The sequence below is a fragment of the Amblyraja radiata genome, chromosome 10 (assembly GCF_010909765.2).
Source record: "Amblyraja radiata isolate CabotCenter1 chromosome 10, sAmbRad1.1.pri, whole genome shotgun sequence".
In the NCBI taxonomy this organism is placed as follows: Eukaryota; Metazoa; Chordata; class Chondrichthyes; order Rajiformes; family Rajidae; genus Amblyraja; species Amblyraja radiata.
This window is the reverse complement of record NC_045965.1, coordinates 58,758,840-58,830,928: the sequence shown is the minus strand read 5'-3', so window position 1 is coordinate 58,830,928 and position 72,089 is coordinate 58,758,840.

Genomic DNA, 72,089 nt, shown 5'->3' with positions numbered 1-72,089 from the left:
CTCCCCGTGACCGGTGTGCTCGGTGCGGACTCGGTGGGCCGAAGAGTCTGTTTCTGCGCTGTATCTCTAAACTAAACCAAACTAAACGAAGATGGCTTGGTGGCACAGCGGTAGAGTTGCAGCCTTTAACACTACCAGAGACCCGGGTTCGATCCCGACCACAGGTGCTTGTCTGCACGGAGTTTGTACATTCTCCCCGTGACCAGCGTGGGTTTTCACCGGGAGCTCCGGTTTCCTCCCACAACTCGTGCAGGTTTGTAGGTTAGTCAGCTTGGGTAAAATTGTAAACTGTCCCTAATGTTTGTGTGTGTGTGTGTGTGTGTGTGTGTGTGTGTGTGTGTGTGTGTGTGTGTGTTGTGGTGTGATGGGTGTTCGTGTTTGTGTGTGTGTGTGTGTGGTGTTGTGTGTGTGTGTGTGTGGTGTGTGTGGTGTTTGTTTGTGTGTGGCTGTGTGTGATGGTGTGTGGGTGTGGTGTGTGTGTGTGTAGTGTGTGTTGTGTGTGTGTGTGTGTGGTGTGTGGTGTGTGTGGTGGTGTGTGTGTGTGTGTGTGTGTGTGTGTGTGTGTGTGTGTGTGTGTTCGTGTGTGTGTGTGTGGGTGTGTGTGTGTGTGTGTGTGTGTGTGTGGGATAGTGTTAGTGTGCGGGGATCGCTGGTCGGAGTGGACTCGGTGTACCGAACGGCCTGTTTCTGTGTGTATCTCTAAACTGATCTTTGCCTGCACATGATCATATCCCTCTACTCCCTGCATGTCCATGTGTAATTTGAAATTAATTTTTTATTACATTTTGTTTCCAGACTAAGAAACAACTGTGTTGATGTTTAAGGACATGGCTGGTTCACTAATTGTCTTCAGGGAGCTGGAGTGAGGGAGAGGGGGAGTGAGGGAGAGGCAGAGTGAGGGAGGGGGAGTGAGGGAGAGAGAGGGGGAGAGAGGGGGAGAGAGAGGGGGGAGAGATAGGGAACGAGAGGAGGAGAGAGAGGGGGGAGTGAGGGAGAGAGGCAGAGTGAGGGACGGGGAGTGAGGAAGAGGGGGGGAGAGAGAGGGAGGTGCGGGAGAGGGGGTGAGGGAGGGGGAGAGAGAGGGGAAAGTGAGGGAGAGGTGGAGAATGACGGGGGGAGTGAGGGAGAGGGGCAGAGTGAGGGCGAGGTGGAGAGTGAGGGGGAGAGTGAGGGGGAGGTGGTGAGGGAGAAGGGGAGAGGGTGAGTGGAGTGAGGGATGGGAAGAAAGAGGGATGGGGAGTGAGGCAGAGTGAGGGGGAGGGTGTGAAGGACAGGGGGGAGAATGAAGGGGAGGGAGTGAGGGAGAGTGAGGAGGGGAGGATAGTGAAGGGGTTGAGGGAATGAGGGGGAGGGAACTGAGAGGAAGTGGGAGTGAGGGAGAGGGGAGTGAGTGAGAGAGGGAGAGCGGGGATGGGGGAGTGACGGAGAGGGGGAGTGAGAGTGAGAGAGGGAGTGTGGGGAGGGGGAGTGAAGGGGAGGGGGAGTGAAGGGGAGGGGGAGTGAAGGGGAGGGAGAGGGGGAGAATGAGAGAAGCGGAGTGAGGTAGAGTGAGGGGGGAGGAGTGTGGGGGTGAGAGGGAGTGAGGGAGAGAGGGAGACTGCGGGAAGGGGAGTAAGGGAGAGTGAAGGGGAGGAGGTCTGAGGGGGCAATAGGGAGAGGTCCTAGCCTGGCTTGTATATGAGGCTCGACCATAGTCCCTGTCTCCTGACTGCCCTCTGGAATGGCTGAGTCAGCTGTTCAGTTCAAAGCCCACGGTAAGATGCCCGCTACAAGCCGACGTCCCTGTGCTGTCTCCATACTCACGAACAAATAAAAAAACTGTGTAACATTTAAAATCCGGAACGTGATAGGTGCTGACATTGGAAGGAGATTCTTAAAGAGATGTAAAAGGAATGATAATTTAATGCAGGCGTGAATGCCTTCGCTAACTTAATGAAGGATGTCAAAGGAAAGCTTTGTTCTGTCAACTTTGCCCGCTATGATTCCCAGGAACTAGTGATGTTGAAGAGCTGCCTGCTGGAATAAAAGCTTGCGGGAGTACACATGGTGTCGATGCCTCCTGCAGTCAGTCAGCTAGAAATCGGCAATCAAGCTTTGAAAATGGCCAGAACTTGCACAGTGGAGAAAAAAAAAGATGATATGTTCCAAGCAGTCTTGTCTCAGTTTTTACACTCTCAGGGCGACTGTGACAGGTTAGAGCATTTCATCGTAAGAGAGAGGAACAGAATTAGGCCATTCGGCCCATCCTGTCTACTCCGCCATTCAACCCTGGCTGACCTATCTCTCCCTCCGAACCCCATTCTCCTGCCTTCTCCCCATAACCCCTGACACCTGTACTAATCAAGAATCTATCCATCTCTGCCTTAAAAATATCAATTGACACCCTCCACAGCCTTCCGTGGCAATGAATTCCACAGATTCACCACCCTCTGATTAAAGAAATTCCCTCCTCATCTTCTTCCGAAAGGAACGTCCTTTAACTCTGAGGCTGTGATCTCTAGTCCTAGACACTCCCTGGATAACATCTTCTCCACATCCACTCTATCCAGGCCTTTCACTTTTCTGTAAATTTAAATGAGGTCTCCCCACCCCCACCCCCCCCCCCCCCCCCTCATCGTTCTAAACGAGTAGAGGCCCAGTGCTGTCAAACGCTCATCAAATGTTAACCCACTCATTCCTGGGATCATTTACGTAAACCTCCTCTGGACCCTCTCCAGAGCCAGCACATCCTTCCTCAGTACAATACTCCAAATGCGCTTGTGGTGGGTAGAAGACAGTGGCAACTTGTGCAGAATAAGATGGTGGGGGCCTGGGCCCATATGTGTGAACCTTCCCATCCACGTTCCAAAGACGCGTGGACTGGGAGGTGAACTGGGAATTGTCCGTAATGTGAGTCCTGGAATCTTGTGGAAAGTAAATGGCAATATTGGGAGTCATGCAAGTCGATTGTTGATAGTTGGTCTGGATTTTGTGGGATGAAGGGACTGTTTTTACGCTGAAAGGTTCTCTCACTTTACATTAGAACACCCAACGGATGGAGGTTGACTGAATGGAAAACAATGAGATGGTGGAGTTTGCGTAGTCAGCAGCAGGGGCAGCACGGTGGCGCAGCGGTAGAGCCAGAGACGCAGGTTCGATCCCGACCACGGGTGCTGTCTGTATGGAGTTTGCACGTGCTCCCCGTGACCTGCGTGGGTTTTCTCTGAGATCTCCGGTTTCCTCCCGCACTCCAAAGGCGTACAGGTTTGTAGGTTCATTGGCTTGCTTTGAACGTAAACTGTCTTTTGAGTATAAGAGCAGGGAGGTTCTACTGCAGCTGTACAGGGTCTTGGTGAGACCACACCTGGAGTATTGCGTACAATTTTGGTCTCCTAATCTGAGGAAAGACATTCTTGCCATAGAGGGAGTACAGAGAAGGTTCACCAGACCGATTCCTGGGATGGCAGGACTTTCATATGAAGAAAGACTGGATAGACTCGTCTTGCACTGGCTAGAATTTAGAAGATTGATGGGGGATCTTATAGAAACTTACAAAATTCTTAAGGGGTTGGACAGGCTAGATGCAGGAAGATTGTTCCCGATGTTGGGGAAGTCCAGAACTAGGGGTCACAGTTTAAGGATAAGGGGGAAGTCTTTTAGGACTGAGATGAGAAAAACATTTTTCACACAGAGAGTGGTGAATCTGTGGAATTCTCTGCCACAGAAGGTAGTTGAGGCCAGCTCATTGGCTATATTTAAGAGGGAATTAGATGTGGCCCTTGTGGCTAAAGGGATCAGGGGGTATGGAGAGAAGGCAGGTACAGGATACCGAGTTGGATGATCATATTGAATGGCAGTGCAGGCTCAAAGGGCCGAATGGCCTACTCCTGCACCTATTTCTATGTTTCTATGTCCCATGTAAGTCGGATAGTGATAGTGTTAGTGTGCGGGGATCGCTGGTCGGTGCGGACTCGGTGGGCCGAAGGGCCAGTTTCCACGCTGTATCTCGTCAGTTCAGAGGGGAGGGAGTTGAGGGCTTCTCCCATCAATCACTTACTCAAGTGACGGCGGCTGATGAATTGCAAATAATTTATTGGTAAACATCCTTTACTCATTGCATTTTTCTGGAGTAGCCCTGTTTATACAGCCTGGAGGTGCCATTTCCTCTCTTCTTGAACCAGATTCTCATCGAAAAGCCGCCTGATCTGCTGAGTACTCTCAACACCTGCTGTATGCTGCATCTTATAATAGTTCCAGTGTTTTTTTTTTCTCTCAATAACCCTCATTCATCTCCCTCTGTTACTGCTTCTCCCGGCTGATGAGCCACAATGAACCAAACATTAGTCACCCTCTCTGGTAGTATAGTGTCACCAGGACTATCTCGATCTCGATCTCCACCTTATCGAAGACGTTCAAGGTTTCAAGGTCATCTTATTGTCACATGTACCAGTTAAGGTACAGTGTAATTTGAGTTACCATACAGCCATACTAAGTGAAAAGCAAAAAGACGCATAAAATAAAAGTTAACATAAACATCCACCACACAATGGATTCCCCATTCCTCACTGTGATGGAAGGCAATAAAGCTCAAGCTTCTTCCTCTTGTTCTCCCGCGGTCGGGGCAGTCAAACCATCCGCAGTCGGGGTGATCAAAGCCCCCGCAGCTGACGATCGAAGACCCCGTCGGGGTGATCGAAACTCCTGCGTCGGGGCGGTTGAAACTCTCTCTGCGGCATGGAGCTCCCGAATCGGCCTCCTCTTACCAGAGACCGCGGGCTTCACGATGTAAAGGTCCACAGGCCCCGCGGTTGGCGCTTCGATCCCCGGCAAAGGGATCGCAAGCTCCACGATGTCAAAGTCCCGCAGACTCCTGCGGCTCCGAGCGCCCATTGGTCTCCAGGAAAGGCCGCCAACTCCACGATGTCAGGCCGCAGTGGGGACGGAGATACAATACGGAAAAAGGTCGCATTTCCGTCGAGATAAGAGATTGAAAAAACGTTTCCCCCAAACCCCCACCCCCCCCCCCATATAAAACAAACCAAGGAACACTAAAACATACTTTTAACACATACTTAAAATAACAAAAACAGAATAAAGGACAGACAGACTGTTGGCGAGGCAGCCACTGCTGGTGGTGCCACCCGCCACCACTGCTCCTCCATTCCTCACCCTCTCCGTGCCTTGAAACCCACTCCCTGTTTCTGTAGAAGCATTGAGGAATATCGAGGAACAAAAATGGGGAACTGCTGAGAGGGAGAATAAAGGGGGACCCAGCGTGGGGGGGACCGGCAAGGACTAAGAGGGAACCACCAATGGTGAATCGAGGACCAGAGGTCATAGGTTTAAGGTGAAGGGGAAAAGACTTAATAAGAATCTGAGGGGTAACCTTTTCACACAAAGGGTGGTGGGTGTACGGAACAAGCTGACAGAGGAGGAGGACTATCCCAAGATTTAAGAAACAGTTAGACGGGTACATGGATAGGACAGGTTTGGAGGGATATGGACCAAACGTGGGCAGGTGCGGCTAGTGTAGCTGGGACATGTGGGCCGGTGTGGGAAAGCTGGGCCCAAGGGCTTGTTTCCACACTGTATCAGTCTATGACACTCTATAGGGCCTGTCCCGCGGGCATGCGACCTGCATGCGGCAAGCGCGACCTAAAGGGCCGGTCCCACGAGCATGCGACTCCATGCGGCAAGCGCAACCTAACGTGGTCGCTTGAGCCGTACGGCCTCGCGTGGCCGGTCCCACTTCGATCGCCGGAGCCGTACGGAGTTGTGTGGAGCTGGTCCCGACATCGCGCCGGCCTCCAAAAATCTGACCGTGTTTAAAAATTCCGCGCGGCTCCCGCTTCTGGTTTGGTCGCGCTTGCCGCATGCCCTACGGCTCAAGCGACCACGTTAGGTCGTGCTTGCCGCATGCAGGTGCATGCTGGTGGGACCGGCCCTTTAGGTCGCGCTTGCCGCGTGCAGGTCGCATGCCCGTGGGACAGGTCCTTAAGACTCTAAATGGAATGTGTTAAAAGGGAATACTTTGTAACTTTGTCGGTGCCCTTTATGTAGCGACTCTTTGTATACCTTGGGTATGAAAAACAAAGAATATCACTATGATGTCACATGTGACAATAAAGTATAATTTAATTATTCATTCATTGCTTATCATTTAGTAAAGTCTAAAGACTTTAGACTTTAGAGATACAGCATGGAAACAGCCCCTTCGGCCCACTGAGACCACAGCAACCAGCGATCATCCCGTATACTAGCACTATCGTACACACTAGGGACAATTTACAATTTTTACCAAAGCCAGTTAACCTACAAACCTGTACGTCTTTGGAGTGTGGGAGGAAACCGTAGCACCCGGGGAAAATTCACGTGGTCACGGGGAGAACATACAAACTCCGTACAGACAGCACCCATAGTCAGGACCGAATCCGGGTCTCTGGCGCTGTAAGGTAGCAACTCTACCGCTGCGCCACCGTGCCGCCCCTTTACTATTTTTTAAAATGTAGGCAACAATTTCATCACTGCTGCAAAGCCAGGGCAAAGGACTGATACTAAATCCAGATTCCTGTTTTATTAAAACCTAGACCACATTGCTTGATGGCTAGGCAGTTCCCGTTGAATTTGACGAGCCAATTTCCGACATTTTGTTTGTTGCCATCAGATTCCAGCTCCACATTTAGTATCCAGGGATCAGTTAATCGGCAAACTGGGTGCTGTTCCTCAATTGTTCAGCCTTTTAAGAATAGGAATGCTTGCACTCAAATATTTGACAACATGTTTTCGCGATGGGTTGCCAAATAAGAACTCTGGATAAGATCCCATTAGCAAAGATAACAGACTTGGAAATGCAGGGAACGGCGGGATACGGATCATGTACAGGCAGATGAGTTCAGTTTAACTTGGCATCATGTTCAGCACAAACATTGTGGGCCGAAGGGCCTGTTCCTGTGCTGTTCTGTTTGATGTCCTATGTTCTATGTTCTTGTGAAATAACCCCAACACAAGTACACCATTACTAGTGCTGTATCTCTACATTATACTAAACTAAACAATGCTGAAGAGTCCCGACCCAAAAGGTCACCTATCCATTTTCTCCAGAAATGCTGCCTGACCCGCTGAGTTATTTCAGCATTTTTGTGTCTATCTGCGGTATAAACCAGTGCCTGTCGTTCCTTTTATTGTTTGGGTGACACAGTGGTAGCCTCGCAGCGGTCGAGTTGTTGCATCGCAGCGCCAGAGCCCCGGGTTCAACCCTGACCTTGGGTGCTGTCTGTGCGGAGTTTGCACCCTCTCCCTGTGACCGAGTGGGTTTCCTCAGGGAGCTCCGGTTTCCTCCCACATCCCAAAGACTTGTGGGTTTGTAGGCCAAATGGCCTCTGTAAATTGCCCCTAATGTGTGCAGGGAGTGAATTAGGATAACATAGAACTAGTGTGAATGTGTGATCGATGGTCAGCGTGGACTCGGTGGGCCGAAGGGCCTAAACTAGGGATACAGCATGGAAACATTAGTTTAGTTTATAGATGGTGAATACCCCTGTCCCAATGAATGGAGTGCATGTATCTCAATTGAAAAAGGGTCTCGATCCGAAACGTCAACCATTCCTTCTCTCCAGAGATGATGCCTGTCCCACTGAGTTACTCCAGCTTTTTGTGTCTATCTTCAGTATAAAGCAGCATCTGCAGTTCCTTCCTGAGCAGAATGACTTGTTGGAATTAATCAATGCTTCATACTTCTTTGTTTTAGAGATACAGCAGCAGAAACAGGACCTTCGGCCCAGGGCCTGCGGTGACCAGCGATCCCAGCACATTAACACTACCCTACACACACTAGGGACAATTTACACTTATACCAAGCCAATTTACCTAAAAACCTGTACATCTTTGGAGTGCGGGAGGAAACCGAAGATCTCGGAGAAAACCCACGTGGTCACAGGGAGAACCTATAAACTCTGTAGAGACAGCACCTGTAATTGAGATCGAACCCGGGTCTCCGGCGCTGCAAGGGCTGTAAGGCAGTAACTCTACCGCCGCGCCACCGTGCCGTTCTTTAGCGGTATAGAAAGTTGTTTTTATATTTCAGACCAGGCCAAGTAACTGTTTCAGTTGCCACAGATAGTTTCATTACTAGTTAGAACTGTGCACTGTGCTACCAATTCTAACTGACTTCACTTTTAGTAGAGTTCCTTGATGCCACTCTCAGTCAAATGCTGCCTTGATGTTGCAGTGCATCACCCTGCTCCTTGCCTCTGAAATCTGCCTCTTTGGACGCAGGTTTGATGGAGTCCCGTCGCCAAGTGGAACAGCAGCCAATTTATCAGCAAGTGCCCCCAGATAACTTTGGTGAAGGCTCATTACAGCATATTGTCAACAGCTTGAGATTGGGCTAACGGGATTGTAACTGGGCAGAATATTTGTATTCAGCTGCCTATAGATAAGGGATCCATTGTATTAGATAGTAATAATAATATATCTTTTATTGTCATTGCACGTCAGTGCAACGAGATTTAGTATGCAGCTCCACTGATGTACAAGAAAGGTAAATAAATACAATACATAAATAAACAAGATGAATTGATTGACGTGACCATCTGAGGGAGACTGTCCAAAGGGGGTGGGTGGGGGGGCCCTCATTAGGGCCGGTTCAGAGCCGCTATAGCTCTTGGGATAAAACTGTTCCTGAGTCTGGAGGTTCGGGCGTAGAAGGCCTTGTAACGTCTGCCGGAGGGAAGTAGTTGAAACAGACCGTGGCAGGGGTGTGATGAGTCCTTATGGATGCTGAGGGCCTTCCTGAGGCACCGCGTGTGGTAGATGCCCTCCAAGGCTGGTAGCTCTGTCCCGATGATCCGCTGCGCTCTGTTGACGACGCGCTGAAGAGCTCTCCTCTCCGCCTCCGTGCAGCTGAGATACCACACAGAGATGCCATACGTTAGTATGCTCTCTGTGGTGCAGCGGTAGAACGTTGTCAGCAGCTGTTGGGGCAGACCAGTCTAGATGTCAGTGTAGCATCTATACTGCAATCATTTAGCTAAATAGAGTCTGAAACTAGATTCAGAGCGCAGGTCTTCAGCACTTATACCCAGCTGTTGTCAAGGCTCAAAGCCTTTAGTTTAGTTTAGTTTACAGATACAGCGTGGAAACAGGCCCTTCGGACCACCGAGACTGCACTGACCAGCGACCCCACACACTAATGCCCCTGTCCCACTTAGGAAACTTGAACGGAAACCTCTGGAGACTCTGTGCCCCACCCAAGGTTTCCTGGAGGTTTTTGTCAGTCTCACTACCTGCAACCTCTGGCAACCACCTGCAACCTCCGGGAACCGCACGGAAACCTTGGGTGGGGCGCAAAGTCTCCAGAGGTTTCCGTTCAGGTTTCCTAAGTGGGACAGGGGCATAAGTGGGACAGGGGCATAACACTACCCTACACACACTAAGGACAATTTACACTTATACCATGCCAATTATCCTACACACCTGTACGTCTTTGGAGTGTGGGAAGAAACCGAAGACCTCTGTGAAAGACCACGCGGTCACGACGAGAACGTACAAACTCCCTACAGACAGCTCCCCGTAGTCAGGATCGAACCCGAGATGTAAGACAGCAATTCTACTGCTGTTCCACCATGCCACCCCTTCCCATGCCGAAAGAAAAATCGAATCAAAAAATAACTTTACACACAGCAAAGAAAAACTCCTACAGACTGTCCTTGTACTGGGCTTGATGAGTAGAATGTTTTAAAATGTTAATGTATTTAAATAGCTCGAGTATGTTCAGGGCTGAGGGAATAATGTTTAAGTGCAGTTCACTCTGAGAACCAGCAGACGTAGCTAGCTTGCAGCCAGGCTGAGCTGACTTCTCCATCTCATGCAAGGCTTTGGTATAATTTAGCATGTTAAGATATTAACAATATATTAGAAAACGCATATGCCAAAATAATACAATTACAAGCAGAAACGTCGACAAGAAAATTATTCTAGACATCAAAATATCAGGTGATAGTTGCATTTTGCACCAAAGTTTAATTGTTTTGAGCAATTATTTGAACATTTTTCATTGCCTTTCTGATTATATGTTGATTCATCTTTTGGATTGTGCACAAATGGATAACCCAAGAGAGAAATATGGTTATAGAAGAATATTTGTGTAATATCTCTTTTCAGTTTAGTGCAATCTATCTATATTTGCCTTAAAAATATCCGTTGACTTGGCCTCCACAGCCTTGGAATTCCACAGATTCAGCATCCTCGGGATAAAGGAGATTAGTTTAACTTGGCATCATGCTTGCCAGCGACATTGTGGGCCGAAGGGCCTGTTCCTGCTGCAATTAATCTATTAAACCTCAGTGACTTAAAATGCTTTGCTTTTTTCTGGTTACAAAGCTAAAATATTTTGATATTTTCTAGTTACAAAGTGAAAATGTTTTGCTATTTACTCGATACTGTGGAATTCTCTGCCCCATAAGGTAGTTGAGGCCAGTTCATTGGCTATATTTAAGAGGGAGTTAGATGTGGCCCTTGTGGCTAAACGGATCAGGGGGTATGGAGAGAAGACAGGTATGGGATACTGAGATGGGTGATCATATTGAATGGCGGTGCAGGCTCGAAGGGCCGAATGGCTTCCTCCTGCACCTATTTTCTATGTTTCTATGTTTCTATACTGCGGAGCATCTTGGACAATAAAACCCACCCCCTCCATGACACGCTGGTCAACCTTCAGCAACAGACTGGTTCCACCAAGATGCAGCACAGAACGCCACAGGAGATCCTTCTTCCCTGTGGCTATCAAACTGTACAACTCCTCCCCCTTCTGTTTCGGGGTAGACCGACTCCCCTTCCCAATCTATGCACATCCCCGATCCTTTTCCACTCGTCACTTTAATTTCATGTTTCGTGTATCTTGTTGTGTTTTTACGACTGTTGGCTGATCAATTTCAGATTATTTCAGATCAATAAATAAAGTTCTATCATATCGTATTGTATCATAGCGCATCATATCATTTTGTATCGAATACAAAGATTACTAGAACATAGAACATACTGAAGTACAGCACAGAAAGAGGCCCTTTGGCCCACAGCATCTTTGCCAAACATGATGTCAAGATAAATTATTCTCCTCTGCCTGCACGTGAAAGGCAATGATTTGACACCCCGCCCTTATTTAGTTTAAAACCACCTGTGTAGCAGAGGCAAACCTGCCTGCCAGAATGCTGGTCCCCTACCTGTTTAGGTGCAACCTGTCCCTTTTGTGCAGTTCCCCCTTACTAAAAAACAGATCCCAGTGGTCTAAGAATCTAAATCCCTGCCCCCTGCACCAGTTCCTCAGCCACACATTCAATATACAATACAATTTATTTGTTGTCATTTGAACCCAGAGGTTCAAACGAAATTTAGTTTCTGCAGTCATACAAACAAGACACAACACAATTTACACGAACATCCATCACAGTGAATCTCCTCCTCACTGTGATGGAAGGCAAAGTCTTATCTCTCCCCTGCACTCCTCGTTCTCCTCCCGATGTCAGAGTCAAAGCCCCCAGCGGGCGATGGTAAATAAGTCCCGCGGCAATTATAAAGCCGCGCCAGGTGATGCAAGGCCGCGCTCTGGGTCTTGGTGTTGGAGCCCCCGGTGTGCGCTTACAAGTCCCGCGGCCATTTAAAGCCGCACCGGGCGATGATGTAAGGCCCCGCTCCAGGTCATCCTCAACCCCGCAACTCGGGCGGGAGAAGTCGCCGTTGCGGAAGCCCCGAAAGCGGTCTCTCAGCAGGGACCTGCGGGCTCCCGGTGTTAATGTCTACCAGACCTGCAGTAAGCCTCCGAATCCCCGTGGGTCGGGTCTCAGCAGCGCGCCACCACCCCTCCTCCCGCTCCGAACTCGGCCAGCTCCACGATGGTGGGTAAGTCCGCAGCTCCGCGACTGGAGCCCCAGGTCGTTCCGGTTGGAGGCCGCTCCACGGTGCCCGGCCCCAATGACAACGGAGACCCGACAGAGAAAAGGTTGGGTTCTCCGTGCAGGGGAAAGATTTAAAAAAGTTTCCCCACCCCCTGCCCCCCACACACATACCCAGTTAAAAAAATTAATAAAAACTACATACAAACAAGACAAAAAATAAAAAACGACAGACGGACTGCAGAGGCCGCTGCGACGTGAGTCGCGCCGCCCACGCCGCCCATTCAGGTCCTGTATCTCCCTGTTCCTGCTCTCGCCAGCACGAGGAACTGGAAGCAAACCGGTGATAACCACCCTGGAGGTCCTGCCTTTCAACACTGTTCCGAGCTCTCTTAAGGCACGCGGCAGAATATTCATCCCCTTCTTTCCGACATCGTTTGTGCCGACATGCATGACCACTTCCAGCTGTTCACCTTCGCCCTTGAGGATTTTCTGCACTCTTTCCGTTACATCCTGGATCCTAGCACCAGGGAGGCAGCACACCATCCTCGAATCCCGTCTGTTGCCGCAGAAACCCCTGTCCGTACCTCTCACAATGGAGTCTCCAATTACCACAGCGTTGTCTGACGTCGGCCTCTTTGGTTTTGGCTCAACAGCACTTTTTGCATCGCAAGCCAGTCCGCCGCTCAGTGCGTTAACGTCTTCTGTCCCGACAGCTTCTAAGTGGGTGAACCTGTTCACAAGACGTACAACACCCGGGGAACTTTGCATTCCATGTTTCCTTCCCTTTTTCACCGTCACCCATCTTCTCTCTTCCAGTACCTTAGGTGTAACAATCTTAGTGTAGGACTCATCGAGGAACGACTCAGCTTCTTGGACGAACCTGAGGTCATCCACTTGTTTCTCCAGTTCCCCAACATGGTCCTTCAGGAGCTGTACCTGGATGCACTTCTCACATTTGTAGCAGCCAGAAGCACCAGCGGTGTCCTTGACCTCCCACATATTGCAAGCATCGCACTGAATCAGCTTGCTTGACATTTCCTTCTTTTGTCTCTCCCTCTCCAGCGTTTGGTGTGGCATCCTCCCTCAGCCTCCTCGCCAACGACTCTCGAGCCAAAGACTCACACTTTACTCACAAGGCACTTCCCTCACAAGGCCGCTCCCTTAGAGCAGCCTTGCTTATATTGACTGATAAATTGCCTAATTTACCAATTAACAAACCAAATTCCGCAGTTTTAAACTGTTTTTCATCTGTGACTTACTCACCTTTCCCACGGGCTTCAGCTAATCAGCTCTTGTCCCTGCTTCTCTTTGTTGCTGCTTGTCCAATATCCACATAAGCTCTGGGCTAACTCTGGCTGCTTTTTGGCACTCTTTTTAAACAGTTTTCCCCCTCTGACTCACCTTGTCCACGAGCTTCAGCCAATCAGCTCTTCTCCCAGCTTATCTTTGTTGCTGCTTATCCAAGATCCACGTAGGCTCTGGGCTAGCTCTGGTCACTATTTGTTATTTATTGAACACTCACACACACCCTCCACCTCACACACACACACACACACACCCTCCACCTCACACACACACACACACCCTCCACCTCACACTCACACACACACACACTCGCACACACACACTCACAGGGTTTCGGCCCGAAACGTTGCCTATTTCCTTCGCTCCATAGATGCTGCTTCACCCGCTGAGTTTCTCCAGCATTTTTGTCTACACTCACACACAGACACTCACACAACGACACTCACACACACACCACACACCACACACCACAATCACACTCACACACACCATGACACGTACACACACACACACACCACGACACACACAGGCACACACACACCACACACAGGCACACACACACACACACACACACACCATATATATGGCAGTAAATCTTTTTGAATACTCAAACGGCTCAGCACGGCTTCTCCACTATGGGCCTTCCGCAGTCAGCAACACTTCTGCATTCAGCACGACCTACCACATTTTCAAACCAACCAATTTTCAAACCACATTTTCATTTTCAAACCACATTTTCAAACCAACCACATTTTCAAACCAACCACATTTTCACACCACATTTTCAAATAACATTTTCAAACCATATTAAGGGCACTCACAGGTCAGTAGACAATGTAGGCACATAAAACCACACTCACAGTTTAGTTGACATTCAGTGTTCAGTTGATTCACAGCTCAGACTGAGAGTCGTGAACTCTCGCTCGCCATCTTGCAGCAACAGAGCTACGTCCAGACTTCCGGGTTTTATAGCTCCCCCCCCCACCCCGGAAGGGGTGTGGCCTTCATGGTGGTGATTGACAGGAGAGAGAATCTCAAAAAATTTTAAACACTAATAACTCTTTTATTTTTCGTCGATGGGAAAAATCCTCTGCACCTGATGGCGGAGGGGGACTCTGAGTAAGATGGCCAAAAATCACAGCCGTAAGTGGTAGCGTTTTTTCTAAAATCAATATACAGCGCAAACAGGAAGTAGTCAAGTTTAGACTTTTAAAGATAGATAGATAGATAGATAGATAGATAGATAGATAGATAGATAGATAGATAGATAGATAGATAGATAGATAGATAGATAGATAGATAGATAGATAGATAGATAGATAGATAGATAGATAGATAGATAGATAGATAGATAGATAGATAGTTAGAATCCTAAATAATATTTTCTTAGTTTGGAACGTAGCAAAATTGAAACTGTGTTGTTTTGTATCTTTCCCTGACCTCAACTCAAGGAGTGAACAGGAATTTCTTCAGTCAGAAGCATATAAAACATCGGCAAAGATGTTTATGTGCAAGAAGGAACTGCAGGTGCTGGTTTGAACCGAAGATAGACATAAAAAGCTGGAGTGACTCAGCGGGACAGGCAGCATCTCCGGAGTGACATTTCTGGCCTAGACCCTTCTTCAGGCAAAGATATTTAGCTGTTTCTCCACTGTTCTTTTGGTAAGTCAGATATTGACAGCCAGGAACATGAAATCAACATTTTATTAATTTTCTGCGCCTTATTGCATTTCTTGATAAATCATAACATGTTTGATATCGATTTTCACTGAAAGGTGTTTTGTGCAAAAAGACATGGAAGGATAGAAGTTGCAACCAACCCATTATTAATCTATAATTTGACCAAAAAAACCCATTGATTTAATAAGTGACTTAACAAAGGATAAATAGCTGCCATTAACTTAATTATAGTAGAGTCATGGCGAGTCATAGTCATCCAGAGTGGAAACAGGCCTTTTGGCTCAACTTGCCCACGCCGACCAACATGTCCCATCTACACTAGTCCCACCTGCCTGCGTATGGCCCATAACCCCCAAAATACTAGTATCATACAAGTAATACAAGTGATTTATTGCATTGTAACTTAGACAATAAAGTGCAAATATTTTAAATATCTTTTCCATCAGCAAATTTGAAATATGCATTATTCCCAAAGTATTGTAGGGTCGATATGGATTAATTACAATCAAATAAAATTTGCAATTAGTTCAGATGTATGCATGCTCTCTGGAAACTGATAAGAGACAGAATCTTGCTGATACAGCTCACAATTTTATCACGGTCAGTAATCCCATGAGTAATATTGACTTTTATTTTGCCTTAATATGCTCTCAAAACTGCTTAAGTGGCTATAGAACTCAAACCTTAAATAATGATAGCCCAATTGCATTTTAAACATCAGCCTGGCAGTGAATGTAATTATTAGGATCGAACTTAGACCACATTAGCATTGAGTAACTGCCAGGTATCACACAGGGTCTTTACATAAACAGAGTTTAGTAACTTGACTGAGTTGCACTTCATCTGCATGTACCGGCAGGCCTGACTGTTTATGAAAAAAGCCAGTTCCTACCACAGCAGCTCACAGATTTCAAAACATACCAAGATAATTACTTCTCATTTGCCACACTTGTGGTATGAATTTTTTAGTTCATTTTCAATGCAACGAGCTGCCAGAGGACATATGGTGAATCAAGGACATTTTCACTTTGAAATTTGTAACGTTTTCATACAAAGGGTGGTGAGTGAATGGGACAAGCTGCCAGAGGAGGTAGTTGAGGCTGGGACTATCCCAACGTTTAAGAAACAGTTAGACAGCAAAATGGATAGGACAGGTTTGGAGGGATATGAGACAAAAGCAGGCAGGTGGGACTAGTGTAACTGGGACATGTAGGCCGGCGTGAGTAAGTTGGGCTGCATGGCCTGTTTCCACGCTGCTATCACTCCATGACTCTATAACAGATGATGGTGTTTTGGCTGATGATTGGAGCGGCATGGTGGCACAGCGGTAGAGTTGCTGCCTTACAGCGCCAGACACCCGGGTTCAATCCTGACTACGGGTGCTGTCTGTACGGAGTTTGCACGTTCTCCCCGTGACCTGCATTTGGTTTTCTCCGGGAAGCTCCGGTTTCCTCCCACACTCCAAAGAAATACAGGTTTGTCGGCTAATTGGCTTGGTTTAAATGTAAATTGTCCCTTGTGTGTGTAGGGTAGTGTCAATGTATGGGAATCGCTGGTCGGTGCGGACCCGGTGGGCCGAAGGGCCTGGTCCCGCGCTGTGCTGCCAAGAAATGTCGAGTCAGCGACACTTAGCGCCACCTTGCTGAGAATTCCAGAATATAGTGGAATTACATCTAGACACAAAGAACCACAGAAGGTACACAAAAATGCTGATGAAACTCAGCGGGTGCAGCAGCATCTATTGAGCGAAGGAGATAGGAAACGTTTTGGGCCGAAACCCTTCTTCAGGTTTCGGCCCGAAACGTTGCCTATCTCCTTCGCTCAATAGATGCTGCTACACCCGCTGAGTTTCTCCAGCATTTTTGTGTACCTTCGATTTTCCAGCATCTGCAGTTCCTTCTTAAACACAAAGAGCCACAGATGCTGATTTACAAAAAAAAGGACACAAAATGCTGGAGTAACTCAACAGGTCAGGCAGCATCTCTGAAGAACGTGGATAGGTAACGTTTTAGTTCGGGACCCTTCCTCAGACTGATTGTGGGGGGTAGGGGAAAGAAAGCTGGAAGAGGGGAGAAGCAGGACACATCTGTATCCACCTATCGCTTGCCATGCTTTGTCCTGCCCCATTTACCAGCTTTCTTCCCCCCCCCCCACAATCAGTCTGAGGAAGGGTCCCGATCCGAAACGTCACCTGTCCCTGTTCTCCAGAGGTGCTGCCCTGACCTGCTGACTTCCCCAGCACATTTGTGTCTCTTTGTTGAGCTACATCTCATGAGTGGAAGGCTTTGTAATATTCAGGCAGCAGCCCTATGATGAATCTTGCCTTCACATTTAATCCCTGCTGCTCTGCGGTACCGTGAATTAGTGTTTCTGCGCATTATACAAGCAAATTCCCTTTGCTGCACTGCATTATAAAGTGATCTGTATTTAAATCTATTCCGATTAATTTACTACTAAATTAGCATACTTTTTTTTTTTCAAAGAAAGGATAAATTATTTATGTTGCTTTATTTTTAATTTAATTAACAGTACACTAAAACTTCCTGAACCACTTATGTGTTTGCTGTTCAAAAATTATATTATGCATGCCTTGTTTAAGTGGTAGAACTCTTACCCCTCTGACGTTGAAAGTTTACATTCCATCCCAGGCCAGCATTCCAGAACTGAGGAAGTGCGACATTGTTGGAGGAGACTCCTTTTATGTTTAGGTTCAGGCTTATTATTGTCACGTGTATCGAGGGACTGTAAAAAGCTTTGTTTTGCACGCTATCCAATGGGCGGCACAGCGGCGCAGCGGTAGAGCAACTGCTTTACTGCGCCAGAGACCCGGGTTTGATCCAGACTACGGGTGCTTATCTGTATGGAGTTTGGACGTTCTCCCCGTGACCTGCGTGGGTTTTCTTCGCGATCTTCAATCTCCTCCCACATCCCAAAGACGTACAGGTTTCTAGGTTAATTGGCTTGGAGTAAAATTGTCGCTAGCGTATGTAGGGTAGCGTTAAGGTGCGGGGATCGCTGGTCGGTGCAGACGGGCCCGCTTCCGCGCTGCATGTCCAAATTAAAACAAAAAAAATCAAATCAGATTAATGCAATCAAGCCAAACGCAAGTACACTCCCCTGACATCAGTCTGAAGAAGGGTCTCGACCAAAAACGTCACCCATTCCTTCTCTCCAGAGATGCTGCTTGTCCCGCTGAGTTACTCCAGTATTTCGTGTCTACCTTCAAGTACAATAGGTAGAGCAAAGGGAAAGGTACCAGTTGCAGAATATAGTTGTCAGAATTGTTTTACTTTAGTTTAGGGAAACAGCGTGGAAACTGGCCTTTCGTCCAACCGAGTCCCCCTCCGACCATCGATCACCAGCACCCAATCCTACATACATACATCTATCCTACATACAAGGGACAATTTACAGAAGCCAATTAACCTACAAACCTACACGTCTTTGGAGTGTGAAAGGAAACCAGAGTTCTCTGGGAAAACCCACACGGGCACGGGGAGAATTTACAAACTCCTTACAGACAGCGCCTGTAGTCAGGATCGAACCCGGGTCTCTGGCGCTGAAAGGCAGCAACTCTACCGCTGCGCAACTGTACCTCAGTGTAACATAACAGTTCCAGAGCTAAAGTCCAAAGTCTGCAATGGGGTAGAGAGGATTTGGAATATACCCTAGATTATGGAAGGACCATTCAGAAGCCAGATACTAGATAACCACAGGTATTTGGGGACATGTAATATAGAGATAGTTCACGAATCAGCAAATCAGACATTACCCTAGCTTTAGTTAGGTTTAGTTTAAAGATACAACACGGAAACAGGCTCTTCGGCCCATCAAGACCGCGCAGACCAGCGATTCCCATACTCTTGCACTATCCTACACACCAGGGACAATTTACAATCTTTATGGAAGCCAATTAACCTACAAACCTGTACATCTTTGGAATGTGGGAGGAATCCCACGAGGTCGCATGGAGAATGTACAAACTCTGTACAGCCAGCAACCTCAGTCAGGATCGAACCGGGGTCACTGGTGCTGTAAGGCAGCAACTCCACCGTTGCACCACCGTGCCAATTATGGTAGGGGGCCTTTCAGAAATAACTCAGGAACAGCTTGTCCCTTTTAATGACAGTGTGAAAGAAGCTGTTCTTGACCCTGGTGGCACAGCCTTTCAAGCTTCTGAATCTTCTGGCTGATGGGAACAGGGAGAAGAAGGAATGACCGGGTTGGGACAAGTCCTGTTAGCTACTTTTTCTGAGGCAGCGTGAAATGTAGATGGATTCATTCATGGTTTTGGTTGGGGCAATTGAGATGAGAGAGGTTATGCTATAGAGGTGTACAAAAACACAAGAGGAATAGATGAACAGAGTCCCTTTCCCAGAGAGGGGAATCAAGAACCTGACTACATAGGTTTAAGATCGGTGGGGGGGGGGGGGGGGGGAAGATAAGAACGTGAGGAGTAACTTTTTCACACAGAAGGGTGGTGGGTGTATGGAACGAGCTGCCAGAGGAGCAGGGCCGGATTTACGTATAGGCTCCATAGGCTTAAGCCTGGGGCCTCGAGATTTAGGGGGGCCTCCGCAGGGCCGAATTTACCTGTAGGCTTCATAGGCTGAAGCCTGAAATCTAGGGGGCCTCCAGCCAAGGTTTTTTTCCCAGAGTAAAAAAAATGCTGAGGAAAAAAAAAATTGGAGCACTATCAGCGTTTCCACTTTGACGGAAATTACCCGAAATTCTGGTTCCGGCCTGCTGGAAGTTTTGGGGGAAAAAATTGCGACCAACCGCGCCTGCGCAGTTGGGGGAAGCCGGTGACGCAGTAGCGACGCAAAATGACGCTGTCTCTCCGCGCATGCGCAGTGGGCCCAGGCGGGTTTAGATCTCCATTTGCATGCCACACAATCACCTCGATGCCTCGTGTCTACTCCAGGTAAGTAGTGGAATATTGCGTTGCGGGAGTGCACGTTTCTCCGGGCGGGGGGGGGGGGCTGCGGTGTCTGTGGTGCGGAGTCGTATCCTCGCTGCGTGGGAGGGAGAGAGAGGGGGAGGGAGAGAGAGAGAGGGGGGGATGTGAGAGGGGGAAAGGGGGGGTTGAGACAGGGGGGAGAGAGAGGGAGGGGAGGGAGTGAGGGAGAGGGGGGGAGGGGGAGAGAGAGAGTTGAAGGGGAGGAGGGGGGAGAGAGAGATGGGGAGGGAGAGGGAAGGAGGAGGGGGGAGAGGAAGAGGGGGATTATCTTTAGTGAGATTACAAAATCAAGGTAGGTTTTAGAGCAATTTTCTATTTCTCCTGCATATAAATAATATCAAACAATTGGAACTGCATTATTTTCCTTGATAACAATACTGAAAAATATGAATTCCATAGTTTGCAACTTTCATTTTGCATCATATTTTTAATGTGCACACACTAACACAGTCGAACAGTAACAGGCAATCAAATCAACACACAAAACATTTTCTAAAAAAAGGTTTTATTTACTGCAGTGTTTGCATGCTCCTTTATAACATTTTACATAACATTTTACAGTACAACTTGATTATTAAAACAGGGACAGCTTCAATTCTTGATTTAAAAAAATGTATACAACAATGACCCCAATCATCCCATTCCAACCATTCATTACTCTTAACTCAACCAAATTTATTTCTGAAATATTGGTCATAAATTTGGTGCAAAAATGCTCCAAAATAAGGCTCAGAATGCACCAGAGAGCATCTAAAACCCCAGCCGCAAGGGTCTTTGAGCTTCGCGCTTGTGATATGCGCTGCGTGCATTTATTTTACATAAAATGTTTGTAATCCTGCCATGCCACCCTTCTTTTTGAAAAGCTTCGTACGGGCCTTGTGTATAATTTTTTTGACACTGTCATAGGCCTTTCTTACATATGCTGTCACAAAACACTGTAGTCTCTAAACAACACTTCAGTAATTTTCCTTGCCCTCCATTTCAGAATAATAGTGTTTTAAGCCGATAACTCGACACTAGCACTGGCAATAAATAAAAAGCGCAGTTTTTCAGCCCTTATCTCATTGGCCACGCTCGGCTGCACATCGGTGTCAATCTGGTGGACTCTTCCATCTTCCTCTCGTCGTGGGGATGGGGGATTAGGAGGGGCCTCACGTGGAATAACCTAGGGCCTCTCTTCATCTAAATCCGGCCCTGCAGAGGAGGTATTATCATAACGTTTAATCTAGATAGAACAAGTTTAGAGGGGTATGGACCAAACATGGGCAGGTTGAACTAGTGTAGATGGGACATGTTGGATGGTGTGGGCAAATTGGGACAAAGGGCCTGTTTCCACGCTGTACGATTCTATAACTGTATGAGAGCGTGAAATGGAAGGTATCGCTTTGGGGATATTTGGTGATAATTGTTGATTTCTCCCGACGATATGGTTGATGTTAATCTTTCAAACAATATCACCAAAACCATTTGTGGAGCTATTAATCTCGTTCCCCATATATAGCATCGCCATGTTAACACTGCCGCTGTACAATGAGTTCAGACCCCATCACTGATTGCTCATGGAGCAATGTGAACCATCCAGAGCGGATATAATAAAGAAAGCTATTTCTTTCTTGAATAAATCCAATATACCTTCACTGTGTTACTCATCGTACAGCCCAGTGGTATGAATATTGATTTCTCTAACTTCAGGTGAGCCTTGCATCCCCTCTCTCTCCGTCCCTCCCCCACTCTAGTCATCCTACTGGTTTTTCTTTAGTTTTAGTTTTTGTTTTAGAGATACAGAACGGAAACAGACCCTTCGGCCCACCAAGTCCGCACCGACCAGTGATCCCGGCACACTAACACTATCCTACACACACTAGGGACAATTTGCATTTCTACCAAGCCAATTAACCTACAAACCTGTACGTCTTTGGAGTGTGGGTGGAAACCGGAGATCTCGGAGAAAACCCACGCAGTCATGGAATCGAACCCGAGTCTCCAGAACTGCAAGAACTGTAATGCCTCTGTCCCACTTAGGAAACCTGAACGGAAACCTCTGGAGACATTGCGCCCCACCCAAGGTTTCCGTGCGGTTCCCAGAGGTTCCCGGAGGTTTTTGTCAGATTCCCTACCTGCTTCCACTACCTGCAACCGCCGGCAACCACCTGCAACCTCCGGGAACCGCACGGAAACCTTGGGTGGGGCGCAAAGTCTCCAGAGGTTTCCGTTCAGGTTTCCTAAGTGGGACAGGGGCATTAGGCAGCAACTCTGCCGCTGTACCACCGTGTTGCCCTGTTGAGTTCCTTTGTCTGTATACTCGCTATCACCTATCCCACAGCTAACAATGGATCATTGTGTGCCCCACATTTCTTCGATAATCGTTGCTGTTTGCATATCTCCCATTTATTTCTCCGAACTACCGTCTATGTTTCTCGTTCCCCTGTCCCCTGACTCTCAGTCTGAAGAAGGTCACCTGTTCCTTTTCTCCAGAGATGCTTCCTGACCCTCCGAGTTACTCCAGCCTTTAACGTTTGTCTCCGGTTTTAAACCAGCATCTGCAGTTCCTCCCTACACATTTTGCCTGCAATTAAAATAATGGTTTTAGTAAATTTGTTAAAAATAATTTGTCAAAAGTTTCTGAAGTTGTGAACAGAGAAGCAATTGATTTAACAGTTATTTTGCAATGTCGTCATGGCAACAGTAGATGTGAATTGGCCACTAGGTAGGTATATAGATGATATAATGTTATTTCCCAGCACACTTGGCAGCTGATATCTCCTTTACTTCAATGCAGAAAAGAGCTGTTACTCATTTCAAAGACATAAAATGCCAATCACATAATAATGATTCCAGTAAAAAAAAAACATTTTTTTCTTTACTTTGTTCAAAAAACTGAAGTGGTTCATGCAAGCGGCGACTATGTTTCACTTATTAGCAAATTGGGAAGCAGAAAAGTACATAAAACTAATCCACCATCCAGAGTTTTCCCCTGAAGGCACATCTGAATCTCTGCTTGGAGCCATCAAACCCAAAACCAGGTCTTCGTTGTCACTTACAATGTTGCCAACCTCACATTTATCACAAAATTATACTTCAGCGCTGACATTTATTAAGTCATTGTCATATGTAATGGAGAACTGCTGCAGACTGCAATCTTCCCTCCAGCCATAGCAGCAGAACGTCCCAAATCCATTGTATCCATGAAATCTTGCAGCAACCAATACTACTTCAGTTAGGGCTGGGGTCAGCCATTTCGACACTGACATTGCAGATTATTATATTTTTATAATTAGTTTAGTGTAGTTTAGTTTGGTTTAGTTTCGAGATACAGCGTGGAGCAGGTCCTTCACGGTCCGCGCCGACCAGCGATCCCCGCACATATGCTGCGCAGCATGTATTCCTGCAGTCTGGAGTGGGCCAGTCGGCAACATTCCCTGATGGAACTCTCGCTCTGTTGGGAGAACCACAAATGGTATATGTCAACATTATTCTCGTTTCCTTCTCCGATGCCAACCTGTGGCCAACGGGCACACCACCCAATTTTTTTTCTCGAGATACAGCGCGGATACAGGCCCTTCGGCCCGCCGTGTCTGCACCGACCAGCGATCAGCATTAACACTATCCTACACACATTGGGGCAATTTACAATTGTGCCAAGCCAACCAGCCTACAAACCTGTACGTCTTTGAATATGGACTCGCCATCGCGGAGCTGGCCAACTTCGGAGCAGGGGGAGCTGTGGTGGCTCGCGGCCGCCACCCAACTTCGGAGCTTCAGAGGCTCCGGCCGCAGGCCCGGTAGACTGGAACATCGGGAGCTCGCAGGTCCCTGGTGGGAAACCGCTTTTCGGAGCTCCTGCAACGGCAACTTCTCCCGCCAGAATCGTGGGGTTTAAATGACTCGGAGCGGGGTCTAACATCGCCCTGCGCAGCTTAAATGGTCGTGGGACCTACCATCGCCCGCCGGGGGCTTTAACATTGTGAGCCCCAGTCGCCTTGATGCTGCAGTTGGATTGCTGGACCGCGGGAGAAGAACAAAGGGAAGAGATAAGACTTTTGCCTTCCATCACAGTGAGGAGCTGTTGGAGGTTCACTGTGATGGATGTTTGTGTAAATTGTGTTAAGTGTGGGTCTTGGGTTTTTTTTGTGATGGCATGACTGTAGGAATGAAATGTCATTCAAACCTTGTCTGTTTGAATGACAATAAAAGGCATTCTATTCTATTCTATTCTACCCACAGTCAGGATTGTTAGCCAGGGCTAACCTGAAGAGGGGCATCAAGAAGGCCAAGCACTGCCATAAGCTCAGGATTGAGGAGCACTTCAACAACAACTCCGACCCCCGACGCATGTGGCAAGGCATCCAGGCCATCACGGACTACAGACCCTCCAACACCACCCCCACATCCAGCGACGCCTCTTTCCTTGAGGAGCTTAATCACTTCTATGGCCGCTTCGACAGGGACAATCTAGAGACAGCCATCAAGGCTGTGCTACCTGCCGATCACCAACCCCTCACACTCACCCCCTACGACGTATACGTGGCACTGAGTAGGACTAATGCACGTAAAGCTGCTGGCCCTGACGGCATCCCCGGGCGCGTGCTCAGGGCCTGTGCTGCGCAGCTGACAGACGTCTGGACTGACATCTTCAACCTGTCACTTGCCCAAGCAGTTGTCCCCACGTGCCTTAAATCCACCTCCATCGTGCCAGTGCCAAAACACTCCACTGCGGCAAGCCTCAACGACTTCCGCCCAGTTGCACTTACCCCCATCATCACCAAGTGCTTCGAGAGGCTGATCCTGGCACACCTCAAAAGCTGCCTACCCCCCACACTGGATCCCTATCAGTTTGCCTACCGCAAGAACAGGAGTACGGAGGATGCCATCTCAACGGCACTTCACTCCGCCCTCTCCCACCTCGACAACAGAGACACTTACGTAAGAATGCTGTTCATCGATTACAGCTCAGCATTCAACACCATTATACCATCAAAACTGATCACCAAACTCGGTAACCTGGGCATCGACCCCTCCCTCTGCAACTGGATACTGGACTTTCTAACCAACAGACCCCAGTCTGTTAGGTTAGACAAGCACACCTCTTCAACCCTCACCCTGAACACCGGCGTTCCACAGGGCTGTGTGCTGAGCCCCCTCCTCTACTCCCTCTTCACCTATGACTGCACACCTGTACATGGTACTAACACCATCATCAAGTATGCAGATGATACAACGGTGATTGGCCTCCAGCAACAACGATGAGTCGGCCTACAGGGAGGAGGTCCAGCACTTAGCAGCACGGTGCGCTGACAACAACCTGGCCCTTAACTCCAAGAAGACCAAGGAGCTCATTGTAGACTTCAGGAAGTCCAGGGGCGGCACACACACCCCCATCCACATCAACGGGATGGAGGTGGAACGTGTTTCTAGCTTCAGGTTCCTGGGAGTCAACATCTCCGATGACCTCTCTTGAACCCACAATACCTCAACTCTGATCAAGAAGGCTCACCAGCGTCTCTTCTTCCTGAGGAGACTGAAGAAGGTCCATCTGTTTCCTCAGATCCTGGTGAACTTCTACCGCTGCACCATCGAGAGCATCCTTACCAACTGTATCACAGTATGGTATGGCAACTGCTCTGTCTCCGACCGGAAGGCATTGCAGAGGGTGGTGAAAATTGCCCAACGCATCACCGGTTCCTCGCTCCCCTCCATTGAGTCTGTCCAAAGCAAGCGTTGTCTGCGGAGGGCGCTCAGCATTGCCAAGGACTGCTCTCACCCCAACCATGGACTGTTTACCCTCCTACCATCCGGGAGGCGCTACAGGTCTCTCCGTTGCCGAACCAGCAGGTCCAGGAACAGCTTCTTCCCGGCGGCTGTCACTCTACTCAACAACGTACCTCGGTGACTGCCAATCACCCCCCCCCCCCCCCCCCCCCCCCCGGACACTTATTATTATTTATTCAAATAATTTGCTATGTCGCTCTTCTAGGGAGATGCTAAATGCATTTCGTTGTCTCTGTACTGTACACTGACAATGACAATTAAAGTTGAATCTGAATCTGAATCTGAATCTGAATCGTATTGAACCCGGCTCGATGGTGCTGTAAGGCAGCAACTCCAGCACTGCGCCACCGTGCCGCCCAATGACCAAATGTTACCCCGTTATAGAGGGGGAACGCTGCTTTCAGGAAAAAGCGGGAACGGGGTACTGATTTTGAATGATCAGCCATGATCATATTGAATGGCGGTGCAGGCTCGAAGAGCCGAATGGCCTACTCCTGCACCTATTTTCTATGTTTCTACGTTTCACGCCCAACCTGAACAGGTGCTGAGGCTGCAACCTCACACTATCAATGCATTTCAAAGGCGATATTTGACATCTACTCTTGCATCTGTTTCTCCAACTTGGGCTTTCTGTCTGTTCTAATCTCACCTTTCTCGTTTTCATTATTGTGTTTAGCTTGATCTATGTATATTCATAATACGTCTGAAAACAAACTGCTCTCTGCATATGCATGAACCTCTTAATCCAAAATAAGGCTTTCTCGCTGTGTCCCCTTGCACAGTGGAAGTTTATTAAATCTAAAGCTATGAAATAAAAACACGACCAGAATCCACTGAAAATTACGCAACCTAAAATGCATAAGAGCAGCCGACTGATTCATCCCACAGAGAATTAATGCAACATTATGTAGCCCCCGGTATGTCATTACACTAAAACTCTTACACAAATGTTTTAATTGCAAAATTATCTTGCTTTTGTTGCAAAATCCTTATTGCCAAACACCGTGTGAGTGCGTTTGATTGATTCACATGTTCAGGTACATGCTCAGTCTAATTTCCATTCAAATTTACAGACGAGGCTACAACTTTAGTTATCCCGGCAAAGAAACCAGGTTGCAAAGTTTAGAACTTATCAGCTGCTGTTCTTTTCACACTTATGTGTTCTATGTTCCCCCCCATAAAGTGCAGTCTTCAAAAATCTGTGTTTTTTACTTTTTTTGCTTAAATTGCCCTTTGGGATCCTGTGGAAAGAATATTTGCTACATCCACCTGCCCACTTGCAAAGGCTTTGGGTTAATGGAACGGCAAACAGATGACTAACCTCGGTCTTTGTGCACGGGCGGGTTTGCAAGAGCAGCCCAGGACGTGCCCGACTGTCCGAGAGAGAGGAGCTGTTTGCTTGCAGGATCAAGCGCCGTGCTGTTGCTATTTTCTAAATAAACCCACCCCCCTAAGATGGGCCGTATGTCTCGATTGTTTGAAGAGTGGATTGTCAGAGGCCGACCCCTTCAGCGGCTGAGAGGATGGAACAATATGTTTTCTGTCAACAATGGAAATGGGGTAACCCCAGGAGATCTGAGGTGAAATCATGGCGCCATCCGCCTCTGCGGTGTGCTACATTTGTTATTACCAATCGAAAGCTCGTGGTTGATTGCAAAGATCCCCTTCCTGCCTCGAAAGCACCGCTCTACAAACTGTTTACAATTCCTATTCCTTCTCACCATAGATGCTGCCTCACCTGCTGTGTTTCTCCAGCATTTTTTGTCTACCTACAATGATGCAATGGTTTGTTATTGTCATTGTGCTTGAGTTATAGTCATACAGCGAGAAAATGGGCCCTTTGGTCCAACTTGCCCACACTGGCCAGCATGTCCCATCTACACCAGTCCCACCTGCCTGCATTTGGCCCATAGCCCTCCAAACATTCCTATTCATGCAGTTGTCCAAGTGTTTAATAAATGCTATAGTATTTGGCCAAACTACCTCGTCCGGCAGATCGTTCCATACACCCATCACCTTTTATAAAAATGTTTTCCCTCAGGTTCCCATTAAATCTCCTCCCCCACCCCCCTCCCCCTTCCCCTCCCCCCACGTTAAACCTATGTCCTCTGGTTCTCAATTCGCCGACTCTAGGCAAGAGACTCTGTGCGTTTATCCAATCTATTCCTTTCATGATTTTGCACACCTCAAGTTTGACTTGATATATTTATGTAGTATATCTGATCAGTTTGGATAGCATGCAAAACAAAGCTTTTCACTATAATGGATGGGATTTATATAGCGCCTTTCTAATACTCAAGGCGCTTTACATCGCATTATTCATTCACTCCTCAGTCACACTCGGGGGTGGTAAGCTACTTCTGTAGCCACAGCTGCCCTGGGGCAGACTGACGGAAGCGTGGCTGCCAATCTGCGCCTACGGCCCCTCCGACCACCACCAGTCACTCACACACATTCACACACAGGCAAAGGTGGGTGAAGTGTCTTGCCCAAGGACACAACGACAGTATGCACTCCAAGCGGGATTCGAACCGGCTACCTTCCGGTTGCCAGCCGAACACTTAGCCCATTGTGCCATCCGTCGTCCCACTATACCTCGGTGCACGTGACAATAATGAAACTGAATCTAATGAGAAAATCTAATGACATTATTTAAAATTATTACCCTTCCGCACTGCGTCACATGACTGCCAATACACCAGGGATGAATTTCTGATCCTAAGGGGCCTTTCCCACTTGTCGGCACCCGTCATAGTCGCAGCAGGTCGCCGAAAATGTTCAAAATGCTGAAAATCCAGCGGCGACCAGAAAAAGGTCCGACTCTTTGGGTGACTACTCACGACCATACAGGCAACATGTCGCGGGGTGACGCCTGTTTGGTCGTGAGTACTCGCCCAAAGAGTCGCACCTTTTCCTTGTCGCCGCTGGATTTTCAACATTTTGAACATTTTCGGCGACCTGCTACGACTATGATGGGTGCCTGCAAGTCAACGAAAAAATCGCGTAAGTGGGACAGGCCCTTAATACTTCAAGTTTTCTATGTTTGACCTGAAATCTAACCTTTACAGGTCACTTGAGTGCTTCAAAACGTATTTAATTTTCAATCGGCAACACTTGTTTGCCTACCATTAGCAAGGATGAGATCGAGGGGGTGGTGTTTGCCAACAAATGGTGCCAGCCCAATCTCTTAATTACCAAGGGCTCCCAGAAGTGCATCAAGCCCGCTATTCAAGTGCGAGCCTTACAGAGGTGTTTGAGTCCCAAGCCGGATGCCTGCCTCGGCCCACATCTGTTAATGGACACATTCAGCGAAGCCCACTTCCCAGCCTGAGCTACAGTAGTGAGCCTATCATTCACTCACTGTACTGATCCCAGTCACCAGCACTTTGTCCATAATGTCCCAGACAAGAACAATGCAATTCTTACTTGCAGCAGCACAACAGAATATATAAACATGTATATGTTCAATAGATAGGTGGATAGGTGGATAGATAGATAGGTAGGTAGGTAGGTAGGTAGGTAGGTAGGTAGATAGGTAGGTAGGTAGGTAGATAGATAGATAGATAGATAGATAGATAGATAGATAGATAGATAGATAGATAGATAGATAGATAGATAGATAGATAGATAGATAGATAGATAGATAGATAGATAGATAGATAGATAGATAGATAGATAGATAGATAGATAGATAGATAGATAGATAGATAGATAGATAGATAGATAGATAGATAGATAGATAGATAGTTTTTCTAACTTTGTCGGTGCCAGAAACGTGGGGACTCTTTTGTGTACTTTGTGCATCATTTGCAAAAAAACAAAGAATCTCACTGTACTTAGGTTCATCATAAAGTTCATCATCATATTGAGAGACCACTTTGGGCAGTTGTGTAATGTTTTCTCTGGTTGTTCTCTTTGGGCGCTTGCTTTACATACTTTAGCAGGGAAGGTCCACACTGTTTGCTTTCTGTAACGTAAACTGGAAGAAATGTTTAGTTTACTTTAGACAGCATAGCAACAGGCCCTTTCCAGTTCACACGAGTTCTATGTGTAGGAAGTATCTGCAGATGTTGGTTTAGACCGAAGATAGACACAAAATTCTGGAGCACCTCAGCGGGACAGGCAGCATCTCTGGAGAGAAGGAATGGGTGACGTTTCATGTCGGAACCCTTCATCAGACTCCACACTAGTTCCAGGTTATCCCACTTTCGCATCCACTCCCCACGCACTAGGGGCTGTTTACAGCAGCCAATTAGCCCACGAACCTGCGCTTTCCTTATGGGATGTGGGAGGAGACCGGAGCACCCGGAGGAAACCCACTCGGTCATAAGGAGATAGACACAAAATGCTGGAGTAACTCGGGCAGCTTCTTTGGAGAAAAGGAAACCGGTGACGTTTCGCCTCAAGACACTTCTTCAGACCACAAGGGGGGACGTGCACACTCCGCACGGACAGCAGCCGAGGGCAGGATCGAACCGGGGTCTCTGGCGCTGTGAGGTCAGCAGCTCCACCAGCTGCGCCACAGTGCCGCCCTTATGGTTGACACTGCTGATGAATATAAGTCGTAGGTTGAAAGCAAGAAGCGCTTTGGGTTAAGAATGACATAACGGGGACAGGTTTTGTCAATGAGCGGACACTTGGTTTCTCCTTTTGAGTTGTCTGGTTACTACGAGAGCAGTATGCTGTCAGTGGGGATGAGCACACGAAGGCGGGAATACACAACAGGCGGCCCTTGGTAACAAAGCCTATTCTTCCTCTGCCGTTCCTTAAATCCAGACATGAGAGGGGCAGGGGAATGAAGAATGTGGCTCAACACTTGGCCAGCTTACGAAGGATACAAATGAAAGATTATGTTAATCTTCACTCCATTGTCCTCTGCAAAATGTTTTATACCATGCCTTTTATCTGTGGAAAAAGAGATGCACAACCTCTCAACTCCGTGACACTGAGCACTTTCTGTGTGGTTTCTGGATAATTAACACCACTACCAGGCCTGAAAACACCTTTTCACTTTCTCTACTCAGGCTTGTGGTCTTCTTAGGGTTGCAATAGGGGTGCTTCCCTTATCCCCCCTGCTTGTGGTCTAAATGATATTCTCAGCTCCGAAACAGATACATGAGCCATCTGTTATTGTAAGGAAGAGGAGAGAGGAAAAAAAAACCTAAGACCTCCCCAACAAAAGCAGCTTTGACGATCCAAATGGTTGTGTACTTCAATCGGACAGGTGAATTATTTCATCACAATGCGCCCAAATGGAGTTGCTTAAAAGTCAGTGTTAACTCGCCACCACTGAGCCTCCCACTAATGCAGCTGGTTCTCTCATGTTACTAGATAGTGTCGGGAAATGTTGGGCAAGGCAAAATATCATCTTGTTTGTCTTTTTATTAAACAGTTGCCAAAGCTATCGGCACTGGTGCGGCACGGTGGCGCAGTGGTAGCGTTGCTGTCATGCAGCGCCAGAGACCCGGGTTCGATCCTGACTATGGGTGCTGTCTGTACGGAGTTTGCACGCTCTCCCCGCGTCCGCGTGGGTTTTCTCCGCGTGCTCCGAGTTTCCTCCCACTTTACAAAGCATCACTCAGTATCACCTTCCCCACAGCCAACAGTGGGCCATTGTGGGCTCCACCTATCCTTGATCATTGTTGCTGGCTTTGAATTGCTCTTTTGCATTTCTTTCGTTCATGTGTTCTATGTACCTTTTCATATCACTCGCTTCCCTCTTCCCTTCCCTTTCCTATCAGGCTGAAGAAGGGTCTCGATCCGAAACATCACCTATTTCTTTTCTCCAGAGATGCTGCCTGACCCATTGAGTTCCTCCAGCTTTTTGTGTCTATTCTCAGGTTTGTGGGTTAATTAGCCCCTGTAAATTGTCCCTCAAGTGTAGGATAGAACTAGTGAACGGGTGATCGCTGGTCGGCGCGGACTCGGTGGAACGGTTTCCACGCTGTATCACAAAAGGGCCCGTCCCACTTTCACGAGCTATTCACGAATTCTCCCGAGTTTTCCTCTTGATTCAAACTCGCAGAATGTACGCAACAAGTCCGTAGGAGTTCGTAGATATATCGTAGCGGCTCGTTATGCCAGCCGTAGGTACTCGTGGCATCAGGTAAGTCGGGACGTTTTTTCCAGCCCGATAAATAATGTCCACGAGTAAAAAAATGGGCAGGATGAAAGAAATTGCAACTTTTTACTCGTAAGGAGGGCATCGGAATAGTCGTGGGAATTCGTGGACATACCCGTAGGAGTTCGTTGGAGATCGTGAACATAGTCGTGGAAGGTCGTAGGAGTTCGTAGACCTTGATTCTTTTTTTAGGTCCTTTAAACTCGGCAGAAGTTTTGAATTAAGTCGTGAAAGTGGGACAGACCCTTAAACTAAACTAAACTAAACTAAACTTAACAAACCAAACTAAACCAAACCATTCTATTCTCGTCTAGATTAACAAAATTCCACACTTTTCAAAAGAAAAGGCAATGGGAAGAATTGAAATATGGATCGATTTCTTTACCTTAGCGCAGAAACAGATGGAGAGGTATAAGGAGAATTGGGCAGGACCTCATCAGACCTGTGAAAATCCACGATGGCCTCTCGGTTGTTTAAAATCTTGCACCGCTTGATTCCTTTTGTGCCTTCCTACTGCGGACTGACCTGTAATCTTTTTTCCCAGCCAGCGTACAGAAGCTGGGACAACCTCATCACCAACCCGAACAGCTGCTTACATACATTCACCAGAGTGGATACAGCCTGCTCCCACTTCTGAGAGAACGCCACAAGGGCTTATGTCCGCGATGCCTGGGGAAGGCATTAAGGACGGGGCCAAAGGTCACCGCAAGATAAAGTGAGGTACAAGAAGATCAGTGAAGTTGGATCTTCACACTGCAAAAAAATCATGTCTGTTTTCACGATGTAAACAACATCACTTCATTTAAAACAGCTTCTGATTCGGCAGGTCAGGCCATGGTGCCTCTAAAAGCCTGATTCAGTTGTTCCTGTCACGAGTACTTTGTCTTACACAGACTGCATTACTCTGATAAATAGGGGGGGCATCAAAGCAAGAGCAGATAGAGTTACATCAGTGGATTAAGTTCTTCTGCATGATAAAGTAGCTACCTAGGGTGGAATTAACTTAATATGTGAAAGAATGTTATTGAGAGGGAATAAAGTACCAAAACTCTGTCATTCTGCTCGTAATATCCTAAAGCCAGTGCCTGACACCAAGGCCCAAAGCTGGTGTTAGTGTTAATCAATGAAATAACGCATCTGTGTTCTCTGTCCTTATCGCTATTTAAACCCAGCCTCAACTCAATTATTGTCCCTTAGAGACCCAGATGGGATATTCGTTTCGGTGAAAGGGATTCTGTCCGGCAAAGAAATCCCAGTGTTAAAGTGCAGAGGTGTAAACCTCTGCAAACTAAATTCCTGTTAAACAGAGATTAGAAGCGAGATTTGAAGATGAAAACAGCCCTGACTGTGGTTCAGTGAGGGATTCCTTTCTCAGAGCCACAGTCTCCAAAACTACCGAGACCCTCGAGCAGTGCAAAGTGTGGTCTTAGAGCTGAGTGCGCCCTTTATACTTAACAATTACTTTCAAAATGTCAGTGCACTGAATATTATTTTCGGCTTCTTTCCGCGCTGAGAAAGCCAGGGTCCTATTTTTGAAAGATCGCATTCCTCCCCGCAACTTTTCTCCCCTCGACTTGTGACAAAATTACAATCTTTCACGTCTGGCATTTTCAAAGAAATTGTAGAAAAGTTGTGAAAATCACAGCCTTGCAGGAAACCATGATGAGGAATTTGCCGAGCTTGGTCGGGAATTCGCCATATGGGGGAGTCTTAGGTGTGAACCAACATGTTACCATTTCAAGAGCGACACACAGAGCCGCCACAGATATATGGCATTTTTTAAGTTGTCTTTGGAGTTCATTAAAACTTTAATCTTGGTGAAAATCCCCCCCCCCCCCCCCACCCCTCACCCCCTCAAGCCCCCCACTTTTTTTTTTACTGGGGAGGAGCAAATAGCCAGTCTCTGCTGGTTCTGGCACTCATGCATTGCATTAGGTTTTGAGGTCACAGGTAACCAAAGTTTTCATGAGAGAGTTATGATATATCTCTTGGGGCTAACAGACTCAATGGATATGGGAAAAAAACAGGAACAGGGTACTGATTCTGGATGATTAATCATGATCATATTGAATGGCGATGCTGGCTCGAAGGGCCGAATGGCCATCTCCCTCCTGCATCTACTTTCTATGATTCTATGTTTCCATGTAACAATTTTGAGTCGACTAAATGCATTGAGAAAGCCCCTGGAGTCCTGCGGCTTGTTTTGTCTTTCTCCTGGTTATGTTGTGGAACTCCTTTGGTCCCCTTCCTCTCAGGAATCTATGAAGGATCCAAGTGGAGGAGGAATCAATGTAGTCATGGAGTCATTGAGCCACTGGTCCATGGTGACCAAGATGATGAGAGGGATAGACAGAGTTGACGTGGACAAGCTTTTCCCATTGAGAGTAGGGACGATTCAAACAAGAGGACATGACTTGAGAATTAAGGGACAGAAGTTTCGGGGTAACATGAGGGGGAACTTCTTTACTCAGAGAGTGGTAGCTGTGTGGAATGAGCTTCCAGTGGAAGTGGTGGAGGCAGGTTCATTTTTATCATTTAAAAATAAATTGGATAGGTATATGGATGGGAAAGTTATGGAGGGTTATGGTCTGAGTGCAGGTAGATGGGGCTAGGGGAAAATAAGTGTTCGGCACGGACTTGAAGGGCCGAGATGGCCTGTTTTCCGTGCTGTAATTGTCATATGGTTATATGGTTATATGGTTATAAGATGCCCCATCTACGCCAGTCCCACTTGCCCAAGTTTGGCGCATACCCCTGTAAACCTTTCCTATCCACGTACCTGTCCAAATGCCTTTTTGTATGCTGCTATAGTGCCTGCCTCAACTACCTCCTCTGGCAGCTCGTCCCATACACACACCACCATCTGAGTGAAAAAGTTGCTTCTCAGGTTCCTATTAAGCCATTCCCTGCTAGCTTTAAACCCATGTCCTCTGGTTCTTGATTTTGCTGGCCTGGTTAAAAGACTTGGTCCATTTATCATGTTAATTCCCCTCATGAGTCTTCATCTAAACATTCTTATCCATGCGCATGTCCAAATGTCTCTTAAAATTTGTTACAGTAGACAGTAGACAATAGGTGCAGGAGTAGGCCATTTGGCCCTTCGAGCCAGCACCGTCATTCAATGTGATCCCCAGTCATCAGTACCCCGTTCCTGCCTTCTCCCCATATCCCCTGACTCTGCTATCTTTAGGAGCCCTATCTAGCTCTCTCTTGAGTACCTGCCTCAACTACCTGCTCCAGCAGCTCGTTCCGAATACCCACCATCCTCTGTTTGAAAAATATGCCCCTCAGATTCCTATTAAGTCTTTCCCTTCTCATCTTAACCTAGGTCCTCTGGCTCCTGATTCACCTACTCTGGGGAAAAGACTGTACATTCGCTCCCTGTCTATTCCCCTCATGACCTTATAGACTTCAATAAGATCACCTCTCACCCTCCAGCACTCCAAGGAATAAAGTCCTAGCCGGCTCAACCTCAGGCCCTCGAGTCCTGACGACATCCTCGTAAATCTTCTCTGCACTCTCTTGGGGTGAGAATTTAATTCTCAAGACATGAGGCCAACGGATTTTTGGAACAGGGAGTCCGAAGAAGTGACCCAACCCGAAACGTTGTCTGACCATTTCCTTCACAGATGCTGCCTGAGTTCCTCCAGCACTTTGTGGGTTTTTTTTTCAAGATTCTGGCATCCGCAGTCCCTTGTGTATCATCGGCTGCAAGAGAAACACAGATTAGTAGATCAGATTGAACACCTTACCCGAATCTATAACATTATTAGTCCATCGTGCTATTCGGATGCTGTTTAATCAATTGTGCATTTGAGACATGTTTTCTGTTTTTGTTTTAACTTTTCATTATTAATGCTTTCCTTTTGCAATTTTAAGCATCAATAATCAGCAATTTAACTAAAGTCACAATTAAATGGATCAAATTATTGCATTCAATAACTGACAGGCAATCTTCCATGTCTGATTACACCCCAGGCAGTAGCAATCTGTCCACAGCCTCATCTTTATTTGCAGAAGACTAAACCTATTAACGTGGAATTGCAGCAAAATTATATTGTTCAGTGTTGGAGTCACAGAGTCATACAGCGTGGAAACAGGCCATTCAGCCCAACGCCCACTTCGACCAACATGTACCATCTACACTAGTCCCACCTGCCTGCGTTTGGCCAACATCCCTCTAAACCTGTCCTATCCATGGACTAAAAATCAGGGATAGGAATAAATAAACGATATAAATATCACCATGTAACCTATTGTGGCCTCGTTCATCATCAACAGAATGAGATAATAGTGGTGTGTTGTGCACCCTGGTAGGCTGGACAATCATGTTTAGTTTCGTTTAGAGATACAGCGCGGAAACAGGCCCCTTCGGTCCACTGAGTCCGCGCCGACCAGCCGACACTATCCTACACACACTAGAGACAATTTACATTGATACCAAGCCAATTAGCCTACAAAACTGTACGTCTTTGCAGTGTGGGGGGAAACTGAAGATCCCGGAGAAAACCCACGCGGTCACGGGGAGAATGTACAAACTCCGTACAGACAAGCACCCATAGTCGGGATCGAACCAGCATCACTGGCGCTGTAAGCACTGTCAGGCAGCAACTCTACCACTGCGCCACCGTGCCGCCCTCGATTAAATTTCACCCATTTGGAGAGCTTGAAAACATGGTCCCCTTACTTTTCATGAATACTTTGGTACAGTTTCATAACTTTGCTTGCTAGGCGAGTTCCAAGGGACAGCAAAGTGATTTGAAGGTTTTGGTGGAACCATAAGGAACTGGAGATACATCTCCAAACTGGAGTTTTTCTCCAGGCATTAGGGACAAATGTAGATCTGTGTGAGTGGGGGGAGGAGTGGGCCGGGTCTGGTGCGCAGAAGGGCATGGGCAGCAGAGCCTTGGATGAGTTGAATGCCAGAGTGGTCAAGGCATTGGACGAGGGCCTCAGGTGAAGGGTTGCCAAAGTCGATGCACCAACCGCGGCCTACGGACTTTAACATCGAGGAGCTCGCGGTCTCCGGCTGAGACTGACGTCGGGAAACTTCAAAAGCCGCACGACTTTTGACTAGCCCCGATCTGGGGTAGATCGCCCAGCGCGGGAGAGATGAGATTCTCCCCCCCCCCCCCTGCCCCGACGAGGAAGCCTGCCGCTGGCTACGGGAGTAAGATCGTCCCGTCAACGGAAAGTTAGAGACCCCTGTCTGCAGGAGGACAAAGAAGGGAGATGTTTGAACTGTTTTTTCGCCTTCCATCACAGTGCGGAATGCGGAGGAGTCACTGCGGTGGATGTTCATGTTAAAATGTATTTTGTGTGTTCTGTTGCTTTTTATTGATATGCCTGTATGGCAAATCAAATTCCTCGTATATGTTGCAAAACATACTTGGCTAATAAAGTATGAAGTGACGATTCTTCTCTTGACAGTGGAGGCACGGTTCAGAATCGGATAGAGAGCTTGGGTTTCTTGGTGAAAATCCCGCTCTCCCCGCTGATAGCAGGAATCTGGGAAGGAGGCTTGGCATTACCGTGCCATCCAAGACCATGAGAAATTGCAGTGAATTGTGGACGCAGCCTAGACCATCACTCCCTTCCATTGACTCCATCTACACTTCACGCTGCCTCGGCAAGGCCAGCAGCACAATTAATTACTCCAGATTCAGGGACAGTTTCTTTGCAGCTGTTGTCGGGCAACTGAACCATCCTTTCAGTATCTAGAAACATAGAAACATGGGAACTAGGTGCAGGAGTAGGCCATTCGGCCCTTCGAGCCTGCACCGCCATTCAATATGATCATGGCTGATCATCCAACTCTGTATCCTGTACCTGCCTTCTCTCCATACCCCCTGATACCTTTAGCCACAGGGCCACATCTAATTCCCTCTTAAATATAGCCAATGAACTGGCCTCAACTACCTTCTGTGGTAGAGAATTCCAGAGATTCACCACTCTCTGTGTGAAAAATGTTTTTCTCATCTCGGTCCAAAAAGATTTCCCCCTTATCCTTAAACTGTGACCGCTTGTTCTGGACTTCCCCAACATCGGGAACAGTCTTCCTGCATCTAGCCTGTCCAACCCCTTAAGAATTTTGTAAGTCTCTATAAGATCCCCCCTCAATCTTCTAAATTGTAGCAAGTACAAGCCGAGTCTATCCAGTCTTTCTTCATATGAAAGTCCCAGAGAGTGGTCCTGAGCTACAATTTCTGAGATTTTCCTGTCAGCTTTGAGCATTTCTCATCTGTTTCTTACCCTCCCTACTGAAAGTGTAGTTACCAACTTTGCAGCCAGACTCTTCAACACGTGTCAGACCCTCCATGACATGAATAAGGCACCAAACTACATCTTAGACCAAACCCACACCCATGAAAAGCTGACACTAACGTTGACATAATAGAAAAGTCGAACAAGGTTTGCGAATAAAAGCTTGCGACTTCAATCAACTAATGTTTCTCAGAAAAAGACCCAAAATGTTGGAGTTGCAAGTCAGGCTGCATCATTGGAGAACATGGATAGGTGATGTTTCAAGTTGGGACTATTCTTCAAATCTTCAGAGATGCTGCCTGACCTGCTGAGTTGCTCCGGTACATTGCCTCTTTTTTTTTTAAACCAGCAACTGCAGTTGCTTGGGTACAATGTTTCTCCGATTGGGAGAGGGACCTGTTCTAACAAAGGGTTTCTTGGATCTGAATCATTAACTCTGTTTCTCTTCCCAATAGACGCTGCTGGACACTCTGAGTGTTTCTGGCAGCTATCTGCCGTCATTTCAGATCCTGTAGTTGTAGTTTAGATTTTCCATTCCCCTCAAATGCTTTGCTTACGGAAAGAATTGACACATTTTAAAACGTCGGGAATTATTTAAAACTATTATTAGTTTTCTCTTCACTGTTGTCTTTGGGGTTAATAGGAAAATGCAAACACAGCATTCGATTTAGCGAGAATACAGAAATATTAATTGCTGTTTAAGTTTGAACGCAGTGGAGTATTTAGATTAAAAAAATAAATAATCTTTGTTTATGCTTTAGGTTGTTTTTGAATTTGAGGAATATGTGGCAGCAGATGGCTTTGTAGAGTAATTAGGAGAGTGTCACTGTGGAACAATTTTGAAATGGCTGGGATTTATTTTCTAATTAGATAGTATTTGCATCTCAGGGCCCTCTTCGGGAAGTGCTTGAGGATACTCCGAGGTGGCCAGAAGTAGGGCTCGTGCAAGTGACGGAGATGAGGTGAAGGCTTGGGCAGAGAGTGTGAGTGAGTGAGTGAGTGAGTGAGTGAGTGAGTGAGTGAGTGAGTGAGTGAGTGAGTGAGTGAGTGAGTGAGTGAGTGAGTGAGTGAGTGTGAGTGAGGGAGTGAGTGAGTGAGGGAGGGAGTGGGAGTGAGTGAGTGAGTGAGTGAGTGAGTGAGTGAGTGAGTGAGTGAGTGAGTGAGTGAGTGAGTGAGTGAGTGAGTGAGTGAGTGAGTGAGTGTGAGGGAGTGGGAGTGAGTGAGTGAGTGAGTGAGTGAGTGAGTGAGTGAGTGAGTGAGTGAGTGAGTGAGTGAGTGAGTGAGTGAGTGAGTGAGTGAGTGATTTTGGAATGAGCATTTTGTGTCTATCTTCGGTGTAAACTAGCATCTGCAGTTCCTTGGGGAGAAGGATTGGGTGACGTTTCGGATCTCGAGTCGAAACATCATCCATTCCTTCTCTCCCTAGATGCTGCCTGCCCTGCTGAGTTACTACAGCATTTTGTGCCTATCTTCGTTGTAAACCAGCATCTGCAGTTCCTTGCTACACACATTATCCACTGCCTGTTGGGTTGGAGAATTCCAAGAAGTTGGAACCGTCCTTCATTTCTTCTGGTCAAAGTCCTAACTGGGCGACCCCTTGCCCTGAGAGCATCTCCACACATCGTCTTTAGATAAGACATTTTAGCCATTGGTCGCTGAATGAACAGGAAAAGCAGCGCTGTATGTTCTTAATCAATCAGATCAAAGGAATGAGCAATTAGTAGTACACGGGTTCACAATTTAGTGCAGATTAGAGAGGGTGAATTAATGTCAAATCGGATGCAGAAAGAATAAAGAGAGGAAAAGAAAGAGTAAATAAAGAGAAAAAGACAAATTAAAAATGGTTAGAAAATATGGACTGTTCGAACTACTTGCTTCCGGCAGACGTTACAAGGCCTTCTACGCTCCCGCACCTCCAGACTCAGGAACAGCTTCTTTCCCAGAGATATAGCTGCTCTGAAACGGCCGTGCTGAGTGCCCTCCACCCCCAAGGACTGTCTCCCTCGGATGGTCACGTCGCACAGACACATCTGCACTTTAGTCTGTTTTGACTATTTTACTGTTGTAATGTTCTTTGTACAAACCATGTTCTCGGGGTATCTAAACCTAAATTTTAGTAGTTACTTAAGTTATGATGTCGGATGGAAGCTGCATACCCAAATCTCATCGCACTTATGTGCAATGACAATAAAATATATTATTATTATTATTATTATTATAAAATATTTCATATTTTTAAATCTCCTGCAGAACCTGACACTTGGGGAATGAGATTACATAATTGGACTCCTGTACATCAGTGAGACCAAGCGTAGACTGGGCGATCGTTCCGCTGAACACCATCGCTCAGTCCGCCTGAATCTACCTGATGTCCCAGTTGCTGAACACTTTAATTCTCCTTCCCATTCCCACACTGACCTTTCTGTCCTAGGTCTCCTCCATTGTCAGAGCGAGGCCAAATGCCAATTGGAGGAACAGCATCTCATATTTCGTTTGGGCAGTGGTATGAATATTGATATCTCTAACTTCAAGTAACCCTGGCATTCCCTCTCTCTCTAACCCTCCCCCACCCAAGTCGAACCAGCTTCTCGTTTTCACCCAACAAACAGCTAACGATGACCTGTTGATACTTTTTTGAGTATCTTTCATTCATTGTTCTTTATCACTGTACATCATCATCTATACCTCTCGTTTCCCTTATCCCGTGACTTTCAGTCTGAAGAAGGGTCTAGACCCGAAACGTCACCCATCCCTTCTCCACAGAGATGCTGCCTGGCCCGTTGAGTTACTCCAGCATTTTGTGTCTATCTTCAGTTTAAACCAGCATTTGCAGTTCCTTCTTACACAATTGTACTGTTCTTTCTCGGTAAACAGAAGCTAATTGCCACTGATTATATCACCACAAGAGATCTTAGATATGTTTAGTTTAGTTTAGTTTAGTTTAGTTTAGTCTAGTTTAGTTTAGAGATACAGCGTCGGAAACAGGCCCTTCGACCTACTGAGTCCACGATGACCAGCGACCACCCTAATACAGTAACATTATCTGCAGTTCCTTCCTACGCACTCGTGGTCAGGATGGAGCCTGGGTCTCTGGCGCTGTAAGGCAGCCACTCTACCGCTGCGCCACTGTACCACCACTGTTATCCCTGGTACCTCTGCATCCACATTACAGGTCTGACAGTCATCCTAAAATACGGTGCCCAGAAGTGACTGCTGCTGTTTGATGAAGGCGCTTCTAAGTGGGACCGGCCCCGCACGCATATGGTGCCCGTACGCCTCAAGCGACCACGAGGTCGCTTAATTTGCGAGCCAGGGACGCGCAAGTGGGACAGGCCCTTTACTCTCCTTGGCTTGTTGAATGCTCCAGGCTTACAGAATGCAGAGGAAAAGGCTGCCTTTTCACAGCCTTCTTTCTCAGTTCGACTGCCACCTCCAGAGCAGTGTACACACAGCCCCAGGTTTCTCTGCTCGTGCACCTTTTAAGATTATGGCGTTTAGTTTATACACTCTCTCATCTTCCTTACCAAAGTGAATCATTTCACACCTCCCTGCAATGAATTTCATCTGCCATGTGTTTGCCCATTTCATGAACCCACCTACGTCTTCCTCAAATCTGTTATTATCCTTTCCATGGGCTAGCAGGGGGCAGGTTTTGAATTTAAACCTTGGGTATATCCGAGTCCACATCATTTACACATTTGGAAGGGCCATTGGCCCCACACTGGGCCTGTACTCGCTGGAGTTTAAAAGGATGAGGGGGAACCTCATTGAACCTTACCGAATAGTGAAAGCCTTGGATTGAGTGGGTCTGGAGTGTATGTTTCCACTAGTGGGAGAATCTAGGACCAGAAGGCACAGCCTCTGAATAAAAGTGCATCCCTTTAGAAAGGAGATAAGGAGGAAATTATTTTGTCAGAGAGTGGTGAATCTGTGGAATTCATTGCCACAGATGGCTGTGGAGGCCAAGTCATCGGGTATTTTTAAAGTGGAGATTGCCAAGTTTTTGACCAGTAAATAAGGGTGTCAAAGGTTACCGGGAAAAAGGCAGGAGAATGGGGTTGAGGGGGAACGATAAATCAGCCAAGATTGAATGGCAGAGTAGACTCGATGGGCCGAATGGCCTAATGCTGCTCCTACGAACATGAACTTAGGAACATTGCTGACCTCTAGAGGGCAACACTCTGCATTTCCATGCAATATGGAAACAACCATTCACTGAGTCTGTGTAGGAAGGAACTGCAGATGCTGGTTTAAACCAAAGGTAGACACAAGATGCTGGAGTAGCTCAATGAGGCAGGCAGCATCTCTGGAGAGAAGGGATGGGTGACGTTTCGAGTCGAGACCCTTCTTCAGACTGATGTCAGGGGAGAGGGAGACATAAAGATAAGGAAGTGTAAGGTGTGAAAATAGGACAAAGGGGATGTAGATAGATCAAGGAACATGTAGAATAGATCATTGTTAGCTGGGAGAAGGTAACAGGGATGGGGGAGGGATGGAGAGAGAGGGAAACCAAGGGTTACGTAGTTAGAGACACTCAGTCTGATGTGATTGGATAGCAGTTGGTAATTCCATCCACAGACGCTACCTGGCCCGCCGAGTTCCTCCGGCATTTTGTGTTTTACTCAAGATCCCAGCATCTGCAGTGCCTTGTTTCTACATTCACTGCCCCTTCTCCCCACCACACACTATTCCCAATGCAAAATAAAATGTCTAGTGTTCTCATATATGGGCTCAGTAACAATGCTGAACTTGAATATAGATCACAGGAGAGTACAGCACAAAAAACATGCCCTTCGGCCCACACGTGATCCATATCCCTCCATCTCCTGCACAATCTTGGGCCTATCTAAGAGCCTATTCAACCCCACTATTCTATCTGTCTCCACCAACACCCCTGGCAGCATGTTCTAGGTGTCCACCACCTTGTGTGTTAAGAAAACTTGCTTCACACATCTCCTTGAAATTTTACACAAAGTGCTGGAGTTACTTGAGTAACTGGAGTAGCTGAGATGCGGCACGGTGGCGCAGCGGTAGAGTCGCAGAGACCGGGGTTCGATCCTGACTGTGGGTGCTGTCTGTACGGAGTTTGTACATTCTCCATGTGTCCTGCGTGGGTTTTCTCCGGGTGCTCCGGTTTCCTCCCACATTCCAAAGACGTACATGTTTGTCAGTTAATTGGATTGGCATAATTGTAAATTGTCCCTAGTGCGTAGGATAGTGTAATATGCGGGGGTTGCTGGTCGGTACGGCCTCGGTGGGCCAAAGGACCTGTTTCCACGCTGTATCTCTAAACTAAACTAAACTATACTTTGGGACGACACGGAGGCGCAGCGGTAGAGTTGCTGCCTTAAAGCGCCAGAGATCCAGTGCCGTACCCATGCTGGCTTTGGCACGGGAATGTTATTTGTTTCCGTTTTTTTATTTCCAAAAAATAAACTTTATTCAGAATTTTAAAAATATACAAAACACACAAAAAACAAGGACAATGTAAAAAGCCTTCCAGCATTCTCAGCATCTTCTATACACTCATTAGTGTCACGTTTGGTAGCGTGCGGAACTATTGTTAAACCTGGCACCTTTGCCACTCTTGGGGCACCCTGGGGTGATATCCTTTCCATTGTTTGAGGGGTGACGCCCATCAGACTCTGCCCCTCAATGTCCCGCACCAGAAGGACCCTAGACTGTGATCCTCCCCCACGGAGTATTGGTGTTGGCTGTACCATTACCTGTGAAGTCTTCCCAATATCACTGAAAAATTCAGAGCTTTTCCTTTCCTGTGAGTCTTGCAATCAAATCATTGTGTGTGGGAAGGAACTGCAGATGCTGGTTTCAGCCGAAGGTAGACACAAAAAGCTGGAGTAAATCAGCGGATCAGACAGCATCTCTGGACAAAGGAATAGGCGACGTTTCATGTCGACCCTTCTTCAGGCCCTTCTTTAATCATCATCTCCTCTGTGGCAACATGAAATATTTGAGGTGATGATTTCACACCAAAAGACAATTTGGTGCGCATATGAAAACCAAAGAGACTACATTAGTTATTCTGTTACTCAAGAGACTGCATTGAACAAGTTAGGTCTTTATTCTTTGGAGCGCAGAAGGTTAAGGGGGGACTTGATAGAGGTCTTTAAAATGATGAGAGGGATAGACAGAGTTGACGTGGATAAGCTTTTCCCATTGAGAGTAGGGAAGATTCAAACAAGAGGACATGACTTGAGAATTAAGGGACAGAAGTTTAGGGGTAACATGAGGGGGATCCTCTTTACTCAGAGAGTGGTAGCTGTGTGGAATGAGCTTCCAGTGGAAGTGGTGGAGGCAGGTTCGATTTTATCATTTAAAAATAAATTGGATAGGTATATGGACGGGAAAGGAATGGAGGGTTATAGTCTGAGTGCAGGTAGATGGGACTAGGGGAAAATAAGTGTTTGGCACGGACTTGAAGGGCCGAGATGGCCTGTTTTCCGTGCAGTAATTGTTATATGGTTATATGGTTATTATATTTGCAGTAATCTGGCGGAAGAAAAAAACTGGGGTGGCTGGCATAGTGGCGCAGCGGTAGAGTTGCTGCCTTGCAGCGTCAGAGACACAGGCGTGACTACGGGTGCTGTCTGTCCAGAATTTGTACATTCTCCCTGTGGTTTCCTCCCACATTCCACAGGCGTGCAGGTTTGTAGGTTAATTGGTGTCTTTGAATTGTCCCTCGTGTGTAGGATAGAACTAGTGTATGGGTGTATCTGTGGCGGACTTGATGGGCCGAAGGGCCTGTTTCCACGCCATAACTCTAAACAAAACCAAACAGCTGGAGGACCCCAATGGGCTGAGCAGCTTTCGTGGATGCAAATAAATTGTTGATGTTTTGGGTCGAGACCCTCCCAGCAGTCTGGAGTACAGCGGGTGCTAGGGGTTATGGGGAGAAGGCAGGAGGATGGCATTTGGAGGGAGAGATAGATTCACCATGATTGAATGGCGGAGTAGACTTGATGGGCCGAATGGCCTAATACTGCTCCGATCACATATGAACTTATATCCTCAATGCCCACACGGGGTATGTTAGTCTTCTTCTTGCGAATGAAACATAAACCAAAGGAATAGTTACATCTCAAGCCGGGTGTTGAGCAGCCAAGTTTGTTGTCTCTGCGTCAATGTCTGCCAGGCCCTGAGCTCCATTTGGTGGGTGGTAGAGCGGGCACCCAGAGATGACATGGTTGGCTGTCTGTTGTTCTGCTCCACATTCACAGGCTGGGCTCTGGCGGAGACCCCATCTCAACATGCTGGCCTTGAAACGCCCAACTCCAGTACGAAGTCTGTTGAGTTTCACCCATGCTCCTCTGGGAGGTCAAACCCAGGACAGCTTTTATCTGGTGAAGGGAGGTAGCTGTGTAATGGGGGTGAGGTTGCCTTCCACCCTTGTGACCACTTGGTGGCTATCCAGTGTGCTTTTGTATGTTGGTGATTATTAACTAGTGTTAGTTTTTTCTTTAACTATGTTAAATTGCACATATTCATGGTCTGAGTAAACTTGACGTCAACATTGGCTAATGTCAATTCAGTACACACATCCCGTGATGTGTTCACAGGTATTGTTTATCATCAGTTGAGGCGTAATTTATAATCCCTATCAGGCTAGACAGTTTTGTCTGCTCTGGGTGCCTGAACTATGTCTATCACCCAATCACTCTGAGCAAATTTAACACTCGTTCTGAGTCATTTGAGTTTTCTCAGCTCCTTCTTTACTCAAGCCTTCAGCGTTTATGGTAACAGTGTGGGCTTACAGCAGGATGGACTGACGCATATGTTACGTGTCGGAGGGAACTGCAGATGCTGGTTTACAACAAAGATAGACACAAAGACTATGAAGGGTTTGGACACGCTAGAGGCAGGAAACATGTTCCCGATGTTGGGGGAGTCCAGACCCAGGGGCCATAGTTTAAGAATAAGGAGTAAGCCATTTAGAACAGAGATGAGGAAACACTTTTTCACACAGAGAGTTGCGAGTCTGTGGAATTCTCTGCCTCAGAGGGCAGTGGAGGCCGGTTCTCTGGATACTCAAGAGAGAGCTAGATAGGCCTCTTAAAGATAGCGGAGTCAGGGGATATGAGGAGAAGGCAGGAACTGGGGTACTGATTGGGGATAATCAGCCATGATCACATTGAATGGCGGTGCTAGCTCGAAGGGCCAAATGGCTTACTCCAGCACCTATTGTCTTTTGTCTATTGTCTAAAATGCTGGAGTAACTCAGCGGGACAGGCAGCATCTCTGGATAGAAGGAATAGGTGACGTTTTGGGTCAAGACCCTTCTTCAGACTGAAGTCTCGACCCGAACGCTCACCCATTTTGTGTCTATCTTCAAAGCACATGTTACCTTTGTTCCTCTTATGGCAGTTTACAAATTTTCAAGCAAATTTGTGTGTAGCTCCATAAACTTACATAGATACGTGGGTATGAAGCACTCGCCTTTAATCCGTCGACAATTTTTCCATTACAGTTAACATATGATGAGCATTTGAAGGCACTGGGCCTGCGCTTGAAGGCTGAGGGGGAACCTCATTGAAACTTAGTGAATAGTGAAAGGCCTGGATAGAGTGAAGGTAGATAGAATGTTTCCACCGGTGGGACAGTCTATGATCAGAGGCCATAGCTTCAGAATAAAAGGACATACCTTTAGAAAGGAGATGAGGAGGAATTTATTTAGTCAGAGGGTGGTGAATCTGTGGAATTCATTGCCACAGGTGGCTGTGGAGGCCAAGTTAGTGAATATTTTTTAAGGCAGAGATTGACAGATTCTGATTAATAAGGGTGACAGGGATTAAGGGAGAAGGCAGGAAAATGGGGTTGAGAGGGAAAGATAGATCAGCCATGATCGAATGGTGCAGTAGATTTGATGGGCCGAATGGCCTAATTCTGTTCCTAGAGCTTTTCAACCTAGGTCAGTCTGAACAGAGTCAGTCTGTTAATGTTGATCCCTAATATAAATGGTCACTTCAATTTTGCACCATTATTAGAAATGACACATGCCATCTGACCAAGGGTTTTCAGTGTCTCACTAGAAATGACCTTTAGATTTTTGTTGCTATTAGCTGCTTCTGCCACAATCAACCATTCAGCAACAGTAGCACCATTCGGTGAGATTTATTGGTGATTGGCCTTCATGTTGGTTAATGTTTAGTTTCTTCTTAGGCCCCCCCTCAGTCATGGCCGACCATGGGTGTCTCCAGGGTTGAAGGACGCCAGTGCGTGACTTTGTTTAACTTGGGGAGACTGGTGCACAGACAGCCACCACACGGTCCTTGACAGATCTGGGTCAGGACCCAGTGGCATGGAGTCCAAGACGACCGGAGACCCTTTTCTGCTGCAGCCTTCAACCGCCTTCCCAGCCGTTGTGATGCTCCACTAAGGTCAGCCATCGTCCTCTGCCTGTTCCACCGTTGAGGTCTTGGTTGGATTGCTCTTTGTCAGAGCCCTCCCCCTCGACCTTACCGCCATGGGTGGCCCTATCAGAAGCATAGCTCCAGACGGCATCGCTCTCAGGATCTCTGGACCACACAAGCTTCTCCACCATGACAAGGTGACAATCCACGGAGAAGTTTAGTTTAGTTCATGATTATTATCACGTGTACTGAGGTACAGTGGAAAGCTTTAGTTTGCCTGCCTCGCAGTCAAAGAAAAGACTACACTTGAATACAATCAACCCTTCCACAGTGCACAGGTGAAGGATAAAGGGCGCATCATTTAGTGTAATGCCCCTGTCCCACTTAGGAAACCTGAACGGAAACCTCTGGAGACTTTGCGCCCCACCCAAGGTTTCCGTGCGGTTCCTGGAGGTTGCAGGTGGTTGCCGGAGGTTGCCGGTAGTGGAAGCAGGCAGGGAGACTGACAAAAATCTCCGGCAACCTCCGGGAACCGCACAGAAACCTTAGGTGGGCTGCAAAGTCTCCAGAAGTTTCCGTTCAGGTTTCCTAAGTGGGACAGGGGCTTAAGATATAACATTGAGGTCTGAAGAAATCCAATTAAAGGTAGTTTAAAGGTCTCCAATGAGGTAGATGGGAGGTCAGGACCACACTCTTGCTGATGAGATGACCATGCAGTTGCCTGATAGCAGCTGGGAAGAAACTGTCCCTGAATGTGGAGGTATGGGTTTTCAAACTTCTATACCTCCTGCCTGATGGGAGAGGGGAGAAGAGGGAGTGACAGGGCTGAGACTGGTCCTTGATTATGCTGGTGGCCTTGCTGAGGCAGCGTGAAGTGTAGATGGAGTCAGTGGAAGGCAGGTTGGTTTGTGCAATGGCCTGGGCTGCATCCACAACTCTCTGCAATTTCTTGTAGTCTTGGAGGGAGCTGTTCCCAAACCTTGCTGTGATGCATCCTGAGAATGATCAATATATATATTGTTTAAAACTCTCGCTGAAGGACGTTCATCGATTTCAATATTCTACAATCCTCTTCTCTGTAGCTTTTGTTTTGTTAGCATTTCCCTCACACTGAGAAATATCTCAACTGACATTATTCTGCTTGTCAATCTAGATCTGGACTTACACCCTATAGCAATGTGCCCTTTCTTCTTAGGGTTAATGCATTTCCCTGCTCTGAGTTGGTATATTGGTGATGGTTATCTCTTTTGCATCACTAGTAGTAGCTTTACCTGTCTGCCTCACTGTTAACACCAAACTCGCACATGCAACTGGAGCTTCAGCTTTTGATACTGCCTGCACACAATAGTTCAATGGTACTTTACTCTCACGTGTACCGAGGTACAGTGAACATCCTTTTCACTTTACTAGTTTTATCATGCACCAAACATCATTCCCTTGTCATGTGTCTGTGCACAGTGAATGGCTCGAATGTGATCATGTATTGTCTTTCCGCTGACTGGATAGCACGCAACAAAAGCTCTTCACTGTACCCATGACAATAAACTAAACTAAACTCTTTTTGCATACAGTTTAGTAAACTCACACAATTCAGAAGCACAATCGTAGACAAGTACAAGGGTGTAAGAATGGTAGATTACACTGAGGCAGTACACAGAAGTCCCAGAGTCATAGAGTCATACAGCAGGGGAACAGGCCCTTCAGCCCAACTTACACACGCTGACCTTAATACCCCATGCACATTAGTCGCACCTACCTGCATTTGACCCATATCCTTATGAACCTGCGTCATAGACCTGGGTTCGATCCAGACTAAGGGTGCTGTCTGTATGGAGTTTGTATGTTGCTCCTGTGACTGCGTGGGTTTTCCCCGGGTGCTCTGGTTTCATCCCACCCTCCAAAGATGTACAGGTTTGTTGGTTAATTCGATAAAGGTTGTAAATTGTCCCTAGTGTGTAGGATAGGGCTAGTGTACAGGGATTGCTGGTCGGCGCAGACTTGGTGGGCCGAAGGGTCTGTTTCCATGCTGTTACTCTAAACGAATCTAAACTAAAACTATTGTAGAATTAAATAGCTTTTAATTTTACTGAATCGATGATTTTTCAAAAGAAAATTATCTTCTCTTAATTATCAGTACTGTTTAATCCATTTCAATGTGGTTATAGTATGAGTTAATAGATATAATAAAAAGTGAATTGCTTTTTAAAAATAAAATATATAAAACAAAATAAGCTGCTGCTAATTTTTTTTGTTTAGTTTTAGTTCATAGTTCACACTGCATAAATAGGCCCTTCGGCCCATCGAGTCCACGCCAACCAGCAATTTCGACACACTTGCACTATCCTACACACTAGGGGCAATTAATAATTATACCAAGCCTATTAGGCTACAAACCAGCACGTGTTTGGAGTGTGGGAGGAAATCTGAGTACCCGGGGAAAACACATGCAAGTCACAGGGAAAACATACAAACTCCGTACAGACAAGCACCCTTAGTCAGGATCGAACCCAGGTCTCTGGCACTGCAAGTGCTGTAAGGCAGCAACTCGACCACTGCGCCACCGTTCCGCCTACAAATCTTTACTTAATTAATGGATTGATTATTAGTTAATGGATATTAAAAAAATTAAATGATAATATATGAAACAAAATAAGCTGCTGCTAATTGTGAACCTGGTGCTAGTTATATTGATTTGCCATTTAGTAATAGTTTCAATTTCTCTCTGTCATTACCATTATGACTGTGTGTGCAAAATCTGTTTATTGGGTTCTTCGCTATACTTCAAAAAACCATAGTTATTGATCATTGTAGAGCAAGAAGTAATATAATATAATCATTTGCTAGAACGCTATGTAGCTAAATATCATACATGACTGAGAATAAACTTAGGTTTCTCAACAAACCCAGTTAAAATCTGGGCCCTGTGTACAGCAGGTTTACTCTTCTTGATTGTTTCCATTCTGTGGGCGCGTAAAATATTTTTCCCATCGCCCTTATGCCGTCTCTTTTCAAACTCCTGCCCCAACATCATCAATACACTTCGTAATTGCAGTTCTTCAACATATCCATCTGAAGGAACAAGAGTCAAGATTCAACAGTGTTTTACTGTCATATGTCCCAAATTCTTACAGAATTTGTAAACTTAGTACTCTGTAAACAATATGAAAAACAAAAGAGTTCACATATATATATATATGTATGTGTAGATTTATATATATATACCCATAGACATACACACATACATATATATATATATATATATATATAGAATAAATACATACATACATAAAACAGACAGACGTACAATAAATATATACACACACACACACACTCAATCAATCACAATCACAATAATACTTTATTAGCCAAGTATGTTTTGCCTTATACGAGGAATTTCATTTGCCAAGTCAGTCATACAAATAAAAAGCAACGGAACACACAAAACACATTTTAACATAAACATCCATCACAGTGACTCCTCCACATTCCTCACTGTGATGGAAGGCGAAAAAAAGTTCAATCTTTTCCCATATATATATATATATATATATACATTATTATATTATATATATATTTTTCTTTTCTGTTTTGTTTTAAACAAATAGTTTAAAACATATTTAGTAGTATAAATATATATATATTTGTATACACACACACATAAAAATGAGTGACATTCATTTTATTCACACTGGTGATGGGTAGACCTTAGTGATGAATCTTGCAATTAGTCAATCAGACAGAGATAGAAACAGACAGCAGCATGTCATAGAAAGGACATTCATATCTACCATGCAAATCACGCTGGACTTCCAGGAATTCCGAGAATCGGGAACGAATACATGTGGGTCCATGGACAGGACCGCTACAGGCTTTCATGGGGAAATGGACAGAGCCTCCTGTTGTGTGCACTCACCAAGGAGATCAAAGAAATCCCATAATATCATTGTATTAAATAATGAAACTTGACTTATTCAGTCACCGTAAATTTCCAGCCTTAATTGCAAATGAGTAAAATCTTAAATCTAACGTCAAAAAACAGGAGAAAATATTCCAGAATTCCGTGTAACAAAAAGGAACACGTGCTTACTAAGTTACTCGACTGATTTTAGAAGGTCCCCCCACCACCCCCCCCCCTTTTTATTTCTGTTGCACTCTTTAATTCAATATAACAACCCACTTGCTTTCTGACATCAAAATTGTCTTTCTTGTTAAAACAAACCAAGACACGGTTTTAACCAAGGACAATTATTTAATTTATTTAAGGTTACCCTTAAGCGGTCCCGTGTTAGTTCTTCCATTCTTAATAGATGGTTTTACATTTATAATACAAAGAGAGCATATTGCTGGGTTTACCATTATTACAACTGTGGTGACTGCATGGATAAGTCATTCTCGGCCCAAAACCATTTACAACAAAAACATGAGAATAATTCAGGTCAAAATCAGCTGAGGATAATAATCACAAGGTAAGCTTAACTAATAAAATAACCATTGTGCAGAACTCATATCTATTTTATATTCTCCCCCCCCCCCCCCCCCCTTCCCCCCTAAAAAAACTAGGAAAGGGTGAGTTAGTTGGTTGCATCTTTACCCCCAGCTGTTGCAGAGAACTGGAATTTCTGCAGCACACAGAATGGTGCTCGATTTGAAATGGAGTAAATTGGCAGAGTTTAATTTGGTGGTATTTTGAGCAGTATAAAAGTGTCAAAATGAATCCCTCATTAATTTCCAGCTAGGATGTATAGTTTTCGCCATCATTATCTAACACAAGCACACATGAAAAGGATACCACCATGGATTCATATGCATCTTTTGTCAATTTGTAGCTGATGGAGCAGTTAGTTGTCTAACCTTAAATAGGCTATTTTTTTTTTTTCCCCTGAACACTTTTTTATTTTAATGAGATTACACTTTGTCACAGTCTTGAATTCTGATGGTTAGACAGCTATATTAAATTGCCAAAAAAAAAAAAAAAAAAAAAAAAAAAAAGCAGCATCGAATGCCTGAACACAGAAAATCTTCAGTTTTTACCCCTTCAACCTTTTTGTAAATTCCTTAAATTATTGATGCAAGTGTCAGCTACTGTCAAAATACACATAACAATGCAAGAGCGAGATAACTGTCAGTTCTGCCGCCGAGTCTTGTGTATAGCTCAGTTAAAAAATAATTTGAAGATTAGAGGTTGCAACAACAAAAAGGAAGATGAACTCGGTATTCTGCGAGGCAAGTTGCAATTCTTCATGATGGGGAGATGTGCTGCCTTTTCACAAGGAAGTAATTATTTCTATGCTTGTTGCTGGAGTGCTGTAATTGAATTAACCTTTTCATCAATAAATGAATTATGCTTAAAAGTGTCAGATTAAAGATATTTTAATTACTAGTCAGTTCAACTGGTCTATTTTGTGCAATGATATAATCACTAAATGAAGTCAGATTGATGGTGTCTGCCAAGATGCAGGTGAAAGCTGTGATCTAACGGTATCTTTTATTCGTTCATTTTTTCTTATGTCCTTTTTTGAATCTTGCTTTCTGCTTGCATGTAAATGTGCATTTACAATGAGGGGGGAAAAAAAGAAAGATTACCACAGCTGTTTGTGACCATTATCAGCCATGCTTAAAATGAATTCTGGAGTTTAGAAGGATGAGAGGGGATCTTAATGAAACAAATAAGATTGTTAAGGGTTTGGATATGCTAGAGGCAGGAAACATGTTCCCGATGTTGGGGGAGTCCAGAACCAGGGGCCACAGTTTAAGAATAAGGGGTAAGCCAATTAGAACGGAGACGAGGAAACACTTTTTCTCACAGAGAGTGGTGAGTCTGTGGAATTCTCTGCCTCAGAGGGCGGTGGAGATACTTTCAAGAGAGAGCTAGATAGGGCTCTTAAAGATGGCGGAGTCAGGGGATATGGGGAGAAGGCAGGAGCGGGGTACCGATTGGGGATGATCAGCCATGATCACATTGAATGGCGGTGCTGGCTCGAAGGGCCGAATGGCCTACTCCAGCACCTATTGTCTATTGTCTATTGTCCATTGAATTAACATCAATGTGCAAAAAACAGGCTAATGTGCCAAATAGAGTTAATTTATTCAAAAGGGTCTTTGTTTCTTTCTCTTTGTTGATATTTCACATTAACGTGAAAGACAGTAATAGAGGAAAAGTGAATTTAGCAGCTTGTTGGATTGTTCATTAGAGAGATCACACTCACCTGATTCTCCATCATTCAAACCCTCCACATACATCAGTCCTGTAAAGAAAATCCAATTTATTCACTCAACTACTCTGTGTAATGTTTGTTCAGCTTAACAATAATAGTTTAGGCCTTCCAATAAAGAATTGGCAAAATTAACTGTGCTACCACCTATCATGACATGTTACTCCTCTGATAGATGTAAATAAACCATTATCAAGTACCATGCAAGCTTTACGAGGCTTTTTCCCAAATTCAAATATTAAAATATTGAAAATCTGAAGTTAATGCAGCAGATAAATCACAGGGCTGTCAGCGTTTGAACAGGCTGGCTGACGTATAAGGTACAAAGAGTTCATAATAGCCAGATATTTCCACAAGATTCAGTTCAGTTCAGTAGAGTTTATTGTCACTTGTACCGAGGTACAGTGAAATCCTTTTGTAGTGTGCTAACCAGTCAGCAGAAAGACAATACATGATTACAATCTATCCATTCACAGTGTACATATACAGGGTAAGGGAGTAACGTTTATTGCAAGATAAAGTGAGCATAGTCCGATCAAAGATAGTCCGAGGATTTTAGTCAGTTTTAATCTAGTTAGTTAGACTTGAGTAAAAATCACAGAACTCTAAGATAGACACAAAAAGCTGGAGTAACTCAATGGGACAGGGAGCATCTCTGGAGAGAAGGGAGACCTGAAACGTCAGCCATTCCTTCTCTCCAGAGATGCTGCCTTTCCCGCTGAGTAATGCCCCTGTCCCACTTAGGGAACCTGAACGGAAACCTCTGGAGACTTTGCGCCCCACCCAAGGTTTCCATGCGGTTGCCGGAGGTTGCAGGTGGTTGCCGGAGGTTGCAGGTAGTGGAAGCAGGTGGGGAGACTGACAAAAACCACCGGGAACCTCCGGGAACCGCACGGAAACCTTGGGTGGGGCGCAAAGTCTCCAGAGGTTTCCTTTCAGGTTTCCTAAGTGGTACAGGGGCATTACTCCAGCTTTTTGTGTCTATCTTCAGTTTAAACCATCAACTGCAGTTCCTTCCTACACCGAACTCTAAGCGCAGCTGAATTGCTCAATTGTCCATCTGCGAGATGCAGTCCCTAACTACAACATTGGCCAAGTCACGAAATTGTTAGTTTGTGCCTACCGTTAAATGCTTCATCACAAGGCAGCTAAACTCTCAGGTACACGCACACCTGCAGCAGTGTTTCAAGCTCTATACTAGTAACTAGTTACCTGATGTGAAGCTTTCAGTTAACTGAAGATAGTAGCAACCAGCAGACAGACCCAAAAAGCTGGAGTAACGCAGCGGGTCAGGCGCGTTTGTCGGCACTGGGGCTACATTCACTGGAGTTTAGAAGAATAAGGAGGGACTCATTGAAACGTACAGAATAGTGAAAAGCTTGGATAGAGTGGATGTGGAGGGGATGTTTCCACTGGTGGGAGAGTCTAGGACTAGAGGTCATAGCCTCGGAATTAAAGGACATTCCTTTAGAAAGGAGATGAGAAGGAATTTCTTTAGCCAGAAAGTGGTGAATTTGTGGAATTCTTTGCCGCAGAGGCAGTCAGTGGTTATATTTCAGGCAGAGATACCTGTAGATAGATTCTTGTTTAGTACGGGTGCCAGAGATTATGGGGAGAAGGCAGGAGAATGGGATTCGGAGGAAGAGATAGATCAGCCATGATTGAATGGCAGAATAGATACAATGGGCCCAATGTCCTAATTCCACTCCTATCACATGATATTATGAGCATCTTTGAAGAAAAGGATTAAGTGACAGTTTGGGTCGAGACCTTTCTTCAGACCCAAAACCTCACCTATTTCTTTTCTTCAGAGATGCTGCCTGACCCACTGAGTTATTCCAGCATTTTGTATCTGTCTTCGGTGTAAGCCAGCATTTACAGTTCCTTCCTACACAGAAGTGACCAGCATTCAATTACATCTAATGAAACAACAAAAAATGACCAAAGGCTTTGGACAAATCTGTTAATATGTCCTGCCACTCCCTAACGTCATGCTGGATAGTTACCTGATCCTGCCATGAATTAATCTTGATTAGAGATTTTACATTGAAGTTGATACAGAATATTTGGCACAACTCCATCTTGATAACAGCCAGCGTAACCTCTAGAGAAATCTGGAACATCTTGCTCATCACTATACAATGTTCAATGGCTTTCAATGGCACTTCATTGTTACGCTTACCTAAATAGAGTGAAATATTTTTGTTGTCGGTTCAGTGACAGTCCGACTACACATTAGGCACAATCATAAGTATAGGAGTAAAAATGTCCTTCTGCAATTGTACAGGGCCCTGATGAGACCACATCTGGAGTATTATGTGCAGTTTTGGTCTCTTAATTTGAGGAAGGACATCTTTGCTATTGAGGCAGCGCAGCGCAGATTCACGAGGTTAATCCCTGGGTTGGCGGGACTGTCATATGAGGAAAGATTGGAAAGACTGGGCTTGTAGTCACTGGAATTTAGAAGGATGGGAGGGGATCTTATAGACAATAGACAATAGACAATAGGTGCTGGAGTAGGCCATTTGGCCCTTCGAGCCAGCACCGCCATTCAATGTGATCATGGCTGATCATCCCCAATCAGTACCCCGTTCCTGCCTTCTCCCCATATCCCGTGACTCCGCTATTTTTAAGAGCCCTATCTAGTTCTCTCTTGAAAGTATCCAGAGAAACTGTCTCCACCGCCCTCTGAGGCAGAGAATTCCACACTCACCACTCTCTGTGAGAAAAAGTGTTTCCTCGTTTCCGTTCTAAATGGCTTACTCCTTATTCTTAAACTGTGGCCCCTGGTTTGGTCTCCCCCAACATCGGGAACATGTTTCCTGCCTCGAGCGTGTCCAAGCCCTTAACAATCTTATATGTTTCAAGTCAATAAAATTATAAAAGGACTGGACAAGCTAGATGCAAATGTTCCCAATGTTGGGGGAGTCCAGAACTCGGGGCCACAGTCCAAGAATAAAAGGGAGGCCATTTAAAACTGAGATGAGAAAAATCTTTTTCACCCAGAGAGCTGTGAGTTTGTGGAATTCTCTGCCACAGAAGGCAGTGGAGGCCAATTCACTGGATGAATTTAAAAGGGAGTTAGATTGAGCTCTTGGGGCTAGCGGAATCAATGGGTATGGGGAGAAGGCAGGCACGGGTTACTGATTGTGGATGATCAGCCATGATCACAATGAATGGCGGTGCTGGCTTGAAGGGCCGAATGGCCTCCTCCTGCACCTATTTTCTATGTTTCTGTGTAAGATGGCAGAACGCATGGAGCATTTGATGGCTCTGAGCCTCCACTCACTGGAGTTTAGACAGATGAGGGGGGATCTGATTGAAACTTACCGAATAATGAAAGGTCTGAATAGAGTGGATATGGAGAGGATGTTTCCACTAATGGGGGAGTCTAGGACCAGAGAGCACAGCCTCAGAATTAAAAGATGTACCTTTAGAAAGGAGATGAGGAAGAATTTCTTTAGCTAGAGGGTGGTGAATCTGTGGAATTAATTGCCACAAACTGCTCTGGAGGCCAAGATGTTGGGTATTTTTAAAGTGGAGATTGATCGGTTCTTGATTAGTATGGGTGTCAAAGGTCACGGAGAGAAGGCGGGAGAATGGGTTGAAAGGGAAAGATAAATCAGCCCAGATTGAATGGCGGAGCAGACGTGATGGGCCGAATGGCCTAATTCTGCTGCTATGACAGATGTACCAATGAGTCTGTACACAAGAGTCGCCAGGTTTTAAACGCCATCTTGTACCCTGATTTCTTTTTCAATGTTAAAGTCTTAACTAGGCCTAAAGGCCTGTTGTCATGACAGCAGCACTGGATTGGGTGTTGCAGGGGTCGGCCTGGCCTGGCGATGTGTTGATACTCCCTCCCCAGTTTTATCTGCTGACTAAACCAATATGTATTGCCTTTATCCAGTTACCCCTGAATTGAGTAGCTTGCTAGGCCATTCAATGTACTTAACCATCATGCCACAAAAAAACAACAAGCAAGGAATTTACTCAATATAAAGATCTTGGCTCAGTCAACAATGATCATCTTACAGAGTGCTTGGTGTTGATAGGTTATATGGATTCAGATGGGTAGCTTCTGGTAACTGTCTTGTACAACCTTATAGTTCAGTTTAGTTTAGAAATACAGCATGGAAAAAAGGCCTTCGGCCCACTGAATCCGCACTGAAGATTGAGGGGGGATCTTATAGAAACTTACAAAATTCTTAAGGGGTTGGACAGGCTAGATACAGGAAGATTGTTCCCGATGTTGGGGAAGTCCAGAACAAGGGGTCACAGTTTAAGGATAAGGGGGAAGTCTTTTGGGACAGAGATGAGAAAAACATTTTTCACACAGAGAGTGGTGAATCTCTGGAATTCTCGGTAGTTGAGGCCAGTTCATTGGCTATATTTAAGAGGGAGTTAGATGTGGCCCTTGTGGCTAAAAGGATCAGGGGGTATGGAGAGAAGGCAGGTACAGGATACTGAGTTGGATGATCAGCCATGATCACATTGAATGGCGGTGCAGGCTCGAAGGGCCGAATGGCCTATTCCTGCACCTATAGTCTATGTTTCTATGACCAGCGATCCCTGCACATGAGCACTATCCACACACTCTATGGACAATTTACACTCATACCAGGCCAATTAACCTTCAAACCTGTACGTTTTTGGAAGGTGGTGAGGGAACCGAAGATCTCGGAGAAAACCCGAGGTTGTTCTCCGGGGGGAAACGTACAACCTTGGGTATACAAGCGAAGAATTTCACTGTGACTTATCACTTGTGACAATAAAGTATTCAACTCGACTTAATTCAATTCAACTCCATACTGACAGCACACGTGGGCAGGATCAAACCCGGGTCTACTGATGCTGTAGGGCAGCAACTCTAAACTCTACCGCTGCGCCACCATGCTGCACTTTTCCCATTGTAAATAACACTTCAGCTCCTTGTACTAACTTATTCTGCATGCCGTATTAAATGAACGCTTTGTTAGTTGGAGTAAGGTTTAAGGTGACACATTTTTGCACGTATCAGGGAACTAACAAACTGTAAAAACCTTTGCCTCCTAAACAAGTTTTTTAAACATACCAAGGAAATACATGTTTTTTTTAAAGATTAATAAATCAATTGTGACCATTAAGAGATTCACTGGTCGGATGGCTGAGATCTTTTTATACTTATTTAGCTTCCTTTCCTTATGAGAATGTACAGTTAAAACTTGAAGTGGGGAAATTAAATAAAAATGTAAAATGATAATAACTACATCTGCTGCGTTAACATCTAACGCATACAGACGACATTTTCAAAGGTTGAAATGCCTATTTCTACAACTCCCTTTTTCTCTCTAATTAATCATTTGTCAGTGGAAACATGACCATAAAACATGCTTCCACTGTAGTTCTGATCAGCACCAGGTGAATAGTAGGGGTAGGATAAAACCTTTAGAGCGGCACGGTGGCGCAGCGGGAGGGTTGCTGCCTTATGCCCCTGTCCCACTTAGGAAACCAGAACGGAAACCTCTGGAGACTTTGCGCCCCACCCAAGGTTTCCGTGCGGTTCCCGGAGGTTTTTGTCAGTCTCCCTACCTGCTTCCACTACCTGCAACCTCCGGCAACTATCTGCAACCTCCGGGAACCGCACGGAAACCTTGGGTGGGGCGCAAAGTCTCCAGAGGTTTCAGTTCAGGTTTCCTAAGTGGGACAGGGGCATTACAGCGCTTACATAGCCGAAGACCCGGGTTCGTTCCTGACTATGGGTGCTTGTCTGTACAGAGTTTGTACGTTCCCCCCCGTGACTGCGTGGGTTTTCTCCGAGATCCTCGGTTTCCTCCCACACTCCAAAGAGTTACAGGTTTGTAGGTCGATTGGCTTGGTATAAATCTTTGTAAATCCTGTGGTGAAATAATAACCTATATTATTGTGAGTCTGAATTGCTCTAGCCCCTAACTCCCTTTCTACATTGACACAAATGCAATCTCCTATAATGTGAGGTTTATTAGGAATGTAACGTTTGGATTTCAGCAGAACAATTTGCAACTTTAGTTTAGAGATATAGTGTGGAAACAGGCTTTCTGGCCCACCGAGTCCATACTGACCATCGATCACCCATACCCTAGTTCTATGTTGTCATAGCTTCCTACACACAAAGTGCAATTTACAGAAGCCAATTAACGTACAAACCAGCACGTCTTTGGGAGGTGGGTGGAAACTGGAGCACCCGGAGAAAAGCCACGCAGTCCCAGGGGAAACTATGACAACATCTGTGTTCAAGATCGAACCTGGGTCTCTGGCGCTGTGAGGCAGCATCTCTACCACTGTGCCACTGTGCTGTCCTTTAGAATTTGCTTTGTCCTTAAGATAGTGAAGTGTGAATGTATCATCTATATATTTTAACTACAAAGGCTTTTAAAAATTAATGTGACTAATATTTCATAATTGAGAGACATTTTCAATTGTAAAGTGTGTATATGGAAGAGTGAGGCTTCTTTCCTGTTTGCCATTCTGAGTGAATCTGAACTTTGAATGTGTTTGCTTTACTCTTGGCTTCATGCTTTCACTACAGCTGATGAACGAGATGACATCTTCCACCATTGACTTGTCTGTTTTCATGTTCTTGTACTCTGATGTTAAGTGATGCTGCTGGCTGCAAGTAACAGCTTAAGACTGAAAAAATCATATCCTGATGCTCGTACAGAGTTGTTAGAAGCTGAGCTTTGTGACTGGAAGTCTGTAAAAAAAAATATTTAAAAAAAAGTAGAGCATTGCATTGAATATTTACCGTCCTTTCAGTTTGGTTTAGTTTAAACAATAGACAATAGGTGCAGGAGTAGGCCTTTCGGCCCTTCGAGCCAGCACCGCCATTCAATGTGATCATGGCTGATCATCCACAATCAGTACCCCGTTCCTGCCTTCTCCCCATATCTCTTGACTCTGCTATCCTTAAGAGCTCTGTCGAGCTCTCTCTTGAAAGCATCCAGAGAACCTGCCTCCACCGCCCTCCGAGGCAGAGAATCCCACAGACTAGAGCTAAAGTGTGGAAACAGGCCTTTTGGCCCACCGAGTCCCCACCGACCAGCGATTCCCGCACACTAACGCTATCCCACAAATACGAGGGACAATTTACATTTATACCAATTAACCCACAAACCTGTACGTATTTGGAATGTGCAAGGAAACCAGAGTACCCGGAGAAAACCCACGCAGTCACACGGAGAAAGGACAAACTCCGTACAGACAGCACTCGAGGTGAGGATTGAACCCGGGACCCTGGCGCTCTAAGGCAGCAACTTAGAAACATAGAAACATAGAAAATAGGTGCAGGAAGGAGCCATTCGGCCCTTCGAGCCAGCACCACCATTTGTTGCGATCATGGCTGATCGTCCCAAATCAGTAACCCGTGCCTGCCTTCGCCCTATATCCATTGACTCCACTAGCCCCTAGGGCTCTATCTAACTCTCTCTTAAATCCTTCCAGTAACTCTACTGCTGTGCAACTATACTGTGCCGTCCTCTCGAAAGAATCATCAAAATTGTGTGGTCATCCCAGCAATGGGTATTTGACTGCATGTAGAACATGTTATTTATCCTGAAGATAGACACAAAATGCTGGAGTAACTCAGCGGGACAGGCAGCATCTCTGGAGAGAAGGCATGGGTGACATTTTCGGGTCGAGATCCTTCTTCAGATTGAGAGTCAGGGGAGAGGGAGACATACAGTAGTGATATGGAAGGGTACGGTGTGAAAACACAGATCAAAGCCAACGTTTATCAAGGAAAATGTAGAATGGTTCATTGTTAACTGAGGGAGAAGGTGACAACGAGGCATATAATAAGTAAAATTTAATCAGGAGGACAGTGAAACTAGTCGGAAAACAAGGGTGGGGGAGGGACGGAGGGAGAGGGAAAGCAAGGGTTACTTGAAGTTAGAGCAATCAATATTCATACCACTGGGTTGTAAGCTGTCCAAGCGAAATATTATTTGTCCTGCCCTTTGGTATTCCTTTACTGACTCCAGTCCACCTACAGTACATAGGGCTGCCATATGCACTTGGACTTCAGCAAGTTTGGGTGAAGGGATCCAGTCCAAGATTCAGCTGCTGCCGATGTGGATGAGTTGGGAAGGGTACAACCTGGAGCCGGGTTAGTCGGTGAGAGGTGAACTGGAAAAGCAGGGCCTGGAGGTAGGAAAGGCATGGACGAGAGTCAGGCCGGAGTAGAGGTGGACAATATGAGATTCGGTAAAAAGTGCCGGAGTAACTCAGCGGGTCAGGCAGCATCTGTGGAGAACATGGAGAGGCGACAATCGGGTCGGGACAGGAGGCCGCCGAGAACGAAGGAAGGACCCGGCAAGGGGGGCCGCCTGTGGCCAACTGCGGCGGCAGGAATAGTTCACCGCTGCGAGCAGAAGATAAGGCTCGGTTTGATGAAGGTTGGAAAGTAAACAAGACATGACCTGGTTCTGACAGAACCCATATGATAAGCCAGAGATAGTCACAAAAAGCTGGAGTAAATCAGTGGGACAGACGGCATCTCTGGAGAGATGGGTGACGCTTTGGGTTGAGACCCTTCTTCAGACTGGTTAGGGATAAGGGAAACGAGCGATATAGATGGCGATGTAAAGGACAGTGAATGAAGGGTATGCAAAAAAAGTGATGATGATAAAGGAAACAGGCCATAGTTAGCTGTTTGTTGGGTGAAAATGAGAAGCTGGTGCGACTTGGGTGGGGGAGGGATAGAGAGAGAGGGAATGCTGGGGTTACTTGAAGTTAGAGAAATCAATGTTCATACCACTAGGCTGTAAGCTGCCCAAGCGAAATATGAGATGCTGTTCCTCCAATTTGCGTTTAACCCCACTCTGACAATGGAGGAGAACCTAGGACAGAAAGGTCAGTGTGGAAATGGGAAGGAGAAGCCGGTTTCTCTTCACTTTATTGAATGTTATAAATTTAATGCGGTTTGGTGGGCTCAAGATTAGATCTGTGAATAATGTTTTTATGAATGAATAAGTTTATTGGCCAAGTATTCACATACAAGGAATTTGCCTTGGTGCTCCGCCCGCAAGTGACAACCTGACATATAGTGACAGTTGGGAATGACACATAAAACATTAAGCATTAACAATAAAACATTATTGATTAAACATGTGATTAAACATACCGACATGCAGATTTACAAGACTATCCTAGGGTGCAAGAATGATAGGAATATGATGAGGATCTGAAGAATCCCTTGGGTCTGGGCAGCTTACATATGATTCCTTGTCTTGAGAATGTCTTCACCAATTTTGCCGATCCGACCTAATCTCCATTTCAAAGGGGCCGATTCCGGCCTTGGTCCTTGAAACAACGGTGAGGACCAATTGCAGAAATAGCTGAACATCAGAGTCAGGGAACTGATATTAAAGATAGCCACAGGAGAAAAGGCGAAAAGAAAGCTGCCAGAAAGGAGGGCAACTTCAGGGCGTGTCCCACTTGGGCGTCATTTACGCGACATCATTTACGCGACATAATTTACGTGTCACGACGAGCGCGTTGTGATGCGCACGTGATTCGCGCATGATGCGCATTACGCGCGCATGGTGCGTGGTGACGTAGGCAGTAACGCACGGTCGCGCGCGGCGCCCCAGGATTTTGGGATGTACAAAACCTTCGCGCGCCATCTGCGTGACCCGCAAATGACGCCCAAGTGGGACAGCCCCTTTCCTGTTTGTCAGGAGGTATTGACGGAGTGGTTACTGACGATACTTGACAGCATCAAGGGCAACCTAAGGAGAGATTACTACCTGCTGAGGCCAGCCAGACACAGGACAATTCATCACCCATAAGTTCTTTATCAACCTTCTGAGAATTAGTGGAGACGAGCGGATAAACCTTGCCATCTGATATTAAGGAAGCATCTCACAGGTTCAAGGCCAGAGTCAGATAAAACAATGTTGCAGGACAGATGCAGGCAACCTCTGCTTCTGGTTTATGTTCCCAGTGAATTCTCTATAAACAGCTATAACACAATGCCTTTAACACATCTGAAGCAAGAGTAAGAAGGGAGAATTCAGCAAAGGGATCCACCCACAAATAACTCTGAATGTTGAAGGTGGTTCTCTACATACAAGGTATTGTTTAGGATATCCCTCAGTCGCTGGGCTATCAAATATTTATTAAATGCAGAGTGGCGCAGTAGTAGAGTTGCTGCCTTACAGCGAATGCAGTGCCGGAGACCTGGGTTCAATCCCGACTACGGGCGCTGTCTGTACGGAGTTTGTACGTTCTCCCCGTGACATGCGTGGGTTTTCTCCGAGATATTCAGTTTCCTCCCACACTCCAAAGATGTACAGGTTTGTAGGTTAATTGGCTTGGTAAATGTAAAAATTGTCCCCAGTCGGTGTATGATAGTGTTAATGTGCTGGAATCGCTGGTCGCCGCTGACCCAGTGGGGCCGTAGGGCCTGTTTCCACGCTGTATCTCTAAACTAAACTAAACTAAAATGATGGATTTCACTTTTTCTCAAGTGCTAAATTAATCTTGGAAGGGAGTGAAAATATCAGAGCTCATCCTTTGGTTTTACATATAATGTCTGTTTCACAGCCTGTTTCAATGGGTGTGGTTAAGGCAGAGATAGATAGATTAGTGATCTGAAGATAATTAGTAGGTAGACAAAAATGTTGGAGAAACTCAGCGGGTGAGGCAGCATCTATGGAGCGAAGGAAATAGGCAATGTTTCGGGTCGAGACCCTTCTTCGGAAGATAATTAGTGATAGGAGCAGAATTAAGCCATTTGGCCCATCAAGTCCACTCCGCCATTCAATCATGGCTGATCTATCTCCCCCTTTCTCCTGCCTTCTCCACATAACCTCTGACACCCGATTCTTAATTAGCACGGGTGTCAGGGGTTATGGAGAGGAGGGAGAAGAATGGGGGAGATAGATCAGCCATGATTGAATGGTGGAGTAAAGTTGATGTGCTGAATGGCTTTTAATTCTGCTCCTATCACAGCTGGTAGTTGGTGGGTATTAATTAATTAATTAATACTTTATTTTATCTACATGAAGTGATTTTGAATTCAAACATTCCAAAATATTTCACAGAGGAAAACTGAGATAAATGTAATGGAGACCACAAAATTATTTATGGACTAATTATGGTTATTATTGTCACGTGTATCTTTATTTAGTGAAAATCTGTGTTTTGTGTTCTTTTCAGGCAAATCATACTGAATAAGTGTGTATTAGGTCGTGCGAAAGAGAAAATAAACAGAGTGCAGAATATCGTGCTGCAGATTTTTTAAATGTAAGTACCTCAACAAGGTAGATGGGAAGGACAGGACCCTGGCACATGAGAGATCGGTTCAGGAACCTGATAACAACAGGACAAGAAGCTGTCTGTGAATCTTGTGGTGCATGCTTTCGCAGATTCCGCACGACAGGAGAGGGGAGAAGAGAGAACGCCTGGGGAATGACTATTTCCTTGATTATGTTAAATGCCTTCCTGAGACAGCGTGATGTAGAGGTGGACTATGCTGCATTTACAACACTGCAATTTCTTGTGGTCTTGGGCAGAACACTTATCCAGAGAGGATGCGTTCTATGGTGCATCTGTAAAAATTGGTAAGAGTCATTGGAAACATGCCAAATGTCCTTAGTTTTCTCTGCTGCAGTGTCAATGTGGTCGGACCATAACAAATTCTTGGTAATATTCACAGCCAGGAACTTGAAGATCCCGACCATCTCCACTTTTAATGAATGAATGAATGAATGAATGAATGAATGAATACGTTTATTGGCCAAGTATGTACACATACAAGGAATTTGCCTTGGTGCTCCGCTCGCAAGTAATAACACGACATACCATAACATTTGAGAATAAAACATAATACATTAGTAATAAACATTAGTAATAAAACATTATAGTTTAAACATGTGAATTAAATAAAATACCAGAGCAAAATGAGGCTACAGACTTTTGGTTTTTGAGTAGAGCTACCGCTCGTGGAAAAAAACAGTTTTTATGTCTGGCTGTGGCAGCTTTGACAATCCGGAGTCGCCTTCCAGAGGGAAGCGATTCAAAGAGTTTGTGGCCAGGGTGAGAGGGGTCAGAGATGATCTTACCCGCTCGCTTCCTGACCCTTGCAGTGTACAGTTGGTCAATGGGGGGAAGTTTGCAGCCAACAACCTTCTCAGCTGATCGAACGATTCGCTGCAGCCTCCGGGTGTCGTGCTTGGTGGCTGAGCCGAACCAGACCATGATGGAGAAGGTGAGAACAGACTCTACAAGGGCAGTATAGAATTGGACCATCATTGTCTGTGGCAGATTGTGTTTCCTCAGTTGCGGCAGGAAGTACATCCTCTGTTGGGCCTTTTTAACGTTGGCTTAAACAATATTCCAATGGCCAGGAAACAGATTGCTTCCCACAAAAGGATTCTGCAGCGATGCATGTGCAAGGCCTTCGCTTTAAAACAGAAGCCCAAGTCTGTTACTTAGAGAATACCTGACGAGACCAAAAATGTCCAGACCTGAAACGTCACCCATCCTTTTTCTCCAGAGATGCTGCCTGACCCGCTCAGTTACCCCAGCACTTTGTGTCTATCTTTGGTTTAAACCAGCATGTGCAGTTCCTTTCAATGCATTCAAGCAATTGTGAGGAACTGGTCCTATGCATTGAATGGTGGTGTAAAGCTGTAAGAATTACATGTAAATAGTTAACCGAAAGACAGCACATTGTCTATACCATGGGACTTTCTTCAACATAAACAGGGATGTAATGCTAAGGCACTATAAGGCACTAGTCAGCCTGCACTTGGAGTATTGTGTGCAGCTTTGGGCCCCATATCTGTAGACGGATGTGCTGGCTCTGGAGAGGGGCCAGAGGAGGTTTACGAGAATGATCCCTAGGAATGATTGGGTTAATATATGATGAGCGTTTGATGGCACTGGGCCTCAACTCACTGGAGTTTAAAAGGATGAGGGGGTACCTCATTGAAACTTACCGAATAGTGAAAGGCCTGGATAGAGTGAATGTGGAGAGGATGTTTCCACTAGTGGGGAGAGTCTAGGACCAGAGGTCAAACCTTAGAATAAAAGAAAGTACCTTTAGAAAGGATATGAGAAGGAATCTTTTTAGGCAGGGGGGGTAGTCTCCTTCTTCTTGCGTATGGCGTGCACAGCCTGAAGTTGTTGGTCAACTTGTTCTATTTGATCTTGTTTGTGCACGTCGGGTTGATTGAATTAGTCGAAACAGGGTGGACCACGTGAAGGTTGCAATCTCACACCCCAGGGGCGAGTGAATCTGTGAAATTAATTGCCACAGACAGCTGTGGAGGCCAAGTCAATGGATATTTTTATGGGTTATGGGGCGATGGCAGGAGAGTGGGGTTGAGAGGGAAAAGACAGATCAGCCATGATTGAATGGCGGAGTGGAGGCGATTGGCCGAATTGCCTTATTCTGCTCCTGGAACTCATGAACGTATGAACTTATGAAGCCCGAAGAGTGAAGCCCCAGTGCACCCAGTGCAACACGGAGTGCTGATTTGCTCCGATCTCTGTTAACTTAAAGCAAACAGGCCAAAGTGGTGACATTTTGTTGCTGGTGGGATCCTCACCCCACCAGCTGTGATGTTTGCAATATTTCAGGCGCCCTGCCCACGGTTCGACATTCATTAATTTTAATGGATTGCACAGATCCCCTGCAATATCCTGGAACGCGTGGCCAGCTGGCGAAACTCCTTGCCAGCAAAATGGGCTAAGAATCCCTCCAGACACCATGTTCTCTTCCCTGAGTCCTGGGTGTTTAGCGGGCAGCCCCGTGCGCGAGTCGGTTGGGTGTGGGGAGTACTGCCTCGGATATCATGAGCTAGTGACCCCAGTTCAAATGTTTCGAGAATTCCCCACTCTGTAACCTGGTGAATCTGTTCCAAGACTACTTACGAGAAGTGGATAAGTTGGGCGCATGTCCAAGTGATGAAGTGGAGCGATCATGAGGAAGATGTTCCCATGCATGGATTAACACCGAGCACAATAAAACCACTGTCGAACTTGTCATTATGCATATATGTTATTGTAACATGGGTCACCTGGTGAATTGTTTTCTTGGTTCTTGGCACAGACATCACAGGGCCTGTTCCTGTGGCATACTGTTCTATGTTCTTATCCTTGCTTTTAAATCCCACCTTATTTCTGTCATTCCTTCCACCTCTGTGACAAACAAGAGAATCATCGAGTCAAAGATAGACACAAAATGCTGGAGTAACTCAGCGGGGCAGGCAGCATCTCTGGAGAGAAGGAATGGGTGACGTTTCGGGTCGAGACCCTTCTTCAGGCTTCAGACTTCTTCAGTCACACAGATTCAGGAGTAATACAGCACGGAAACAGGCCCTTGGCCCAACTTGCCCACATCAACCAAGATGCCACATCTACATTAGTCCAACCTGCCCACGCTTGGCCCATTTCCATCGAAACTTTCTCATCCATGCACCTGTCCAAATGCCTTTAAATATTGTTGCAGTCCCTGCCTCAATTACCTCCTGTGGCAGCTCGCTCCGTATACACACCACCCTTTGTGTGAAAAAGCTGCCTATTAAATCTTTCCCCTTTTATCTTAAACCTGTAACCTCTGGTTCCTGGTTCACCTACTCTGGGGAAAAGATTGTACATTCACTCTGTCTATTCCCTTCATGATCTTATTCACCTCAATAAGATCATCTCTCATCCTCCAGCACTCTAAGGAATAAAGCCCTAGCCTGCCCAACCCTCCATCTAGCTCAGGCCCTCAAGTCCTGGCAACATCCTCATAAATGTTCCCTGCATTCATTCCAACTTAATGACTTGCTTCCTATAGCAGGGAGACCAAAACTGAACACAATACTCTAAATGCAGCCTCACCAACCTCTTGCACAACCATAACATAATATCTCAAATTTTATGCTCAACCCGTTGACTGATGAAGGCCAATGTACTGAAAGCCTACTAGGTCACTCTATCTGCCTGTGATGCCATCTTCAGAGAAGTGCGTACCTGTCCTCCAAGATTCATCTGCTCCACAGGGCCCTGCCATTCACTGTGAATGGCCTGCCCTGGTTTGACTCCCTAAAATGCAACGCCTCACACTTAACTTCATTAAACTCCATTAACCACTCCTCAGCCCACTTGTCCAGCTTATCAACATCGAGTTGTAATTATTGATAACTATCTTTGCTATTTACGATATCGCCCACTTTAATATCATCTGCAAACTTACTAATCATGCCTTCTACATTCTCATCCACATCGTTGATGAAAACCACAAACAGCAATGGGCCCAGCACCAATTCTCGAGGCACACCACCAGTTACAGGCCTCCAGTCTGAAAAATAACCTTCCACCATCACCCTCTGCTTGCTTCCATGAAGCCAATTCTCTAACCAGTCTTCTATTTACTCCGTATCCCGTACAATCAAACCTTCAAGTGTCAAGAGTCAAGAGCGTTTACTAATCGATATCAATGGTCAACCGTGGTGAAAGTAGCAGCTGCGTTCTTAAGGGACAACAGTGTCCAATTACTACAGGGATGCTACATGAAAACTTTTTTTATCCTGGACTGTTTTTTTGCAAGACAGCTTTTTTTCTGCTTGTCATTTTCCAAACTATCTCTGAAGTGGCTCTCCTGACCTAAAATGCATTTTAATCAGTTTGCCCCACGTAATAGAAATAATGTTCCCTAATTCATCGATTGTATTATAGCCAAATGGCATTGCGGAAACACACCATTATAGCAGAACTATCTGTACCTGATGGAAGTCTTCCTTTATTGAGAATGGATGTCAAGTTACATAGGTCAGACCAGGTAAGGATATAGTTTTCGCAACTCTGAAGTGCATTAATGGCCCAAATGGGTTTGCTGACAACAGAAGAGTGACCCAAGACCACTTCTGCACAGCGGCCTAACATTGTAGGAGTTGGCGGCCTCTTGTTTGGGATTTCAAGAGCTCCAGAATCGCGGAGCCTGCGGACTTTAACATCTCGCAAACCAAATTTCTCATATGTTGCAAAACATACTTGGCTACAAGAGCGGAACTCGCTATCAAAACATGGAGGGGACGGGGGACACAATTTTTTGGCGGCCATGAGCGCACGTGCACACTCACACACACGCGCGAGGCTTCGGAGGCTCAATCCAGCGCTAAAAGCGGAGATTTTAAAATCGGGATGACAAAAACTTGGGGGGGATGTCCCCCACCTCTCAACACATGGGGGGGACGTGTCCCCTCTGGCCCGCCCGGGTTTTCTGCCCCTGCTTGGCTAATAAATTAAGATTATGATTATGTTTGACAAACAGTTGCCAAACATTGTAACTCCCCTTCCCATTCCCACACTGACCTTTCTGTCCTGATCCTCCTCCACTGCCAGAGTGAGGCCACACTCGAATTGGAGAAACAGAACCTCATATTTCACTTGGGCAGCTTACAACCTATGAATGTTGATCTCCCTAATTTCAAGTAATCCCTGCATTCCCTCTCTCCTCCTCTTACTCCAATCCCCCCCCCCCCCCCCCCCCCCCCCCCCCCACCCCCCCCCGCCCCCCCCCCACCCACCTCTACATTGCCTGGTCCAGAGACATAATAACAAAAGAGAGATACCTTGCAGATCTTGTGTCTGCCCACTGCTATAGGAAGACCTCTGCATGGTGCAAGACCTGCGAGAATTGAAATCGCCACTGGGGAAAAAAAATGTCTCCAGTGCTTGATACTCATAGAGTCATAGAGTCACACAGTGACTGGGCTTCAGCCCAGCTTTTCAATACCGACCAACATGTCCCATCTACACTAGCCCCACCTGCATGTTGTTGGGCCACATCTCTCTAAACCTGTGCTATCCATGTACCTGTCTAAATGTTTCTTAAACGTTGCTACGGCACCTGCCTCAACTACCTCCTCCGGCAGCTCGTTCCATACACCCACCACCCTTTGCGTGAAATGGTTACCCCTCAGGTTCCTATTAAAGCTATCCCCCCCCCTCATCTTAAACCTATGCCCTCTGGTTCTCAATTCCCCTGCTCTGGGCAAGAGACTCGGTGCCTTTACCCGATCTATTCCTCTCATGATTTTGTGCACCTCTAAAAGAAATAAAAGTGCCTATTTAATCTTCAAACCATGTTTGCAATGTCAATGGAATTTTTGTGAGGGGCGGGCAGCATTTCCATTGCAATAGCCGCACTTATGCGAAAATCTACACTATCATTGGATATGGTTCTTCATTAAGAATCGCCTGGAATGATTTCACCATGGATCCCAATAATGAAGTGAAGGCAATCTGTTCACACTACGGGGCAATCATTAGCAGAGGCAGACAGAGAGCTAATTTTGGAACAAGCATATTAATCAGACACCTGAAGGGCTTTTTAAATCCAAGGCAGCGTACTGCATCAAAGTTGTGATAGTAATTACATGACTTGGAATGAAAGTGAGAGGTATGAATCAAACTGCGACTAGTTAAGAGTTGCAACAGAAATAGTGGCAGGGAAACTAGTACCAGCAGGAGCCGCTAAATCAAAAAATCTTGCTTTAAAATAAAAAAAATTCATAAAAGAAAGTGTTCCTTTCTTTCAAGAATTACTGATATAATCACAGCGATTTCCTTTAAAAAGGACAGGCCGTTCTACTAACGCCACTCGTTAGCAAGATCAGAAAACCTACAATAATGGTGCTCAGCAAGTAGCTAATGAATCACTTGTTAGTGCAAATGTTGGTTCAGCCACGGAGTGCGCAGAGGGGAATTTATTTAGCAACTTGCCCTGTAACGTTATAGAGTCATAGAGTGTGGAAGCAGGCCCTTCGGCCCAACATGTCCCACCTGCCCGTGTTTCGTCCATATCCTTCCAAACCTGGTCCTATCCACGTGCCTGTCTAACTGTTTCATAAATGTTGGGATAGTCCCTGCCTCAACTACCTCCTCTGGCAGCTTGTTCCACCACCCTTTGTCGAGAAAGTTACCCCTCAGATTCTGATTAAATCTTTTCCTTAAACCAATGTCCTCTGGTCCTCGATTCCCCTACTCTGGGCATCTGCCCGATCTATTCCTCTCATGATTTTATACACCTCAATAAGATCACCCCTCATCCTCCTGCGCTATAAGGAATAGAGTCCCAGCCTACTCAACCTCTCCCTATAGCTCAGAATCTCTAACATAGGTCTCCCTATAGCTCAGACCCTGGCAACATTTTTGTAAATCTTCTCTGTACCCTATCCAGCTTGACAACATCACCTCCATTATGAAGTGCCAAGACTTGTCTTACAGCATAGATATATAAATGTGAGCCATTTAGTACAACAAGGGTACACATTTAGTTTAGTTTAGAGATACAGCACGGAAACAGGCCATTCGGCCCATCGATTCTGCGCCGGACAGCGATCCCCATACATTAACACTACCTCACGCACACTAGGGACGATTTATAATTATACCAAGCCAATCAACCTACAAACCTTTACGCCAGAGAAGGAATACAGTAATGAAAAGGAGATCTTCCACTTAGGAAAGTAGAAAAGCAGAGATTTTTTTTCAAATGATTGAAAGGCTTTGCAGTTCCGAGTG